The sequence below is a fragment of the Antennarius striatus genome, chromosome 16 (genome assembly GCF_040054535.1).
Source record: "Antennarius striatus isolate MH-2024 chromosome 16, ASM4005453v1, whole genome shotgun sequence".
Lineage (NCBI taxonomy): Eukaryota > Metazoa > Chordata > Actinopteri > Lophiiformes > Antennariidae > Antennarius > Antennarius striatus.
Window position 1 is genome coordinate 18,023,000 of NC_090791.1, and position 72,089 is coordinate 18,095,088.

Below are 72,089 nucleotides of genomic sequence, written 5' to 3' on the forward strand. Positions count from 1 at the left end.
ACTGATAGCAAACTGGGGTGGCACGGTGGCGCAGTAGGTCGCTGCACAGCAAGGCGGTTCCTGGTTCACTTCCCGCTCTGTGTGGAGTTTGCATGTTCTCCCTCTGTGTGCGTGGGTTCTCTCCAGATTCTCCGGCTTCGTCCCACCTCCAAAAACATGCAATTGGTTAATTCACAGTAGGTGTTATTGTTTGCGTGCGTGCTTTTCCATGTTTATGTGTGGCTCAGCGGTGCACTGGCGTCACGCCCGGAGTGCCCCTGCCTCACGCCCCCAGTCGACTAGGACAGGCTCCTGCCCCTCACGACCCGCAGCAGTGGATGAAGTGGATTTGGAAGATGAATGATTGAATTAAAGCATCCCTTGAAACAAAGAAGCTACAGCTCAACTTTAGCTAGAGTATACATGAACATAGCAGTGGGAGGCAGAGACCAGACCGAGAACAAAAAGAAAAAAAAACTGGATGGCAACAAAAGAGAAGAATGAGGCAGGTGAGTTTAGCCTTTGACCCAACGTTCTATTCTCTCCCAGAATAGTTTGGGGCCCCTTAATGCCTCATATGGACTCACATGAATGTACAGTACCTTGCGCGCGCACACACAAACACACACACACACACACACACACACACACACACACACACACACACACACACACACACACACACACACACACATACACACACACACACACACACACACACACACACTTCACAATGTGCTTATGGGTGGTGGTTGATTTCATTAATAGAGACATCGGGGTGGGCGGCATGGTGCTGCAGTGTCTTGTGTTGTTGCCGCACAGCAAGAAGGTCCTGAGTTCAATTCCTGGGAACTTTCTGTGTGGAGTTTGTATGTTCTCCCCCTGTCTGTGTGGGTTCTCTCATGGATCACCAGCTTCCTTCCACCTCCAAAAACATGTCAATGGTCCCTCCAAATGGTCTGTAGGTATGTGTGTGAGCATGAGTCGGTCTTTGTCTTTCTGTGTGGCCCTGCTATGAACTGGCTACTTGTCCAGGGTGTACCCCTCTTCTTGCCTGTAGATGGCTGAGATAGGCTCTAAATCTTTTCTCGGATATAGAAAAGAGGCTGAAGACTAGAAGATTACAAGCATCTTGTCTTCAAGAAGCTGAATGAACGAATGAGACCTTTGCTTCTGTATTAGCTCTAGTTTCTCTGTACTTCATCTCTTTCTCTTTTCTCATACTTAGGGTGACTCAAAAGAAATGAATATGCACACACACACACACACACACACACACACACACACACACACACACACACACCCACACACACACACACACACACACACACACACACACACACACACACACACACACACACACACACACACACACACACACACACACACACACACACACAAGACTAACAGACAGTAAACTTGATGTCAGTGTTTTGTTTGAAGCTAGGAATTCACTATGTAGGTCAGAAGGAGAATAAAAAGGACAGAGAAGTCAGTATCCTAAATAATTCATCTTTTTTCTCTCTCTGCTTCTCTCCCTGACTGGCACACTCGTGATAACACAGCGAAAGGCTTGGAATTAGTAGTTAAATGCTCCCTGAGAAGTCATATGTCCTCAGGGAGCATTTAACTTGAACACTCACCTCCAGTAAGCTTCTAGCAAGCTGCTAAATCACCAGTGTTTCAAAATTCACATATTTAAAACATGTTTGAAATTCTGCCTTTTTTTTTCTATGAAGGAATCAACATACATTTGCTTCTGAGGAACAGCTTTGTATGCTTCTCTGTGGTCGAGAGCATCCTGTGATGTCTGAGACAAAAAAAAGGGAACCCACAATGTTTCAGCGATGTACGGTGTTGCTAAAAGATTGACGTCTACACTCTAAGGGCATACTTGGATGACCTCATAGACACATACAAGCTGGTGGCACAGGATATCCTGCTGTAGGCGTCAGCCTAGGAAAGAGGAAGTGCAATCTTCAGAGGCTCAGGGGGGAAGAGCTTAACTCATTACATCCTGGATGTGAGATGAAAATACAGTTAAGAGACATTATTCAATTACCAGTCTTTAATGGGTTTATTGGCAAAATATAACATTAATCAGGTTGTAATAAACATATAACACAATAACTTCTTCTTTTCCTTTCGGCTTTTCCCTTCAGGGGTCGCCACAGCAAATCAATTGCCTCCATCTAACCCTGTCCTCTGCATCCTCTTCTCTCACACAAACTACCTTCATGTCCTCCCTCATTACATCCATAAACCTCCTCTTTGGTCTTCCTCTAGGCCTCCTGCCTGGCAGTTCAAAACTCAGCATCCTTCTACCAATATATTCACTATCTCTCCTCTGGATATGTACAAACCATCTCAGTCTGGCCTCTCTGACTTTATCTCCAAAACCTCTAACATGTGCTGTCCTTCTGATGTACTCATTCCTGATCCTATCCATCCTGGTCACTCCCAGAGAGAACCTCAGCATCTTCATCTCTGCTACCTCCAGCTCTGTCTCCTGTCTTTTCCTCAGTGATACTGTCTACAAAAACACAATGCAGCTCCGTTTGGCCTTCTCTCCTCTGTAGTTGCCACAACTCTGCACATCTCCCTTGTTCTTAAAAATGGGCACCAGCACACTTGTCCTCCATTCCTCAGGCATCTTCTCACTATCTAAGATCCTGTTGAACAACCCAGTCAGAAACTCTACTGCCACCTCTCCTAGACACATATCACACAATAAAAATATTTTAAAATTTATTTAAGGGTTTCCAGCCAGGATTCAGAGTTCACCATAGCACAAGAGACAGCACTAATGGAAGTCACATGATCTTTTAACAGCACTCGATTATGAACTTATCTCTGTACTTATATTATATCTCTGTCCCTATCCCCATTGTATTGCTTTCCCACCCAACCAGTCAAGGTGGATGGTTGCCTTCCAGAGTCTGGGTCCACCCACCAGAGTCTGGGTCCTTCACGGAGTTTCTTCCTCAATGGGGGAGTTTTTCCCTGCCGCTATCGCTTATGCCAGTTCTGGAAGGTTCTGTTGGGTTTCTCTGTCTGTTAATGCACTTTGAAATGTCTGCTGATGTGATTCATTCATTCATTCATTCATTCGTTTTCTCCCACTTCATCCACTGTGGTGGGTCGCAGCGAGCTGGAGCCAATCCCAGCTGGCTTAGAGCATGGGGCGGGGGAATCTCCGGGTGGGACGCCAGTGCATCGCGGAACCACACATACATACACGAACACACTCACACCTATGGTCAGTTTGGGACCAACCAATTAACCTGAAGTGCATGTTTTTGGAGGTGGGAGGAAGCTGGAGAACCAGGAGAGAACCCATGCAGACATGGGGAGAACATGCAAACTCCGCACAGAGCGGGACTCGAACCCAGAACTGCCTTGCTGATCGGCAACAGCGCTACTCACTGTGCCACCATGCCGCCTGCTGATGTGATTAAGCGCTTTATTAATAAATGTGGATTGATTGATTGGTTGGTGATAGCATTAGAGCTCATTGAGCGTTTCACACAATTGATATTAAGATTCAGTTACAGAGGCTGGAGCACTCAGTTGGTGTTAGAGAATCTGCATCAAACTGGTTTAGGTCAATTTTAGTTGATAGATCTCAGTTTGTATGTGTTCATGATAACTCTTCCACATACAAAAAAGTTAGATAATGGAGCTCCACAGGGTTTGATGCACTGACCTATTTTATTCAGACCTCATGTGCTTCTTTTGAGCAACATTATTAGAAACACTATGTAAAATTACACTGCTATGCAGATGACGCACAAATGTATCTGGATTACTGCAATTCATTACTACCCCAACAACTTTATTAAACACCTTCAGCTGATCTAGATCACAGCAGCTTGGCTCTAACAAATTCAGAGATCACATTTCCCCTGTTTAAGCTTCTCTGCATTGGGTCCCTGTAAAATCCTGAATAGAATTTAATATACTTTTTCTCACTTTTAAAGACCTTAACCTCCAGGCTTGAAGAGCTCATTGTGCCATATTGCTCCACACATATTGCCATATTGGTAAAAACATGCAGGCTTACTTGTGGTAAGCCAGACAGGAAGGCCGAGTTTTCAGTTATCAAACTCCTTTATTATAGATTGAGCTCCCTAATAGGTTCATGAGGCAGACATCATCTCAACATTCACTGAAGACTAGGGTTGAGCTGGGTACTCATTTCAGACAAGTATCTGTTACGGATAATGCATTTTTGACGAGTACGAGCATGATGCAAGTAGAACTCGTCAATACTTGTGTGTGTGCTGAAGGGAAATCCTCATAATCTGTCATGTAGTGATACAGAAGGCTACAGTGTAGCTCGTTAGTTAGGACAGCTTGCGACACTGCTTTACGGCAAGACCGTAGGTGTGCGGCGTAATGCCTACGTGTGTTGTTATGTGCAAGCCTGGACATGTTCTGTTTCGAACCGTTAATAACGGCCTGTTCTGTAAAGTATAATTTCCACTCGTCATTCTACATAGCCAGCGGTCCCCAACCTTTTTTGCACCACGGATCAGTTCCATTTAAGACAATATTTTCACCATTATTTGCTCGATAATTGTTAATGACGCCAGGACGGCTGTAGTCTAATAATAAATCATCCGCAGTGGTTTTATGTAAAATGCAGACAACAACAGACAATAAACAACCTTTTTTTAATAAATTGATAATCAACATCTCTGTAAAGGAAATAATTGTAAGAAATAACAAATATTGAAAACTCAATTCAAACGACTGCACTGATGAGGTTTATTTTGAAATATAGCAACTTACAATCAGTGCATTCAACGTAAGAGAAATACTGATCATTTCCAATAAAAGGATGAACAAGTCAATCAAATGATGATAATTACAATAATGAGAATTAATGATTGGGGGCCGCTGATCTAGGGGTACGGGAGACAATGACACCTGAAGTGTGTTCTGAACGTCCGGTCTACTCAGCAGTTTGGTTTTCTTTCTGGTCACTGCAGAAAAACCCGCTTCACAAAGACAGGAGGTTGGAAATGGAAGCAGGGTTTTTGATACTTTTTGGGCGATCTCAGGATATTCTGCCTTTATTGTAATCCAGGACACTGGCGCAGTTGTGGGTGCTTAAATTAGGGGTAATGATCCATGATGGCGGCGCACAGTGTTGCAGCGGCTTCTGGAGCTCCCGCTGTAATGCGCTTTAAGAAACAATCTGAACAGCAGCTTAGCAACAAATGTGAAGTACAGCCCAGCCGAACTATACTTCATCAGAAACAACCAAACGGCATCAATTTCACCAATGGTGAAAGCTACTCTCGGCAGACTGGGGATACTCAGAACGCAGGAGTCCAGCAGGAGTCCCCTCACTCTTCTTGGCCAATGTCCGTTCTTTGGACAATAAAATGGACATGCTACGCCTCCAGCTGCGGGTCTGGGAGGAGATGAGGAGCTGCTGTGTGGTCAGCCTGACGGAGACTTGGCTAAACAACAGCATGCTGGACTCTGCTTTCCAGATCGATGGATTACAGCTTTTCCGAGCGGACCGGGACCATCCATCCGGCAAAACATGTGGGGGAGGACAGTGTGCATATGTGAACAGGGGTTGGTGCACAAATAGTGAACTGGTTAAGAGCTACTGCTCCAAGGCGATAGAACACGTGACTGTTAAATGCCGGCTGCACTATCTGCCTTGTGAGTTCACGGCGGTGTTCGTCACCATTGTTACATCCCGCCGGGTGCTAATGCTAACGCTAGCGGTAACGAAGCGTTACTTGAGCTACACAACACCATCAGCTCACTGCAGACCAGGCACCCGGAGGCGTTTTACGTGGTAGCAGGGGACTTTAACCACGTAAGACTAACGGACACACTGCCAAGCTTTTACCAGCACGTCACCATCCCCACCATCCACACACTGGACTGTGTATACTCCAACCTATGCGGCGCATACAGGTCCCTCCCCCGACCACACCTCGGCCTATCAGACCACATCTCCGTCCTGATGGTTCCGGCATGTCGTTCCCGGGTGAAATCCCTCAAACCCACGAGGAAAACTGTCACTGTGTAGCCCCAGGATGCAGCCCCGGTGCTCCAGGACTGCTTCCAACACACAGACTTGTAGATGTTCAGGGAGGCAGCCACACAGGGGGGAGAGGTGAACCTTGAGGAATATACTTCCTCTGTCCTCGGGTTCATCTCCAAGTGTGCGTACGATGTCACTAATACCAGAACAATCACTGTCTACCCGAACCAGGAGGGCTCTGGATAAGGGCATAAAGAAGGCCAAATCCACTTATGCTCAAAAGATCCAGGGTCACCTGACCTCAGGGGACCCACGGAGCATGTGGAAGGGCATCAGGTGCATCACTAACTTTAACACCAGGAATGCACAGACCCCTCCCTAGCAGATGCCCTCAATAAATTTTATGCCCGCTTTGAGGACCCCAACACCCCCCCAAGCACCAAACTAACACCCCCTCCTAACGACGCCTCCCTCAGTGTGACCACAGAGGATGTGAGGAGGACCTTGCAAAAGATCAACCCTCGCAAGGCTACAGGCTACGATGGCGTCCTAGGGAGAGTGCTGAAGGACTGTTCCTACCAGCTAGCAGAGGTGTTAACAGACATCTTCAACACCTCACTGCAGCTAGCAACGGTCCCCAGCTGCCTGAAGTCCGCCACCATCGTCCCAGTCCCCAAACGCCACTCGTGAAGGAGCTGAATGACTATCGGCCGGTGGCCCTCACCCCGATAGTCATGAAGTGCCTTGAGAAGCTGGTCATGGCACACATAAAGGACTCCATAGACATAATGGTGGACCCCCACCAATATGCCTACAGGAGGAACCACTCCACCGACGACGCCATCTCCTCTGTGGTCCACACATCCCTCACCCATCGGGAGAGCAAGGAGTCTTACATCCAACTGCTTTTCCTGGATTTTACCTCCGCATTCAACACCATCATCCCCAAGACCCTGGTGTAGAAACTGTCAGAGCTGGGACTGTTTGCCACCACAGGGAACTGGGTCCTGGACTTCCTGGCAGACAGATCACAGGCTGTCAGGATCAACAACACGGTCTCCTCCCCTATCACCCTCAGCACCGGCTCCCCACAGGGTTGCGTGCTCAGCCCCCTCCTGTTCACCCTACTGACATATGACTGTTCAGCAAAACACCCGAGCTGTCATATAGTAAAGTTTGAAGACAACACAGTAGTGGTGGGATGCATTCAGAACGACGATGAGTCCAGATACAGAGTGGAGGTGGAGCACGTGGTTCACTGGTGCAGACGCAACAACCTCTGCATCAACGTGGGGAAGACTAAAGAGATGGTGGTGGACTTCAGGAGGAAAAGACACTCCCCTCCCCCCCTGCACATCGGAGGTGCAGCTGTGGAAGTGGTCCCCAGTTACAGGTACTTGGGGGTTCAACTCATTGAGGACCTCACCTGGAGCTGTAACACCTCCTACCTGCTCAGTAAGGCTCACCAGCGGCTCTACTTCCTCAGGAAGCTGAGGCGTGCTGGACTGGGGAGTGCCGTCCTGAAAGCCTTCTACAGGGGAGCGATGGAGAACAGCATTAGCCACATGGTAATAACTATCAGAACCACTATCAGACTTTACTCTCACTTATAGAAATACAGCAACTTTTTAGCACTCAACACGTCCGTGTATATATACAACATACAAAATACATAATAAGACAGATATGACATTATTATCAATCAATCAAGTTTTATTTATATAGCGCTTAATCATGGCAACAGACATTTCAAAGCGCTTTAACAGACAGAAAAACCCAAATGAACCCTCCAGAGCAAGCATAAGCGACAGTGGCGGGGAAAAACTCCCTCGATGAGGAAGAAACTCCGGGCAGGACCCAGACTCTTTTGGGCAGCCATCCGCCTTGACTGGTTGGGTGGAAAAGAAATCAAAGGAAGACAAGAACAGGGAAAGAGAAAGAGAGACAGAGAGTGGCAGATAGGCCAGATAGAGACAGTGTCAATATGGTTAAAGTTATGTTTCCCATTGCCAAAGTCAAGGCACAATTACAGCTGCGTGGATGACTGTATGGCAGCACCGAGGGAGAAAGGAAGCAGGACCCCAGCTGATGGATAGATGAGGGGTGGTACTGGTGGGCTTGGAGGAGAAGGTCCACTGTGCGATGAGGCGGGAGTAGAAAAAAAAGTAGCTACCGGACAATGCTCCGGTCCTGTGATGACGTAGGTTACAAAACACAACACAGAACCAACTAAGTAACGTTCACACGTACTAACCATTCAACAATGTCCTGCTGCAGCCACACAGTCGGTGTCTCTTCAGGAGCACCCGCTTCTGGGTCCGACTCCAGGTCATAAATGTACGGCGACACGATGGGGCCTCCGAATGCCATAGTGATAACAAATGTAATGCCGGTCAGTGTCCCGATAGCCTAATGCTCTCCTTCAGAGGGGCGTGACCCAGTTGAAGGAGGTGTTGACCAGCGGAGCTCATTAACATACTGCAGCCGGAGGCCTGAAACGAAGTGTTTTGTGAGTAGCTCAGATGAGCGATTTTGAAAAGCTGATATTTAGGACCAAAGATCACTTTAGGTCAAAATATTTGGAATACAGTCTAGTTGGACATCTGGCAGCTGAATGACATTAAGTTAAAAATACATAATATGGGACCTTTAAGGTTACTTGGTGAACTTGTTTCTTGTTTTGTTTTGTTGCACCTACGCGGTGCATTTGAGCAGATAGAGCTGAAAACTGCTAGTGTCGCATCGGTCACTGCCTCCTCCCCAACTCTCCAATTGTTTTTTTAAAATTTATTTTACCTACTTGCTCTTAGTTTGACACTTTCTCACTTCAGTTCAAATTAATAATTTATCTACTGTATAGATATTTTAACTGTTACATAGAGCTCACACACACGTGCTCTCTCTCTTTACCTCCCTCTCTCTTGCTCTAAAAAAGAAAAATAAGAAAAAAAATGATAAAGTTATGTTGAATATGGCAATTCTTGTTCATGCATGTTTTGCAGTTCATAATTTCCCATTGCATGCGTTGTAATCATTAATGCACTTCAGGTTCTCAGTTCATAAAATTTTTTTCTGTAAGTAGCTCCTCTGCTATTGTGATCAAAAGCATTGAATCTTAGTTCTGAGGCTGTTCCATAAATATTTATTAATAAACTTAAAAATATTCATGTTCTGAATAAAAAACTTGTTCTGTAAATAGTTCTCTTACTTTTGTGAAGAAAAACATTGATTTTATATCTTAATTTTTAGGCTGCTCTGTAAATAGTTAAAATAAACAATAAACATAGCAACTTCTGATGAATCCATATCAATTCCAGACTTAAAATAATATACTGTTTTAAGCTCCACCCATTTCTGTTCAAACCACACCCCACTTCCGGTTTAAGTACCGCCCATTATGAGTACAGATACGGATACAGATAATATAAATGGTTGAACACATACAGAGACAGGTACAGATAGTGGCGTACTCGCTCATCCCTAGTTGTAATTAATTCTGTCATGTACAGACTGCATTAGGCAGCTAAGATTTTAGAGTTACTTGACAAGAGGGCTAAAAAGGGTTTTACACATGTCGCAACTACTATTCCAATGAAAGAGCTCGCTATAGATGCAGGGAGAGAGGGGAAACCCGATGTCTTGAGCAGATGGGGGATAGAACAATGGGAGAACTGTGACATGATGGGATTCCCCTACAATCCCCAGGCCAACAGAGACAGACAGGCAGCAGTGACAGCAACGTATGTACACACAGCGTACTTGTGATATGCAGGAACGAGAACCAGGGGACACACGTTTGTCTGTGCACAGAGGGTTTATTGTTATGTTGTTGTCATCTGTACATCGACAACAAAATCTCCTGCACAAAGAAGCTGCACCATCTGACAGGATTCTCATCCTTTTCTGGTTTTGGTGGGATTTAGAACATGTAACTACTGATGTGATGAGAGGTAAACACATTGTGTAAGCTTGTCTGACCTTACACAACAGCCCTCCATATTTCCATGCACACAGATACACACAAACTCATGCATGTTATCACCCAAGTTATCCAACTGTTGAGGAGGGGGTCATGAAGAGTTCTGCTGCTCTACCTTGTGTACTGATAATTTCTCTTCTTTGTTCCGTAGCCTGAGCTTTCTCTTTTAGGATGTGTAACTGGCTGATTCCTACACCCCCGACCTTAAATTGGACTAGTTTGATCAGTTGTTGTCTTTTTACTACATTGGGGTACAGTTGTCAGTCTGTCCATCTGTCCACTTGTCTAATCATTTCATCTGTCCACAGTATTATTTCTTTTTGGGGGGGCTCAGTAATAGAGCATGCAGTAGAGCGGGTCCTCCAATGTTCTGAGATCAGCGGTTTGATTCCCGCTACCGCCCAACAAAAATACCCGAAGGTGAGCCGACAGTGGGAGGCATCAGCTCACCTCCGGAGCACTGCCGAGGCGCCCTTGAGCAAGGCGCCGTCCCCCTTACAAGTTGCTCATATGGGCGCACCAGAAAATAGCTCACCGCCACTCTACCACACCTGCATGCGTACAGGCCCCCTGTGTGTGCTTGTGTGTTCAGGGCCTGTACACACATACAGTATATATGCATGATAGTCAATATATATATATATATATATATATATATATATATATATATATATATATATATATACACACACACACACACACACATACACACACACACTGTATATATGTCTACTGTATATATATATTATATATATATTGTGTGTGTATATATATTGTGTATATACATACATACATACATACATACATACATACATACATACATACATACATACATACATACATACATACATACTGTATATAAATATATATACAGTATGAACAACTTGAACCATGCTCCTAAACCTCTAACCTTGCTACCCTACCACCTGGTCAACTGGACACACAGTATGTCCACTTTCCTCCTTTGTATCATGTCAACCAACTCTACCTTTACCTGTCATAGTTCCAACATTCAATTTCCCTACTCTCAGTCCTATACTCTTGGCTTTCCTCTCCTCTCTCTTCCTACGAACACACTTTCCTCCTCTCCTTGTTTGACCAACAGTAGTCCAATTTCCGACGAGGAATGTGAATGTGAATGAATGAATGAATGAATGAATGAATACAAAAATACATAAACTTTATGACTCATAAAGAAAGAAACAGATGAACAAGTATCCTACTGCCAAGCATGTTTATCAATACATCTTCGCTGTGGAGCTGTTATACGTCAGAAAATAGCCAGTATTAACTCCAACCATTCTGTGTGTATATGTAGACATGGGTCACACACACTAATGTGACAGTGGTTTTCATCACAGGGAGATGGCCCCCGGATAGAAAAAGTTTCGATTACAGCGTCCACAGGTCAAATACAGACTTCGCTTTGACCAGCGTTATATATTTGCATTGTCGTGTGGACAAAAGGCGTAACCGCAACAGAAAGAATCGCTGTCCGATGCCTTATGCCATATTGTTCATGTGATTCCTTCTGGCAGATGCGCCGTGATTGGTTGGGGGCCGTGATTGGTTGGGCACTTGATTGACAGGTAGTGGATGGAGTTAAAACGTGACAGTGTGAGGTTTTCAAGTGAGCTTATTCAAATATATAGGTGGTGAGATAGACAGTGTGCCCTCTCGCTTGGCGCATAACGCTAGCGACTTCACCTCATCGTGGGTTTTTGGTAGGCAGTCATGTGATACCGTACACGAATTCTATTGGCTGACGGCATCTGGAAGTGCTTATGTGAGACACAAAAGAGCTTTAAACAGTCAATGAATGTGTGGCAAAAGGTAGAAGGTGGTTTAATATCAGTATGGGGAGGGTTCATAAAAATTTAAATTACCGTAAATAATAAGATAAATACTTTGTCGCTCTATCGCGGAAATCGTTACTCACGTGTGGTTCCTGGAACGCATTCACCATGAGGAAGAGGGCGCACTGTATAAATATAAACTAGTCCAACTCTGACTAAAGGTAGCGATGTTACATCTTTTATTCACTTCAGCAATTCTACAGAAAAATGTGAGGTCTGCTGTTCTGTTCAACACGGTGAAAATTTGACCTGTTATGCATAAACACAAAGAACATGTAAAAATTTACCTGAGTGACTATGTAATTTCCCTGCGGGGATTAATAAAGTGTACTTCTTCTTCTTCTAAACACAAGGAAGGTGTGATGGTGTTTTTGTGCCTGTATGATGACAGTGGAGGCTGTAGTTGCATCAGTCGAAACATTAACTAGAAAATAAAAGAAGGGGATAAACTACATGTGCACAAGATTTTAAAAAGCAGCTAGAAGAAGTTAGCAGTTAACTAAAATAATTTTAATCAAAAATTGTGTAGTCATGTAGCTCCTTGACCACATAGTTTAAATTAAGATCAGCCACCATGTAAAAGGGCAAGTAAAGATTATCATTACCAGGTTTTTCATTGCTGAGAAAGTGCTGCTTCTAAATGAAGCATTTAAAATGTTAGTTGGCCCCTACGAATAGATTTCTAGATTTCTGCCACAGAGCTCCAGGCAGTAGATCACAAAGGATTCTTTACCTGTAACAACATTGACTTGTCTAATGCTAATCCTTTTGCTAACCTAACCACTGACCCCAAAACGTTGCTTGCCTGTTAGGGACATAGACTATGTTCACAAAAACTTCTAGTCATGCCCAGATGACTAGTCATGAGTGTTGACCTTTGAAACAGAAGTGACCAGCATATTGTTCTTCTCAAAGTCCACACACACAAACCAAGGCGCCTGGACACAGGCGCCTGAGCAATGGGGCAAATGCATCCCTATAACTAAATTTATGGGAGCAAATTCACGATGATAATCAAATTACAGTCTTACTGACATTGTAGTAGATGACAAAGCAGGTCATTTTTTAACAGGCCCTCTGATGAGCGGGTTTCTCATCTGGATTGTAACCCACCCGTAGCCAGCAGACCTGTGACCCGTGAGGTAGATAAGTAGGTGAAGACGAGACGATTACACTTGGTCAGATGGATGGTTTCTAAGCAGATATAGATTGTAGCCAGTTAGAGAAATGAGGATCAAAGTTTGTTCTTGTGCTCAACAGCTATTATCTAATTTGTGACAAATAAAACAATACAAAAAGACATAGCAAATATGCTTTTTCCTCTCATCCAATTATGGTCACGCTTTGGCTCCGTAAGTGAGAGACATGGACAAATGTGAAGACTGGAGCTAACTCGGCTAGCGGCTTGAACTTCCAGGTAGACGCCGGAAGGTGACATCGTGAAGTTTTCAATTGAGCTTATTCAAATGTATACGTGGGGATTGTGTGTTACACAATAAAGCTCATTGGTGACCCTGTTTCTAAGTCATGTTCTGCATCAGTGATTTTCTTACTGAACTGTAAGTAATGTCAACAAAGGGACGTCCACCAGCAGGATGGAATACACTACATGCATGCCAGGAGAGCATTATCATGTGCTATATATAAACAAAGCACAGACCTAGATACACACAAGTGCACACAAACCCGCTGGCTAGGACATGCACATAGCATGTGGTGGTGGGCTGTATGTGAGTGTATGTATGTGAATGTATGAATCTATACATTTAATTTGAAAAAAATATCTTCAGCAATGGAAAAAGTTAACTTCGCTACAACAAATAGTTAGCATCCTTTTAATTCAGTATTTGGTGTTGTCCTCTGTTTGGCAGTGTATGATTATTTATTTATTTATTTGTTCTTGGGTGAATTAGCTACAGCCTCCTTCTATTTGCTCTTATATTCTCCTGTCTTAGGGTTGTACACATAACACTGTCAAAATAAAATAGCCCTGTCTGATCCCGGTGGCTCACTCCTAATAAACTGATATTGATTTGGCACAGTGGGCAGCACAATGACACAGTGGGTAGTGCTGTTGCCTCACAGCAAGAAGATTTTGGGTCTCTTTCCTTTCTCTGTGGAGTGTGTATGCTCTCACTTTTTCTGCGTGGGTTCTCTTTATGTTCTCAAGCTTCCTCCAGCCCTCAAAAACACATAATTTAGATGAACTGATCGCTCCAAATTATTTGCATGCGTGAATGTGGATGAGTGGTTGTTTGTCTTTCTTGTGGCCCTGCAATGAGCTGGGGTCTTGTCCAGGGTGTATCCTGCCTCTTACCCGTAACCAGCTGATAAAGGCTCCAGTAGAACCGTGACCCTCAAGGCAGATCAGCGACTGTAGATGAGGTGATTATGATTGTTTGAAAATGAATTGGCAAAATTCAATCCTTGCATTCGCTTCTATTGTATATTTTGTTATTACTTTTGGGGATGCGTAAACGTCATGTTGGGATGCACAAATTTTTCTTGAAGCGCATCCCAGGGATGCACTACTGTCTTGAGGTAAAATGAACTCTGTGGAACCTTAACATACATGTTCAGTCTGTCACGTCAAAGAGCTAGAGCAGTACATTATGTGTTCTGTATGTAAATGTGAGCTATGAATGTTCTGCTTCATCATTTCAGTGCTGTGAATTGTGTGTTGTCAACCATAAAAGCTTCTGTACATGTTTGCGTGTTTGTCCACATTTCTGTTTATAGCCCCCGGCTCACAGTGTTCATGTTGTCTTCTCTTTGCTCCCTTTTCTCTGTCCACTTCATTACATCTACCCTTCCTCCTATCAGTGTGTTCCTCAGCTCTCCATCCCATCTATATCAGTTATTACGATTGTCTTGTCTTTAACCCAAATTGTCTTTATTCCAGCTGTTGGTGTAAGTCTGTGCCTGTTTTCTCTTCTTCGTCCCTCTTTGATTCTGAAAGTGTAAGCTACTTACAGCACAGCTGTCTGATGAATAATGGAGGAGAGACATCTACTATCAGTGCCTCTATCAGCCCGATCCCAGCTTTGATCTCAGATCCTCTCCCTGGAAATGTAAGTTTCACTTCACCTCCTCTCTCCTATCAACGTCACTCCTCTGACTACTAAGCTGGGCGGCAGTGGCTCAGTGGTAAAGCGGGGGGTAGAGCGGGTTGTCCTATGATTCAAAATCGGTGGTTCGATCCCTGCTCCCGTCCCCCCAAAAAATACCCGGAGGTGAGCTCACAGTGGGAGGTGTCAGCTCACCTTTGGAGCACTGCCGAGGTGCTCTTGAGCAATGCGCTGTCCCATTTACAAATTGCTCATTTGAGGCGCACCAAGAAGGAGCTGCCTGCCACTCTGCCTCCCTTGCATGCCTACAGGCCCCCTTGTGTATGTGTGTGGCTACAGGGGCCAATACTCACTAATATATATGTATGCATGCATTTGAACTAGTAACTACAGTGTGCTGTCTTAATTTCCCTTCGAGGATCAAACTAGTATATAAATTTAAAAAATCAAATTAAATTAAAATTAAATTAAAAGCTATAGATTTTTACTGGCTAAAGGCCTGCAGGGGGTGCTCTGGTAGTAGCTTGATTGTGGGTTACGCTGTCCCCACACAGCACTGGTCGAGTTCCATTTAGTGCGTAGTTTGCATATTCTCCCCGTGTCCACATGGGTTCCCTCTGGGTTCTCCGGCTTCCTCCCAACCCCAAAAATATGCACTTCTGGTGGATTGGCCGGCCTCAAACTGCCCACACTCACACCGAACATGGCGCACCAGCATCGTGCTTAGAGTGTGCCCTACCTCTTGCCCCAAGTTCGCTGTGTTAGGCTCCAGCAACCCCGCGACCCGCAACAGCGGAAGAAGCGGATACTGAAAATGAAGGAATCAATGTATGAATGAATCAATGAATAAATTTTGCACATTTTGCATGCTCCTTTTGATGGGAAACACACAAAACAAAGCCACACGATTGAGTTTTTAAGTTAATGACAATTGGTCTGCTTGTTGAAGGAGGAAACAGCCGCAAGCAGTGAACTTGAAATCGATGAATTGAAGGTGAGATGTTGGAGATGGCAGCGCTGTTTTATTGCTGTGTTACAGGCACTGCTCTGGTTATATCTCATGTAACAACACCTTAAAACCTGCGGCTTATATTCAGGTGTGCTCAGAAGTCCAGAATTTATGGTACATTTTTCAGCAAAAAACAATTCAGAAAATGTGTTATTGACTTAAATGAACAATTATAAAGTAATTTCCACCCCAATATATTTCTTCAGGGTTGTTTTTACTATGTTAATTTTGCTTTATACATACTGTATTTCAAAATTGACTATTGCTTTATTGTTAAAAGTCAATATGGAATTTAAAATTTTTCATTCAATAAAGCACCTTACTGGGGACATTTGCTTAATTTTTATTATGTTAAACTTTTGATGCATATAGCATACATTTTTCCAAGAATGTGTGCTTTTTGAAGGAATTTTGTAATTTCAGTCTCAGATCCCACAACAAGTCAATAATTCTCTTTACACAGTGTTTTGACACCCAGCATGTAAGACAAAATGTCCTTAAATCTATCATCACAGCTTCAAATGGCAGTTTTGCTTCATCAGCTAGTTGTTTAACAGTGGTGAAATGTGTTTATGAATAATGCAGAGGGGTGTGTAAAGAAATAAATGTGTGTGTGCGATTATACTTATGGCTATCTAACTATTCAGATTTTATTTACATAAGGCGGAAACTCCACTTTGTCCCTGTTTCTTATCAGGGAATTGGTTTAAAAATAGTAAATGACACCTAAGAAGTGTAGTAACAGCAAGTGTGTTTAGATTCATTTTTTTGTGATTATGCCTCAAAATCAGTTGAGTTGCTGATTACTGACATTTTACTTAAAAAAAAAATCAACTTAGTATTTAGTATATGTATTTTTTCCGTGGACTCATTTATTTGACCCTTCTATGCATATTACTTTGCAAATGTATGTTAAAAAGTGCAACAAAAAAGACAATTTTCTGACTAACTGAACATGTTCTTATAGTTTGGAAATATTTCAGTATTGCACCATAGAATCAAGAAGAGAACACGTCTTTAGGCTGATGCACTAGTACTTTAGATAAGCAGCTTTGTGGACAGTTAAGTAGTGTTGCATCTACAGGAGAGGATGCATCACACACAGCCAAGTAGTTTTGAAGCAGATGTGATTCCAACCTGCGCCTGTCTCTATGATGTATGAAGTGATTATCTTACGGTTGACGATGGGTCACAGGAGTGCGGATGGATAGGTGTGCATCCAGCTCACATCATCTACTCCTCTCAGCTGCTCAGAACTTCATTTATTTCAGTGTATGTCAGTAGTTCCTCAGTAGTCCACAAATGTGAGGGATCCTCATTAAAATATTTATTCATACCTTTGGGTGCAGATATTTTTTCTCTTATCTGCTGTTTTAAGACGCGAAGACAAGGACCTTTCGTTCTTTCAGAATACCTTCTGGGAAGGTATCGCGCTAAAAATGCTAACGCACTAGCCCGTCAATGGGATTGTCCATATTATGTTAGCACTGAGCTAACCGCCATTTATTACTATTTGACTGTGTGGAATTAATAAAAACTCTAGTTCATATTAATTCCACAGTGAATTTATTTGAAAGTCGTGTCTTTTTGCTGTTCTGTTGACACAACCGTTCACCGTGCAGGTAACCATGATATTTTTGGTGTAAATCGTGTCTAACATTGCATTGTTTCTTATGGCTGCTAAACTATATTTGGCTCCAGTGACGTATGACGCCCATGTGATCACTGAATGCGGAAGCTGCGGCGCAGATTTTAAGCTACACTTTTCACACTTAACTCATCCGAATCTCCATCTCCATCCTCCGCATCATCAGCTAGTTGTGTAACAGCCTACCTCCAACCCATTTTCACCTCTCCCCTGCCCCTGAGAGTCCCATAGATTTAATGTCTTCTATCGATTAACGGTCAGCAATGAATGTGATGTTTCCCCTTTCTCTGCTCATATTTTATCCAGCAGCTAATCAATACAAGGACACCTAAGATCAAGGACATGGGTTCACTTACAGCAGAGCATTTAATGTGTGTGTGTGTGTGTGTGTGTGTGTGTGTGTGTGTGAGAGAGAGAGAGGCAGAATGAGGGATGTTCTATATTCCACATTCATGTATGACCATATACACTTGTACTACAAATGAATCTGCACGCTAATTGAGTGATTCAGTGATTGTTCGATGGCCGTCATGTAAGGAATATGTCTTTATTGTGATTTTAATTGCAGCCTTTATTTTGAAGAGGGACAAATGGTCCTGTCTTAAACAGATGATGAGAGGATCACAAGGTGAACCAGAGATGTGTGTTGTGTTGATGTTTCATGCCCCATACGGGAAGATGACCTGTAGAGAAGAACCCATACCGAACTGAAATGTGGCTTTAATCTCATCACCCCTCTCATCACCCCAGGAGGACTGGGAGAACATGGGGCAGATGTGGGAACATCCCTTCTTATAGTCAGGAAAAGAAGTGAGCTGCAGAATACAGAATGGGACCCGGTCCTGGGGCATGATGTCCATCCTGGAGGACAGATCACTGTCCACAGCCAGGACACTATTGACCACATCCAGTGCTGCATGGCCACAGATGTGGGTGTCACCCAGGAGTCTATCCATTGCCCCACATGGTTACAGAGGTGGCCCTCTTGGGAGATTGCTCAAAGTTGTAACCACAGGGGTCTCGCTTTATGTGATGTGGAAAAGGCTCACACTGCTTCCACACTCTGAGATATAAATCTTTAGCTAGAAATCTAAAGATACATAATGATGGATGTGTGTAGTTACATAATGAGATCAGAGGAGGTTGATCAATCAATCAGGAAGGAGACTGTTGTGATCACAGTGATGTAAAGATTCCAAAATGACCCGTTATGTTAGTTCAGGGGGTTAAATAGTGTAACCACCAATTGTTGAGTCGGGAGGCGTGACAGCAGGTGGGTGGAGCTCGTGTCACTCATCAAACTGGAGAGAGAGAGAGAGAGAGAGAGAGAGAGAGAGAGAGAGAGAGAGAGAGAGAGAGAGAGAGAGAGAGAGAGAGAGAGAGAGAGAGAGAGAGAGAGGAGAGACAGAGAGAGAGAGAGGAGAGACAGAGAGAGAGAGAGAGAGGAGAGACAGAGAGAGAGAGAGAGAGAGAAAGAGAGAGAAAGAGAGAGAGAGAGAGAGAAAGAGAGAGAAAGAGAGAGAGAGAGAGAGAAAGAGAGAGAGAGAGAGAGAGACGTTTATTCGTAAAAAGTCAAATTACAAAATAATCACATTGATACAAAATCCAAAACAGATTCACGTAAAAAAGATGATCAATAGTACTGAGTGTTTTCTGAACAAAGAAACATCTAACCTTTTAACAATTATCAAACTAAAAAAAAGCTATCCAGAAACATGTTGAGGTCAGGAGAATTGTTTTTTCTACTTTTGCCCTCAAACCTTTTGTGTCTTGCAGGAATTTTTTTTTCTTTTGCAAATCAGATTTTTCTGATACGGCCTCTTTCATGCTACTTGTATCAGGAGGTCTCTCAGGTGTTTCTTTGGCAATTCTCTACGCTTTATTCATTCTTGTGTTATTGTTTTTCCTACGCTACGTTTAAGAATTCCTATCACAGAATTCTATCATCCTCATCTTCCTCGTCCTTCTCTAGCAGAGACTCTACCACCCTGGCGGGGTCTCTCTGGCCCCTTCAGCCTTCATCAGATCACTCTGTCCATCCTTTGTGCTGTTATCCGTGTCCTACGTGCTGCTCTGTGGGTCCGGGTTGACGGCAGGTGACTGTTTAACCATCCTGTCGGCTGTCTCTCCGGCCCCTCAGCCCCCGTATTATTCTGTGGAGGGAGAAAGAGAGAGAGAGACAGAGAGAAAATAGAAAATGGGAGAGAGAGAGAGAGAGAGAGAGACACAGAGAGAGAGAGAGAGAGAGACAGAGAGAGATAGAGAGAAAATAGAAAATGGGAGAGAGAGAGAGACAGAGAGAGGGAGAGAGAGAAAATAGAAAATGGGAGAGAGAGAGAGACAGAGAGAAAGAGAAAGAGAGAGCGAGAGAGAGAGAGAGAGAGAGGGAGGGGGAGGGAGAAGGGAGGGGGCGTCGGGTGCAGATCAGAGGTTACCACAGGACACCGCTGCTTTGCTGCCTGTTCGGCTGTCGGACCTCGGAGTGAGACTCGAACCCCCACCCGCCCGGTCGGTGGACTCTCCTCTCCTCACCGCTCCACCCCTGGATGCCCCCCCGACTCGCGCACACGGCGGCAAGTTGAGAGCCGGAGTCTCCCCCAGGACAGGAGCGTTTACCGCCGCGGACTGTGAGACGGAGAGACGCCGGTCTTCCTCTCTACTTCTGGGCTGCATTGTTGACCGCTGGACGCCGACGGACATGGAGGGGTAGTCGGTCAGCGGGGGGGCTGCTCGCCTGCTGGGGGGTGGAGGCGACACGTCGGTGTCACGTTAGGATTTGAGCTACTATAAAGCTGTAAACGGGAGTGACGTTCTCTCCGGAACTCTTCAAACATCAGCGGACACACACACACACACACACACACACACACACACACACACACACACACACACACACACACACACACACACACACACACACACACACACACACACACACACACACACACACACACACACACACACACACACACACACACACCAGGGAGTCGGCATTAGAATTCAGTGGTAGTTCCTTTGTCGGATTTTGCGGTCCTGCCCTGAACGCACCTCCAGCGCCTGTTGGCTGAAGTCACGTGACGCACCGGGTCGGAAACACGGACACGACGTTTAATTTATTCCGATAAAATCAAAGCGAATTAACGGGGACAACAGAAGGTGAGAGGTCACCGGGGACGGTCCCGTCTCTCCCCCCCCGCCTCCCATCAGTCTGTCATGAAGATGTGAACTCCCCCCCCCCCCTGCTCTCTCTCTCCGCCGTCCAGGACGCTTTGATCCCCCCCGGCTGTTCGCGACACACACATCAAACGCTCCTCCCGCTTCTCGGGGATGTACGAAAGCGTGGATGTGGTGGGTTTGAGTCCCGGCTCCGGGTCCTTTCTGGGCATGGATTACTACCACCGACCCCCGGGACTGGGGCCAGAGAAGGGGCTCCTGTCCGTGGTTGGAGGACTCCAGCGTCCGTTCGCAGGTTCCCTGGTGACCGGCAGGCACTGGAGCGGATCCAGCCACTGTGAGTAAAGCAGGAATTAATACGGAATAAGATGTTTCCGTTCAGACATGCACGCATTAGCTGATACTGTCTCCTGCTTCCATTGTTTCAATTAAAGTTAAGGTCCAGCAACCCCCTTGACCCCGGACAGGAGAGGAGGTTCAGAGAATGAATGAATGAATGAATGAATGAATGAATGAATGGTTTCTTCATCAGAGGTGTTGTGAAAGTGTGATGTTATGAGTGTTATAAGTTGGAGTGGGTGAATCTAGAGGGAAGCTCGATGTTGCCAACGTAAGTCCGTGTCCTTCAGCAGTGATCTTCTACCCTCTTTATTGTTCTCTGCTGTCCATCCCAACAAACCCTCTGGTTGCAGGTCTTTCAATGAGTGACTCAAATGACCTCAGGTCAGCCGCTGCCTGCACGCCTTTACCAAAGCCGACCCTTCCTGACCTCAGGCTCAGGATTTCTGTGTTTACAGCTAGTCCTCATGAAGCAGACTAGTTTATTCATTAATCAGTAGATTCAACAACAAGTGATCTGATCAGCAGTTGTTCATCAGTGTCATTTTCAGGCAAACATTACTCAATTTTCTGCTTTATAACCTGAAGTTTTATCACATTTCTCACATGAGTCAAATGCATTTCTGCTTTTATGAGATAAATATTTTTCTTTTGGTAATGAATCATCAAAGAAACATGCTAAAACATCAGTTTGGGTTTATTATTGATCAGTATTTTTCAGTTTTCTTTACTGAGCAAACCGCCACACAAATGAATGAACTAGTTGCAGAACTAGTTAAGTGTCACAGAGGCATTGAGTTACTTAGCATTTAAATGCTTGCACACAATGTTACTGCTGTGTTAAAGGCAGTACATGACTGAAAATAATAAGACAAAAATCAAAAGCATTATATAATTATGTCTTTTCCAGCCATTAAAACCCCTTTTTTCAGTTATAACCTCATTCTTATTCTGACAGTATTGTTCTCAGTTCAGTTTGTGAGGTTGAAGTTGGTGTGTGGGTGAGAAATATATCAATCATTCTACAAAAGGTAATAGTAAAGCTTTTTCTAGATCTTATTTTAAGCCATGACAAAAAGGAAGGACATTAAATCAATGAAACCTTTTACTCACACTATTTCTTCTAATGCTTCACCTGTTACTGTGGTTGTTATCATTTGAAGTGGTACCAGTCCAGGAGTGGAACCAGGGCGGGCTTCCTCTCTATCACGAAACACACGCACGCACACACGCACGCACGCACACACACACACACACACACACACACACACACACACACACACACACACACACACACACACACACACACACACACACACACACACACTATTTGCTCCATCAACCTGCTACTTTTGGTGTTTTTTTAAATCTTGTTTTTATTGTCTTAATTCTATTTCAATGCTCTTATGTTAATCTTGAGAATTACAACCAAATTCACACACGCAAACAACCCGGTCTTGTGAAGGCAGCACCGCTCCAGTAAAGCCAGTCAGACTTAGTAACCCTGGCGTGGTGATGTCACTGTGACACAGCCTTTGCGCACTTGAGTTGAAGTCGTTAGAAAAAAGCAAAGTGGACTCTGGTCAGCTGGAGAGAGAGGCTGGGACCCGCGGCGGCTTTGGGGGGGAGCGCTCGTAAATTCCGGTTGTTCAGACGGGGGGGACGGCTCTCAGTGAGCGACGAGAATGGAAGGCCATCTGCGGGCTCAAAGGTCAAAGGCCATACAGACGCGGGCACACACATCCAGCCTCTGCTGTGTGTGTGTGTGTGTGTGTGTGTGTGTGTCTGTTTTCTCCAGGAGCGGTGACTCATTGACAATTGGGAAGTGACCTATATCTCTCCCACTCTTTATTTCTCCTTCTATCTGCTTCTTTCTTTCCTGTGTCAGCTGCCCAGTCATCACTTTCCGTCACTGAATGACCTCCCTTTCCGTCCGTTGGACACACACACACACACACACACACACACACACACACACACACACACACACACTAGCAGTGTGTCTGAGAATGTGAGAGTGTACTGGCCAGGTTTGACCTGAGTGTCAGTGTTTCAAAGGGAGAGCGGTTATTGCTGTGTGGATGTCATGTCTGCATGGGTCTGTTGGTTGACGCTGCCTTCAGATAAATCTCGGCTATTAATTCACTCTAACTAAACTCTCATTTATATTTCCTTTAAGCTGGATCACCCCTATATTCACCTCACACAATGCATCCGTCAATTCCCACTTATTTCCACGCATCTTTTAATATTGCATGGATCCATGCACCAGGGGGCAGTCCAGAGTCAAAGACTTCGTCAACAAGAAACATACGAAGCATTTCTACAATTGTAGCTATAACGACACACACACACACACACACACACACACACACACACACACACACACACACACACACACACACACACACACACACACACACACACACACACACACACACACACACACACACACACACAGGCAGTAGAACACAGTGGGGCTACTTGAAACCATTTGGCAGTCCTTCTTCAGTGATGATTCCCTGGTCATTCCTGGTCATAGAGCTGTGGAACATTTCATGCCGTCTCATAAGTTGTCAATCCAAAGAAATATAGGTCTCCACACCTTTGTTTTGTGAGCGATTATGGCTTTGTTGTCAGGTAGTTTTAAGTTTGCTCTGATCCATTGCTTGCCTTGACAGTTTCATACCACATAAGGCCCCGTTAGTCCACAGTAAAGATCAGACCGTGTGACTAGTAGCTGTCATCATGCTGTGTCCTGTTATTGCTGACCTCTACTGTATATCCCTGCCTGCTAAATTGTCACTGGAAAAGCAAGTCATTGGCTATGCTTCTGCGTTGACCTGTCAAAAACCATTGCTAATAGTCTGTGTGCTTCATACAACACCGTTGTAAAGGTTTGAGGCTAACGGACAGTTGGAGCAGGAGTTATTAAGTCGTCTTGCTGATCATTTTGTTGAGCAGTCACAGGACTCAAACATCGACATTGTGACGTGGGAAAGGCGAGCGTTACATTAATCTTGAAGGTTGCATGAAGCAGGTAATGATCTGCATGTTCATAAGTTTTGTTAGATAGATAGATGGATAGATAGATATACTTTATTTATCCCAAACTGGGAAATTTAGGTAGTTAGGTGTTGTTGTTTGTTTGTTTTTTAATTTAAAGTCATTGTCACAGAAGAGATAGCCTAAATGCAGCATTAATTAATGACCACTTCAGAGTTCATGTTATTTTGGACAGTTTTTTCACTCCTGAGGTTAGTGATGCCAAAATTTCAATCAGGAAACTGGATGAGGCCACAAAAATATTCAAGGATCCAGGACTCTGTCGTAAACTTTAAGACCAGTTATTGAACGTATTTGAAAGTTTTCCTTAGTTAAATAAAACATTATTAATGAAGCAGTAAAATAAATACGTCTGAGTTGTTTTGCATTAACATCTATATTTTCTTATTTATGGAAAATTCAAAAAATTGTCACAATATGTCTTCAATGGTAATATTATTGAAGAACCTGAAGTTTCGTGGAGGCCTATCCTTTGATTCATAGATATTGTCTGAGCTAGAGTCATGTCACCTCTCCATCTGTTATCACAATACAAAGTTATGGTCAATAAGCTTATCCATGTTGTAAACCTCTAAGTATTATTACGACTGCTGAATATGCACTTATTAATTTGGACATTGCTTTGCACATAGTAAAAATAATGAAAAAATGAATAATAATTGATAGTAAATTATAATGAATACAATATAGCAATAATAAAATAAAGGACGATTTAAATCAAGATGAAAATTATTAATAAACAAGGTGAGAATCCATTGCATTGATTTTTATTGTGTTTGTGTATTGATCATTAATAATAATACCGTGACTCAGTATTGACAAATCTCTACTGACGTCTGGAAACCACTCAAAGCTGTGGCGTGATATAAAATATCCTTTAAAAGTCATTTTGTGTATAAATTAATTCTCTAATCAGATATTACAATAAGAGTGCTGTGTTTTTGTATTGTGAACAAATGAAATGCTGTTTTTTGCTTGTGTTCTTGTGAATAAAAACATTTGCAAAACATCTGTCACACAATGATGCAGCTCAAAGCATTTCACTGCAAAGAAATTACATCCACTAAGTGCTTAATATAAAACGATCAAATAATAATAAAGGTGGAAGATTTATGTTGTATAAATACATAAAAATGTTAAATGTGTAGGAAGAATTCTGTGTTGAGGAACCTCTTGCTTGCTTGCTGTTTGTGGAAACCATTGAAGAGTTATAAACAGTGGCCATTTGAACAAGTAACATCAACACTGAAGCTTTCTCCAAACAGAACTGAGGACAGATTGTCCTGTCAAGGAGCAAATATGGTTCAAAGTCTAAAACTGTTGTAGGCCAGAGTAAATATCCCCATTATTAGCACAGCTAAATCATCTTGACTTAAGTGTGACATTCAGCTTTCATGAACTTTTTGTACAGAATGTGTTTTTTTCGAACAGATACGGAGTCTCAGTGTTTGATTGAAATGCTGCTGCAGTTGCATTGGATTGTGCATTCCTGCGTCGGGTAATGACTATAATTCTGACCTTTCCTTTTACCTTGGGAAAGCTTGGAGACGAGATCCTGACAGTGATAACAGAGGCAGAGGAAATGACTGCTGATTGAAGGCTGATACACTCTAACATAGCTAAACACAGTTGGCCAGAAAAGCCACAAAGACCCATGAAACAGAACTGTGTTAAGATGTGGACGGTAACTAAGAATAATTGTTTCTTATTCACCATACAGCAAAGGCTGATGGAAAATGTTTTGCAGGTTCTCGGAAACTGAAAAAGCTGATTTTTGTGCTGATCTTTCCAGGAGATGTAGGAATATTTAGATGCGTAAGGGTGAACTGCTGGCGGCGCCACAGGAAAAGTGGAGAGATTGCCAAAACTATCAGGCTTCAACCGTCGTTTTTGATTGTGAAGCCAGAGCAGGGGTCAGTTGTGTTGATTTTGCACACTACAGTAGGATTTAATGAGTTACAGGAATTTGTTTTGAAAACGCAGTACATTTTTAGTCTTTAAGAACACTGATATTCATAAAACCTACCCAATTCTTGATAATGTCAGCATTTGCAGAAAATGTACCTAAATTAATTTATTTTATTTGTTTTACCGTAACTTCAGTTCAGACATAACACTTTAAAGTTTGAAAAAGAATAAAGCATGATTTTTGCTTGAAATGACATATTCTTATTTGGAAAAAAGAAAAGAAAAGGCAGAATCAGTTAGAGGTAAAATGCACCCTCCCTTATTCCTGCAAGAAGAACTGGTTCAAACGAACCATGAGCCTCACATTAGTATTCATTTATTTTCTGACACATTGTTGTCTGTGTTGGTCCTCTGTTGTTTGTGGAAGTGGGATGTAAGAAGAGATCAAAAAACACTTTTTGAAAACAGGACAATTCGGAAATAGAAGGAGAAACAGAGACAGAGGGAGGATTGTAAAGGTTGCCAGTACTGAAGAGAACTGTTAGCTGTTAGTGGGAAAAGAAGCACAGAGAAATGGAAGAGAAGGGAGTGAAGGATTGAGGGATGGTCTGATGACTGAGGAGGAGGAGGATCTCCTCTCTGTCTCTCCCTCTCTATGTAAACAGAGCAGAGCAGTAGAGGGCAGCTGAATCTCCCTTTCATGGAATGTCTGGTATGGCTCCTAAAGCAGGGGGAGGGGAGAGAGTGGAATGAGAGGAGAGGAGTGGTGAAGGCACTTTTACGAATCAACTCCAGGCTGTGTCTCTGGTAAGACCGGATATTGTCCACAGTTTCCCCTCAAGGCACATTGCAGGAAATTGTCTGTTACATTTATTCTCACCTGCTGAAACACTCCTTTTGGCTCAGGCCAGATGTGGAGTGGGCGTGGAGCCTACAGGAGGTAGGATGTCCTGATGAACTCACGCCTTGAAAGTCACCCATCACAAATAATTGCCAACAAAGCAAACAACGTTACCTTAAAGACTCCTGTCAGTGAAATCAGTCGTTTAAGGCCCCGTCCACACGATGACGGATTTTTAAAAAACGCAACTTTTTGTTGCATTTACGCCTTCCGTCCACACGACAACGCAGATATCCGGAACAAAAACGCAACTTTTCGAAAACGCTGGCCTAGGTGGATTTTTAAAAAAATGCTGTGTCTGCGTTGTCGTGTGGACGGTAAACCTCTGTGACATGATATTTATGGGCCCGTGTGTTGTGACAACAAAACCCGGAGGATTCCTATTGGATAAAATTTGACTCAATACTGCCACCACATGGTTTGGCATGCTTACAGCTGTCTTCGAAAACGCACTGGTGCGTTTACGTGTGGGCGGAGATTTTTTTTGAAAACGCTGTCGTGTGGACGGGGCCTAAGTGGACTAAGTATCAGTGTCAATGTTGTGTTCCCTCAGTTTCTCCGAGGTCACGTGACGTTTGAGAGCATAGTTAGAAGTGAGATTTCATGGTTTACTTGACCGTCCATTGCATTCTGTCCATTGTTTCCTGAGCTGGGGCACATATACTAGAAGTGTGTGGTGGTTTCCAGACCAGTCGTGAGTGAGCTGCTTTTTGCTGGGATATTTTTCTGCATCATAGACTGAAACGTGGGCTGATAGAAAACAGTCATAACATAGGAAGCCTAAATGAAAACATGGTGACTCATGTCACCATCATGGAAGACCATTTTTGCTCCCTCTTCAACCACCACAGATGTCAAGCCAACTCAATCCTACTGAAATCAGTTCAGCTGAAATGGGCCCTTTCTTGGCCAACTCTACTTCCTTCCACCAGACAAAAATCATACCAGCAGCTCTGAAAGTGTGGCATCATCCGTGAAGACAGATGACGACGTCATAGCTTGAGAAGCAACGCACTGACGTGTGGGAGAAAAGACTTGTAGGACTACCTGGGGTCACAGAAACATAAACTAACCACCAGGAGAGAAGTCATATCACAAAGAAACACTGAAGTAAAGCAAAGGGATGGTCACCACTTGCACTGCCTGTACTTAAACCAGTAAGTACTATGAGACAGAGCCTGAAATTCTGTTCTGAGGAAAGACTTTCATGGATGGCCTTAGCGTACAGTGTGGGAATAGAAAGCTCACTAACAGTAACCGTGGAAGCATCCTTCATGACCGGTCAGGGTCTCTTTTCTAAAGGGTAGTCTTCATTAAACTAATCCCTTCATGTGGCGTCTGTGTGCGTCTTCAACCGGTTCATAATGTGCCATATCAACCAATGACAAGACTTGGCCTCAACTTACTGTTTAATTTCCTGAAGCTTCCGCTGCTTCCACCAAGCAGCTGTCATTGCAGTGTCATACTATACTCTAATGTTAACTTTAACCTAAAGTCGTGCAATTTCCTCCGGGATTAATAAAGTATCCATCCGTCCGTCCGTCCGTCCATCCGTCTGTTCCGATGCGATCTGATCCGTCCCGTCATTCAGCTGTAAACCGTTAGTCCTACTACTTTACTGCGGACTCCCTCATCATCCATTAAACGATCGATGTAGTCAGCTTGTGAATTTTATTTCGACAGTTATTCAAAGACTTTTTTTTTGCAGTTAGTTTGAAACGTTTGAAAAGAAGTTTTTTATTTGTTTCAGTAGTTTATAGAGATATTGATGCTGTCCAAGAGCATCACAGACTAACACCTTCATAAGCTAAAATATTTCTGTCAATTGTGAAACAGGTGTGAACACTCAACTTAGATTTACTCTGAAACCCATAGTTGTCTACACAACTATGGGTTTCATTTCTTGAATGAATGAATTCAAGAAGAGACAATCAGTAATTGTCCTGTCTTGAGCCGCGTATCTGGATCCGGGCCATGGTTTTCCACTGGAGTCAAAACCCCCTCTGACATGGGAGGTGGTGTACACCCTGGAAAAGCTACCAGTTTATATCTTTTTAAAATACTCATCCAAAATTTTAAGATTGTCTTCAAATGGCAACCTGGTCTGTTTTTTTAATGAGTGAGTTTACAGGTGCTGACTTAAGTCAGCCAGGCTTGGGTTGGGCAGCGCTCTTAGCATTGGTTAGAAACACAGTTGGATGTCATTGACCCTCAGAGGAAGGAGCTGTGGGTGAAGTTGACTCCATCAGGAAAGGGCTGAGCAGAAATGCTGACAAGTCAAAATCCTAACCCAACCACTGCAGCCACATTCTTGTCTGCTAAAAAGCATTGGACAGACAAGGTTTCTTTGTGAGATTCAGGCTTTTGACAGGTCTAATGACATGTTTGTGATTAGAGGAGCCCTCTAGATCATTCAAAAACCATGTGAGCAAAGAACACTGAATGAAACCCGACCTAAAATACTCAGTTAACATTAGCTGTATCCAGCAAAAAACCTATAAAACTATTTTTGATGTTACCTCTAGAGTTAATGTTTAATGTATTGTTAAATATTTTTAAATAACTCGTGAAGAATTCACGTGAAAGATGTTTGCTTCTTGTTATCCTTTCCGATGAGGGTTACTCTGATCCAAATCTGATCTATGTTTGTCATCTATTAGTTGTTTTGTGTGAAACAAGTCAGTTCTTAGCTGTATTGTGAATTTCGTGACGCTTTGGTTGAGTTGCTGCATTTCTGATTTGCATGATGGTAAAATGTTGGAGGGCTCATTGGTAACGTGACAGACTGCACACATCTTCAAATATACATCACAGACTAAATATAAGTGTCCCTTTCTCCTCCTGCTGCAGCCATAGAGACTGAAAGCACGAGTTCAGGAGAGGACCTGCTCGTCCCCAGCCCCCCCTCGCCTCCTCCCCCACCTCGTGTCTACAAACCCTGCTTCGTGTGTCAGGACAAATCTTCCGGATACCACTACGGAGTCAGTGCCTGTGAGGGGTGTAAGGTAACTTCAACTAGCACTGCACCCCATCCCCACCCCAACAAACACTCAAACAAACAATATTCATTCAAGATAAGTGTGAAAAGAGGCAGGCTGGTCTCAGGAGACCGACAGGTCATTGCATAATGTGTAAGCTAAGGGGTCACGACCTTTGCACCTTCCTGTAGGATCTATAAGCCTCTTTAAATCAACTTATCCACACACACACACACACACACACACACACACACACACACACACACACACACACACACACACACACACACACACACACACACACACACACACACACACACACACACACACACACACACACACACCCATCAGTATAGACTTTGACATCTCTGTGAGGATTGTCCCAATGGTCAAACTGACGTCCTGCAGCTCATCCACTCAATAAATATACGATATCACACCTGTGTCCACTAGTGATCCTGTGGATGATACAGTTTTGGGTCTACAGCTGTTGCCCGTTTTCATTGCAGATTTGAAAACGGGCCAACTGAAATGTTTGTGCTACTTCTGCACTTCAGTAATTGGCTCCGTTTGTCTGTCAGGGTTTCTTTCGGAGGAGCATCCAGAAGAACATGGCCTACACATGTCACAGAGACAAAGTCTGTGTCATAAACAAGGTGACGAGGAACCGGTGTCAGTCCTGTCGTTTGCAGAAATGCCTCGAGGTTGGCATGTCCAAAGAGTGTGAGTCCAGAAGAGCAGCCTGTTTGTTATTGTCTGTGTGGAGTGAAACTGTATAAGGACGAACCTCTGAAGGTATTTTATATAGTGAACCATTAGATTCCTGTCATGTGGACGCTCTGCTGTGTTCCATATACTTCAAGCAGAATCAGCCGTTAAAAACAAGGAGCCGGATCTCTGGCTGCTGTGAGGCTTGAACCTTATTATCTATGGCCCTCTGGTGGTCCCTCTGACTCATAACATCCTTCACACCAACATGCCGTTTCTCCCATCACTGGCTTGAAGAGATTTTTTTCTGCGCATCAGTGTAACTGACGGAATTGCGAATGAAATGGTCAAACTTTCACTGCTGTGTAAAATGATAATATTCTTCACTTGTGAGTTTGTTCTTCAGGCGCTGTTTTAAATAGGAACACTGAACACACATCTTTATGTGTCAGAGCATTGTCTGGGTCAAACAGAGCACCTTAGATATTGCTGTGATGCCAGACAAGCAAGTTTTTTCTGCTGCTATTATGGACACTGAAGTTACCCTAATGTAATGGTACCGTGTCCTAAGAGAGCCTGCCTGTCCTCGCATCATCAGCTAAGATGGGTCTTCAGTTTGTGTCTGTTTCGAACAGCAGAATTTAAGTAATTATATCAGTTGTTTAATTCTACTTCATCCCGTGTCACGACTGGAGGAGAAATGTGAGATTCTGGTAATTTAGATCAGCCAGTAATGTGACTGTTTATAGAGGCAATCTTTAATATTCCTTACCCTCTTTGTGGTGTCCAGATTAACAAAAATGTTTCACTCAGGATTTAAAATCTGGATAATTACAGCAGAATTTAATGGTAAAGACTAAAAAAGCCAATGAGAAACCCCCAGCTTCAGAAAGCAGCCATAAAACAGTTGATCCTTTTTTCCACGGAGGCTAATGTTAGCAGTCACTCTACAGTAGACGTGAAATCTCACGAGGCCTTGGAACCTTTTGTTCCGGAAGTGAAAATGCGAGATGTTTAATTCCAGATCTAAAGCTAAATACCCTGTCTTCTTCCAGTGGTGCGCAATGATCGAATGAAGAAGAAGAAGGATGACAAGAAGCAAGGGGAAGCCGAGACCTACGTTCTGTCAGCAGACACTGAAGAAATGATTGAAAGAATTCGCCGAGCCCATCAGGACACGTTCCCCTCCCTCTGTCAGCTGGGAAAATATACAACGGTATACGCAGACACGCACACGCACACACACACACACACACACACACACACACACACACACACACACACACACACACACACACACACACACACACACACACACACACACACACACACACACATCGCGTCACTAGCATATGTTAGGCTACGGATGCACAACAAGTGAATGTAGAGATGCAGTCGATGCTAGAGGCTGAAGATGCTCCTCTACCTCACAGAGCAACAGCTCCGAGCACCGTGTATCTCTGGACGTCAGTCTGTGGGACAAGTTCAGTGAGCTGTCCACCAAATGCATCATTAAGACGGTGGAGTTCGCCAAGCAGCTCCCTGGTTTCACGACGCTGACCATCGCTGACCAGATCACCCTGCTCAAAGCTGCCTGCCTCGACATACTGGTGAGTTCCACCCAACCAACAACGATTAAATCACCCTCCACAGAGACGAGCCTGCTGCATCTGTCAAAACGCACCACTCAACTTCCCCCCCACTTAGATTCTGAGGATCTGCACCCGCTACACCCCAGACCAGGACACCATGACTTTCTCTGACGGCTTGACCCTGAACCGCACCCAGATGCACAACGCCGGATTCGGCCCGCTCACCGACCTGGTGTTCTCCTTCGCCAACCAGCTGCTCCCACTGGAGATGGACGACGCAGAGACGGGCTTACTCAGCGCCATCTGCCTGCTCTGTGGAGGTACTGCACCTTAATAGTGTTCTGGAGGAATCAGCTGAAGCACTGTTCACGTGGATCAGATTTGTTATCCATAAAAGTGCTGTTTGTTTACTTTGGCTGGGTTTAATGAAGTCTCTGTGTGCAGACCGTCAGGACCTGGAGGAGTCTGACAAAGTGGATGTTCTTCAGGAGCCCATCGTTGAAGCTCTGAAGGTTTGACATTTCATTATTATTGACAGTTTCTTTTCATGTTTGGTCAATTTTTATGTTGTGTAGTTTATAGTTAATGGATCTATTAACATCATAACTATGTAGTAATCACTTTACAACTGTTTGAATCTATGTTGGATGTTTTGGTGCTAATATATTAGATTTGGACCATTAAGGTGATAAATATACATACTTGACATGTTACAGTATGAGAAACCATAAATTGATTCATTTAATTTTTCCTACCCTTATAGTTTATTTAGTAGTGGAGGAATAGTGTCTGTGAACAAAATACTTTAAAAAAAGATCCTAAAAATCACAATAATTTCTGTGTTTACCAAACAAGCAGAACATTGTTATAACAGAACAGAAGTAGAAACAGATGTTTGTCTTCCATAGATCTATGTGAGGAGGAGGAGGCCTGATAAACCCTGCATGTTTCCCAAGATACTGATGAAGATCACTGACCTCAGGAGCATCAGTGTGAAGGGTAACACACACACACACACACACACACACACACACACACACACACACACACACACACACACACACACACACACACACACACACACACACACACAATCACCTATTGCATTAACTGTCAATGTGCTTCTTTCTGACAGGAGCAGAGCGAGTGATCACACTGAAGATGCAGATACCCGGTTCAATGCCTCCTCTCATTCAGGAAATGCTGGAGAACTCTGAGGGACTTGAGGGACATGGAGCCGGGGGAGGGAAAGGAGGAGGAAAAGGGAGGGGAGGAGGCAAAAAAGAGGAAGAATATGAACTTGGAAGCTGTAATCCGAGTCCTTCTGCCAAATCAGTTACCACGTCCTGCAACCCCTCCTCTACTTGAAGCTCTTGACACATTGCCATCTTGCTTCAAGGCCTGGTACTGCAAGAAAATAATCCACAGCTCTGACGAAACATTCAAACAAAAAAACTGAATGTGTGAAGCCATGAACTCATGAAGTAATGTCATGTCACCAGTAACAGGAATTTACTGGTGACCTTAAGTAAAACTTAAAGAAGCCAAGATGGAGGATGAAGGTGCTGCAGGTCGGATGAAAGCAGGTACTCCATGCTCGAAGGGCACCAAGGTTCATTTTATTAAATGCAATAAAGAGAATTTGATAATTGATGTCATTTAATAAAGCCTCAAAGGTGAATTGAATCAAGGATTATGAAGAAACATGGATGTAGACAAATTAGATACCTTATAAATCACAATTCATTATGTGTAACATATTGTATATAAAAACAGGGAGTGAAAGAAGTGAATGAGATAATAGAAGAAGCTATTTTCCTAACTGTACATGTATATTTACTGTATTTCTTTTGAGCTGTAAAGAACCATCTGGGGGAGGGAATAACCCTTGATTCAGTTCTTTACTGGATGAAATCTAAACATGACTGGAGACTCTAATTTGAAAACAAGTGAAACCTAGGAAACTTTCATTTTGAAATGTTTCAAGGTCTGCCTGCTGGTGGTCGTTCAACCAAAGGTAGAGGTGACTGCATGTGTAACGCTGTCCTCCAGTGGTCCAATATGGTTTCAAACCCAATAATACTATGCAGGATTCTCAAAAATCATATCTAGACCAAGAAGTGAACCCATGTCAAGTATCAGTCTCATTATCCACTAATGTGGCCACTGGTTTGTTAGCAGATGAGCAGCTGCTCCCTTCTGGTATATATTTTGATTTGTATTTCATCAGTTGGCGTAGGTGTTGGCATTTTATGACTTTGGAATGGAATGATGTTTTCTTCATAATGACATACTGCACCTTTGCAAAGATGTGTTTACAAGCCAACAAATCCAGCAGAATATGCATTATAACGAAACATGTCCCCAAACCTGCAAGCTGTATTTTGTTTTCAAGATGGTCTGCACCACTGATCATTGCCTGTATTCAAAGTGCCACTGCCTCACAACAATATACACTGTCAGGTAGAAGCCATTCAGTGTTCTTTAAAAACATGATGTAATACCCATGTGCAAGTATAAATTACAGGGAGTTTATTAAAGAATTACGTCTTTCTTTTGCTGGTTTCATGTTTGTACTCTTTGGTTGATGTGGACATGTAAACCCCTTGGCACAGACTTCCAGGTGTGTAGATTCTGCATATTTTTGTATCAACATTTGATTTTTTACAGTATAAAGCACAACGAAATAGTTTGTGTGTTCACAGCTAACTCAGTTAAAAAAAACAAAAACTCAAGGAATATTCAGTGAATAAAAATAGAAAATTCCCTCTTCAGTCTTCTTTCAGTGACTCTCTTTGGCAAAAAAACAAACACGGAAAACATGTTTTTTTTTGGTGTGCAGTTCTTTGGAGTTTGAGGTGGTACTTAAACCAAATTTTAAAAAAAGTTTTTCTAGTTAGAAAAATGTTTTTCTGATTGAGGTAAGCTAACTACGAGTAAATCCCCAAAAAGAAAGTCTCAAAAGAAAATACTGTAGAGTTTAATTTTTCACAGACAGATTTATTTCCCTTCATCTCCAATGATGCTGGCTTACCCATGTGTTTGATATGTGGTGAAAAATGAGTAAACAACAAAAAAATAATGCTGAAAGGCATTTCAAAAAGAGGCACCCTGCATTTGTTAAAAAGCACCCAACATGGTATCAGTGAAAAAGGGTGATTTTAAGCTGCTACAAGTTGAGCAGACTGAACATACTTTTTCAAAAGGTGGCTAAAGTCAGAACTGCTGGATCGGTGCAGGTCAGGAGGACATAAGAAGGTGGTGAGCCTCGGGAAAAACCTGTTTTTAAAATATCATTTCTTCCCCAAATTCAAAAACAAATAAGAACTTTGTCAGAAAATTAGAAGCTTTTATTATCTCCTCTCCATACACTGTTTCCCATATACAAGTACAGTGGTAGCTCTACTTACAAATGTCTCTACTTACAAAATTTTCTACTTACAAGATTTCTCAGCAAGAAAATATTGCCTCTAGTTACGAAAGAAATTTCGACGTAAAGTAAAAAAACTTAAAGTAAAAATTAGGGCTGTCACTTTAACGCGTTAATTTGATTAATTCCACTGCAAATTAACGCGCTATAAAAATTAACGCAATTAATCGCGAGTGGCAAATCAATGCGCAAGCATTCTAAATTTGTCCCATTGAGTGACCCATAGGCTGCAGTGACGTCACTTACTACCTGCGCCACTAGTCAAAAGCAGAGTGACTGACAACGGAGGTAAGATCGGGCCTAAAAAATCCAGCCCGACCCGAACTGAGCCCGACGGTATGAAACCCCGACCCGACCCGAATGTAATTATTGACATTTTGAGCCCGACCCGGCCCGAATTTCGGGCTTGGATTCGGGCTTAAGATCTTACCTCTACTTTCAGCGCGTATACGATCGGAAAGGTAAAGTGATAGGAGAAAATACAGCTGACGCATGGAGGGAACTGAGCAGGTACTGTAGATGGATGTTTGTCATACAGCTCCTTCTATGTTTTACCTAAATTATTTATTTTGTAAGGGTATTCCTTAGTTTAATACCCATAGATCGTTTGAGATACATAATATATAAATATATATTTATTTAAAAAGTTCGGGCTGGGTTGGGCTTGGATCTTAAGATCTTAAGCCCGACCCGACTCCTAAAAAAATCCAGCCCGACCCGACCCGAGCCCGACGGTATTGAAGCCCGACCCCACCCGACCCAAAAGTAATTGTTGACTTTTTGAGCCCGACCCAACCCGAATTTCGTGTCGGGTCGGGCCTGAACTTGGGTTTGGGCGTAAGATCTTACCTCTACAACAGAGATGGACGCGACACAGGAGAGCGAGGCAAGCCCACTCGGACCTTTGGGCGGAAAGTTTATTTATAAAAAGAACAAAGATGGGACTATCAACAAAAACGCAGTGATTCTGCGCTGCCAATCTGTGCTGTAGACGCCTCCGTCAGTCTGCCCCAGGGCAGCTGTGGCTACACACGTAGTTTACCAAAACCAAGTATGAATGTGAAGTCAATGAATAATGGATCCGATGTAAAGCGTCTTTGAGTGTCCAGAAAAGCGCTATATAAATGTAATCCATTATTATTATTATTATTATTATTATTATTATTATTAATTGTACCTTTTGTAAAATAATTTTCATATCACTGAAGCAGCTCCAGCCCAATGTATCATTTAAATGCAAAACATGTCAAGGACACAGAGTTGAATGTTAGCTTACCCTTTTAAAGGAAAAAGCCTGTTGGCATCTTGCTATTTAGTTGCCTTATTTAGAGGCATGTTATACTATTCATTTTGAATTGCTGTATTGAGTCAGCTTTAGTATTCATTTTGATTGAGAGTCTGCTTATGTGCTATTTGAGACTCAGCCTTATTTTTTTTCTGAATTTTATTTAACTGTATTTGTATCGCATTTTTGAGAAATGCACCTGGCCTAATTGGTTTGCTGATGTGCTTGGCCTTTTTTCTTTTGAATTTCATTTATAAAGCACACGTAACCAATAAAAATGTGGATCTACAATTTTGTAACGTCCCGGGATTCAAAATTTTCATTTGGGGGCCTTAAGCAGGTATGAGATTAAAATGCGATTCAATAGATTAATTATATTACAAATCCTGTAATTAATTAGATTAATTTTTTAATCGCCTGGCAGCACTAGTAAAAATACAGTAACGGCTGATACTCGCAGCTCCCATAGGTTCCTGAATGCAACATTCTCATAGCTCCTCTGCCATTGGCTATTACCGAGTATCTTCCTGGCATCCCATTGGCTAAGAGGGACCTCTGTGTGGAGCTAGATTGGTGTTTATAAAGGGTCCTTGTCATTCGGCTCTCGACCCATGAGGTGTTCTGATAGTTTTTTTAGTATTCACTATGGACCCTGTAATGGGAGTTTACCATGGGCCTGCCGCCATGTCAGTATAACTCTCATACACGCATCCACACAAGCACTCATCCACACCTGTACACAAGGACACACAAACATACTTTGTATGTATATTTTGTATTATGTTGATATTATGTTGCATAATGGAGACTTTGTAGGGTTGATGTATTTGTTATTTAGATTTATAAGTTGGGAAATTAGTTTGTGTATTTAAAGGACTACGGTAGCTTATTTTGATCTTTGATTGGCCAATCAATTTATGCATAATGTTCATTCTTATTCTGTTGATAACGTTTCTATATATCATTACATCCCTTTCAATAGAGTTTAAGCTGTAGTATATTTAAGTGGGTTATTAGTTTCTGTCTGGGTGAGGGGAGTTGATTAAAGCACCTGTGGGGAAACGATAAAGGGCAGGCGTGGCTCAGGTGGGGGGGAGCTCGCCAGAGCAGAGAGGATGTGTCAAGAAGATGCCTCCGTGAGGAGCTCTTCAGGAGAATGTTTAGTTTTTACACGGTAACTGAACGACATGGAATAAAATGCAATATTTTGCTAAACGGGTCCGGAGTTTCCATCCTACTAAGCGAACCTTGACAAGTGGTGGCAGCGGTTTTGGGAACGACGGTGCGCAACAGACAAACGCACAGACAAGATGGAGCACAAGGATGGGAATACGCTATCATTGGCGGATCCAGGAGCAAAAACGCGCAAGGCAGTGAGAGCGGCGGTGGAGCAAGGTGAACCGATACAGGAGCTGCTGTGGAGTGGACTGGAGACGCCGCGGAGGAACAGGCCGGAGCAGCAGGACCCGCAGCACATGATGTTAGAGTTGGCGGATCTGTTAAAACGGACAATCAGACACAGTGAGCACGGGAAGAGAAACGGGAAGCTCGTTTGAAAGTTTTGGAAGAGAGACTGATGGAACGCCAACACAACACAGCTGTGTCGAGAGAGGATCGTCGTGATGCTGTGGGAGGGGCTGTCGGCGGAGGCTCGACTCCTACGTCATTCATGCTGCAGGTGAATGAAGAGGGCTCGGCTCTGCCGACCAATCAGGTACCTCAAGGTGGAGTACCGGTGGCGTTCCGACCTGAACTCTCACTACCAAAACTAACGGAAGCCGATGAGATCGAAGTTTATTTGGCAACTTTTGAAAGAATGGCTGTAACCTGTGGTTGGCCGAGAACCGAGTGGGCTATTCGGCTGGTCAGTCTACTCACCGGAAAGGCCAGAGAAGCTTATGTGGCCATGGACATTGCCTCAGTTCACGATTATGTCCAGGTAAAACAAGCAATTCTGGCCAAGTATGAAATAAATAGAGACACTTACCGCCGCCGTTTCAGAGATGCGAAGGCGAAAACCGGTGAATCTCCACATGAACTGTACGTGCGTCTTCTAGAGATGGCCAGAAGGTGGATTCCTCCGGAGGAACATACAGTAGATACTGTGATTGATGTGGTGGTTATGGAGCAGTTCCTGCACATGCTTGCACCGGAGATAAGAGTGTGGGTACGGGAAAGAGATCCCGAATCCGCGAGTGATGTCGCCAGGCTGGTTGAAATCTACATGTCGGCGCGTCAGGATCCAGGGACCCTCCATAACGCAGCTGATGGTGCTTCTGTTAGACCCGGTAAGTTTGGGATGCATACTGAAGTACTGCGTAAGGATAGCAGAGACCATACAAACAAAAATAATTTATTCGCATTTCATGGTGATAAAAAAGAGTTCCGCTGTTATTCATGCGGGAAGTCGGGTCATAAAGCAGCTCACTGCATGTTACGTAAAAGTAAGGCCAATTTTTGCAGCATACCTAAAGTCCCCTTACCTCGTCAGAAAGAGCGGTTGTGTAATGTTGAGGTTAATGGTAAAGCATGTAGGGCTTTGATTGATACTGGCAGCACACAAACACTGATTAAAGGGGGGGTCGTTGGTATGCCTGAGTGTGGTTCAGTTGTGCAAATTGAGTGTGTGCATGGGGATGTGAGACCATATGCAACAACTGAAATTACGTTGACAGTGCAGGGTGAGAAGTTAAGGCTTCAGGTTGGCGTGGTTGGAGGGCTTCCATATGAGGTTGTGCTGGGAACTGATATTCCCCTGGTGGCAGAGCTATTGAGGGCAGCACAGCATCAGAGTATGGTAGTGACACGCAGCCAGGCCAAGGGTGTGGTGCAGACTAGGACTGATCAATGGTTGCAGGGGCTGCCTTATTGGGATGTCAGTATTGAGGGGGAGGATATTCCAAGCAGGGGTACAAAGTCAAAGCGTCAGCGCAGGGAGGCTAAGCAGATGGGGACAGCAAGGAAGTTAGAAACTTTACTGCCATCCTACCAGTCTCTAGGAAAGGATTTTGTGCAGCTTCAGAGGGAGGATTGCAGTTTGGCAGTACTGTTTGAGAGAGCTGAGAAGAGTGTGGAAGCGGGGGCGAAGGAGTTTGCAATGATAGATCAGCGACTGTATAAGATAGGAGAAGAGGGTAAACAACTGGTGGTTACCAAACAGTTTAGATTAAAAGTAATGGAGCTGGGCCACAGTGTTCCTATGGCAGGGCATTTAGGACGAGAAAAGACCTTGGCACGCATTCAGCAAAGGTTTTTCTGGCCAGGCATTACACAGGATGTTGCAGAGTTTTGTAGCTCCTGTCCAGAGTGCCAGGTCACTGCTGGCATTAGAATATCAGACAGAGCACCTTTATGTCCACTTCCAGTAATAGATGAGCCATTCTCCCGGATCGCTATGGATATAGTTGGCCCATTGCTACCTAGCAGTTCAGGAAACCGGTTTATTTTGGTCATTTGTGACTACGCAACTCGCTACCCTGAGGCGTTTCCCCTTCGATCAATAAAAGCCAAACAGGTAGCTAAAGCATTAGGACAGCTCATTACACGGGTAGGCATTCCTAGGGAGATAATCACTGACCAGGGAACAAATTTCATGTCCACATTGTTAAAACACACTTACAAGTTTTTGGGCATTAAGGCAATACGCAGTACTCCATATCATCCTCAAACCGATGGGTTAGTGGAGCGGTTCAACCAGACCCTCAAACGAATGCTTAGAAGATTCGTTGATGAAACTGGAAAGGACTGGGATGCCTGGCTTCCATACCTCCTTTTTGCATACAGGGAAGTGCCACAAGCTTCTCCTGGGTTTTCTCCATTTGAACTGTTATATGGAAAAGTGGTCAGAGGGCCCTTGGATGTATTGAAAGAGACATGGGAGGAGCCATCGACTGCCAGCCCCAAAAATGTGATCTCTTATGTCCTCCAAATGAGAGAAAAATTGGCCCAATATGCAGTGATGGTGAAAGAGAACATGGCTGAAGCCCAAAAAGTCCAAAAAGGGTGGTATGACCGCCACAGCAGAGTCAGGGAGTATGCACCTGGCCAGAAGGTGTTATTGCTACTGCCCTCCTCAGAACACAAGCTGCTCGCAAAGTGGCAGGGCCCATTTGAAGTGGTACGTAAAGTGGGGCCTGTTACTTATGAAGTTAACATGGAGAAAAGAGGGAGGGCTAATCAAATATTCCACGTGAACCTCCTCCAGGCATGGAGAGAGAGAAAGCAGACTGTTGGGATGATATGTAAAGTAGAGGATGAAGAAATCACAGAGGGGTGTTTTCCCTCTGATAAAGAGGAAGAGTCCAGGCCAAACCTTTGTCATCTGTTGGATGAGAGAAGGGCAGAGGTCGAGCAGGTGTTAAATAGACCTGGAATGTTCACCAAGAAACCAGGGCTGACTTCAGTGGTGGAGCATAACATCCATCTGCAGGACCCCACACCAATCCGGCAACACATGTATCGTATTCCAGAACGCTTGTTAGGCACCTTAAAAGAGGAAGTGGATGCTATGCTGCGGTTGGGGGTGATAGTGCCCTCAGAAAGTGCTTGGAGCAGTCCCATGGTGCTAGTACCAAAGAAAAGTGGAGACATGCGCCCGTGTGAGGACTTCAGGAAAGTAAACAGCGTTTCCCGTTTTGATTGTTATCCCCTTCCTCGTATTGATGACCTATTGGACCGGCTAGGTCCTGCCCGATTCTTGTCTACTTTGGAACTTAGTAAAGGTTATTGGCAGGTACCGCTAGCCAAAGAAGCAAGACCACTCACTGCCTTTAGGACACCCTTTGGGCTCTTTGAATTTACTACCATGCCATTTGGTCTTCAGGGGGCGCCAGCAACATTCCAGCGGATGATGGACAAGGTGTTGCGGGGCTGTGAGGAGTTTGCAGCAGCATACTTGGATGATGTGATTGTTTACAGTCGATCATGGAAGCAGCACCTGCATCACCTCGACACTGTCCTAGAGCGAATTCAGCAAGCTGGGCTAACAGTTAATGGTTCGAAGTGTGCCATTGCACGAAAGGAGGTCCAGTATCTAGGCTACAGCATTGGTCCTGATGGATTGCGACCACAGGTGGATAAGGTGGCAGCAGTTCAGAACTGTCCAGTTCCTCAAACACGGAATGCAGTGAGGTCTTTTCTGGGCCTCATTGGCTGGTACCGTCGATTTGTGCCGGATTTTGCAGACCTTGCCTATCCATTGACTGAACTGACGAAAACAAAAGACAAAAGACCCTTCCGTTGGACTAAGGAGTGTGAGGTGGCATTCCACCGGCTTAAAGAAGTGATATGTAGCCACCCGGTGTTGGCAAGTCCGGACTTTTCAAAAGACTTTGTTGTACAGACTGATGCTTCTCAGGTGGGTCTTGGGGCTGTATTAGCACAGGGAGAGTCAGGACAAGAGAAGCCAGTTCTTTTCATCAGCCGCAAGTTAAAGCCACATGAAATGCGGTATTCAGTAATAGAGAAGGAGTGCCTGGCTCTTAAGTGGGCTTTAGAGAGCCTCAGATATTACCTTCTCGGGCGTCAGTTTATCGTGGAGACTGATCATAGGGCTCTAAGGTGGCTGCTGCAAATGAAAGACGGCAATGATCGTGTCACCAGATGGTACCTGACCCTTCAGCCTTACCGGTTCGAGGTCAGACACAGATCAGGATCAGCCAATGTGGTGGCTGATTATTTGTCTCGGAACCCAGGCTCCGAGTTAGCTGACGGGGTGGGAAATGTAATGGGAGTTTACCATGGGCCTGGCGCCATGTCAGTATAACTCTCATACACGCATCCACACAAGCACTCATCCACACCTGTACACAAGGACACACAAACATACTTTGTATGTATATTTTGTATTATGTTGATATTATGTTGCATAATGGAGACTTTGTAGGGTTGATGTATTTGTTATTTAGATTTATAAGTTGGGAAATTAGTTTGTGTATTTAAAGGACTACGGTAGCTTATTTTGATCTTTGATTGGCCAATCAATTTATGCATAATTTTCATTCTTATTCTGTTGATAACGTTTCTATATATCATAACATCCCTTTCAATAGAGTTTAAGCTGTAGTATATTTAAGTGGGTTATTAGTTTCTGTCTGGGTGTGGGGAGTTGATTAAAGCACCTGTGGGGAAACGATAAAGGGCAGGCGTGGCTCAGGTGGGGGGGAGCTCGCCAGAGCAGAGAGGATGTGTCAAGAAGATGCCTCCGTGAGGAGCTCTTCAGGAGAATGTTTAGTTTTTACACGGTAACTGAACGACATGGAATAAAATGCAATATTTTGCTAAACGGGTCCGGAGTTTCCATCCTACTAAGCGAACCTTGACAGACCCCAAGAAAGTGATGGAGAAAATTTTTTATTTTTTATTTTTGCAAAAACACTTTAATCACATTTAGAACATTTAGAACACTTTTCATTAGATGAAACTTCAAAAACAATAAACACTCAAAAACACTAAACACCAATAAACAAAAGGAAATACAATTTAAAAATTAGTGCATTATAACAGGAAGTTTGCAAAAGTGAGGTTGTCATTAACTAAAGTGGATAGGACATTTTTGTAACACCAGATGTTCCTAAAGTTATTCAGGTCTTTTGTCATTCTATAGAAATCAAATTCTAGTTTTAAGCGGCATCTGATGTTACAGCAAAAAACAGTAGCTGCTTCTTGAACAGTATTGTTTTCAATTCTCCTCTTCCTGGTCACATTGCGAGTTTTGGCTCTCCAGAGATAAAATTTAGAAGCTGCCACTTTCTCTGATTCGATTTATTGTACCTAGCACCGTAGATGAATTTCCTGATACTACAATTTTCGCTGAACAAATTAAAAACATTTGTTAGAAGAGTGAGGGCACTGCAAATCTCCCACACTCACTGAAAGCATGAAAGACTGTTTCACGAAGGGGACAGAAGGGACACTGGCTGGACACCGTAGGGGTAAAAACAAAGATAAAAGCATTGGAACCGATGGCACCATGTGAAATCCTCCACTGGAGGTCAGCTGTTTTTTTTCTTGAGGGGAGGTTTGTATAAAAGTCTCCACTGTGGGTCAGGTCGAAAACACAAAGAAAAGAGTTTTTTCGTCCGTACAAACAAAACAAGAGATAATAGAAAAGCATGAAAAATGGATGCGTTTGGTTGATCTTACCAAAGAATATGGCCATAATGCATCTACAATCACCACATTATTAAAACAAACAGAAGTTTATGGACTTTAAGGCATTGCGTGGGTGGTTGGAGAAGGTCAAAAGGAGGACTGGAATTCACTCTGTTGTTCGGCATGTTGAGGAAGGAGCGCATGAACCAAAGAGGGCAAAAAACACAGGAGGACAGGAGTTAAAAGGTAAATAACCATCATTTTTACTCTTTAATTTATTTGTAAACACAATACAAAGTTACACAAACAGTATATAGCTATGTTAGAAGCCTAAGGCAACCTTTTTGGAGTTCAAAATCAATTTGATGAGTATGTTTTTGGTATTTATGTGCAATGAAATTCAAATTTTCCATTTTCCATTTCCATTTTCCATTTTAACTGTGTATGTCTATTTTGGTAGAGTCCAACCCTCACTGGAAACTAATCCGACTTACTGCCGGCAATACGGACCAAACTCTGACATCGGTTGTACAGGAACAGAACAGCCCTTATCAAGGGGCTCGGTACCCCATACTCCCGAAGCACCCCCCACAGAACCCCCCGAGGAACACGGTCGAACGCCTTCTCCAAGTCCACAAAACACAAGTAGACTGGTTGGGCGAACTCCCATGCCTCCTCAAGGACCCTGCAGAGGGTGTAGAGCTGGTCCACTGTTCCACGGCCAGGGCAAAAACCACACTGCTCCTCTTGAATCCGAGATTCGACTTCCCGACGGACCCTCCTCTCCAGAAACCCTGAACAGACCTTGCCAGGGAGGTTGAGGAGTGTGATCCCCCTGTAGTTGGAACACACTCTCCGGTCCCCCTTCTTAAAAAGGGGGACCACCACCACAGTTTGCCAATCCAGAAGCACTGTACCCAATGTCCACGCGATGTTGTAGAGGCGTGTCAACCGGGACAGCCCCACAACATCCGGAGCCTTTAAGAACTCATCCACCCCCGGGACCCTGCCACCGAGGAGCTTTTTAATCACCTCGGTGACCTCAACCCCAGAGAAAGGAGAGCCCATCTCAGAGAACCCAGACTCTGCTTCCTCACAGGAAGGCGTGTCAGTGGAATTGAGGAAGTCTTCAAAGTATTCTCCACACCGAGTAACAACGTTCTGAGTTGAGGTCAGCAGCGCCCCATCCCCACTATACCCAGTGTTGATGCTACACTGCTTCCCCCTCCTGAGATGTCTGATGGTGGACCAGAACTTCCTCGAAGCCATCTGGAAGTTGTCCTCCAAGGCCTCACCGAACTCCTCCTATGTCCCAGTTTTTGCCTCAGCAACCACCAAACCTGCATTCCGCTTGGCCAGCCGGTACCCATCAGCTGCCTCAGGAGTCCTTCTTCAGCTTGACAGCATCCCTTACCGCTGGTGTCCACCAACAGGTTCGGGGATTGCCGCCACGACAGGCACTGACCACCTTAGGGCCACATCTGTGGTTGGCTGCCTCGACAATGGAGAACATGGTCCACTCAGACTCAATCACCCGCCTCCCCCCGGGACGTGGGTGAAGTTCTGCCGGAGGTGGGAGTTGAAACTCCCTCTGACAGGGGATTCCGCCAGGCGTTCCCAGCAGACCCTCACAATAAGTTTGGGTCTGCCAGGTCGGACCGGCATCTTCCCCCACCATTGGAGCCAAGACACCACCAGGTGGTGATCAGTTGACAGCTCCGCCCCTCTCTTCACCCGAGTGTCCAAGACATGCTGCCACAAGTCCGATGACACCACCACAAAGTCAATCATCAAACTGCGGCCTAGAGTGTCCTGGTGCCAAGTGTACATATGGACACCCTTTTGTCTGAACATGGTGTTTGTTATGGACAGTCCGTGATGAGCATAGAAGTCCAACAACAGAACACCACTCGGGTTCTGATCGGGGGGGCCGTTCCTCCCAATCACCTCCCAATTCCAGGTTTCACTGTCATTGATCACGTAAGCATTGAAGTCCCCTAGCAGAACGATGGAGTCCCCAGTGGGAGCGCTTTCCAGCACCCCCTCCAAGGATTCCAAAAAGGGTGGGTACTCTGAACTGCTGTTTGGTGCATGAGCACAAACAACTGTCAGGACCCGTCCCCCCACCCGACGGCAGAGGGAAGCTACCCTCTCGTCCACCGGGGTGAACCCCAATGTACAGGCGCCAAGCTGGGGGGCTATAAGTATACCCACACCTGCTCGGCGTCTCTCACCATGGGCAACTCCAGAATGGAAGAGAGTCCAACCCCTCTCGAGAAGACTGGTACCAGAACCCAAGTTGTGTGTGGAGGTGAGCCCGACCATATCTAGTCAGAACTTCTCGACCTCTCACACCAGCTCGGGCTCCTTCCCTGCCAGAGAGGTGACATTCCACGTCCCAAGAGCCAGTTTCTGTAGCCGGGGATCAGATTGCCAAAGTCCCCTCCTTCGGCTACCGCCCAGCTCACAATGCACCCGACCCCTATGGCCCCTCCCACAGGTGGTGAGCCCATGGGAAGGGGGACCCACGTTGTCCTTTCGGGCTGCGCCCAACCGGGCCCCATGGGTGCGGGCCCGGCCACCAGACAATCGCCTTCGAGCCCCACCTCCAGGCCTGGCTCCAGAGGGGGGCCCCGGTGACCCGCGTCCGGGCAAGGGTCCAAAACATGGTCCATTGTTCGTATTCATCATTAGGGGTCTGTGAGCTGTCCTTTGTCTGGTCCCTCACCTAGGAACTATTTGCCATGGGTGACCCTGCCAGGTGCAGAAAGACCCAGACAACTTAGCTCCTAGGATCATTGGGACACACAATCCCCTCCACCACGATAAGGTGATGACTCAAGGCTGCCCTTTGTCACCGATTCTTTTCATAACATTTATGGACAGAATTTCTAGGCGCAGCCAAGGCATTGAGGGTGTCCGGTTTGGTGGACTCAGTATTGCGTCTCTGCTTTTTGCAGATGACGTGGTGCTGTTTGCTTCATCAAGCTGTGATCTACAACTCTCACTGTAGTGGTTCGCTGCCGAGTGTGAAGCAATTGGGATGAGAATCAGCACCTCCAAATCTGAGACCATGGTCCTCAATCGGAAAAGGGTGGAGTGCCCATTCCGGGTTGGGGATGAGATCCTGCCCCAAGTGGAGGAGTTCAAGTATCTCGGGCTCTCATTCACGAGTGAGGGTACGATGGAATGGGAGATCGACAGGCGGATCGGTGCAGCGTCTGCAGTGATGCGGACTCTGTATCGGTCCGTCGTGGTGAAGAAGGAGCTGAGCCGAACGGCAAAGCTCTCGATTTACCGGTCGATCTACATTCCTGCCCTCATCTTTGGTCACGAGCTGTGGGTCGTGACTGAAAGAACATGATCCCGGATACAAGCGGCCGAAATAAGTTTCCTCCGCAGGGTGTCCGGGATCTCCCTTAGAGATAGGGTGAGAAGTTTGGTCATCCGGGAGGGACTCAGAGTCGAGCCGCTGCTTCTCCACATCGAGAGGAGCCAGATGAGGTGGCTAGGGCATCTGGTTAGGATGCCTCCTGGATGCCTCCCTGGTGAGGTGTTCCGGGCACGTCCTACCGGGAGGAAACCCCGGGGACGACCCAGGACACGTTGTAGAGGCAATGTCTCCCGGCTGGCCTTGGAACGCCTTGGGATTCTCCCGGAGGAGCTGGACGAAGTGGCTAGGGAGAGGGAAGTCTGGGCTTCCCTGCTTAAGCTGCTGCCCCCGCGACCCGACCCCAGATAAGCGGAAGAAGATGGATGGATGGATGGATGGATGGATGTCTATTTTGGCCCAATATGTAAATATATTAAGTTATACGGAAATAATAACTATCTCCTCATATAGCTGAAGTTGTGCTAAAGATAACAATACCAGGCATGGTATTAATGTGGTATCTAGAGACAAGTATCAAAGGCACAAAAAAACAGCCACAGTAGGTCAGGGGTTTAAGAGTTAAGTATCTGGATTCTAACAGGTAGCCAGAACTGAATAAGCCTCTTGGATGAGAGGTGAACCAATCTAAAGCAAGTTCAGTAATTTTCTTTTTTTAACTTGATTTACCTCCAACTGTATGACTGATAACCTACTCAGAAATCTCTGATTTATTGTCACATTCTTTCAAGTGATTGCTAAACACACCCACTGACACTGTTCAAAGCTAATAATACAAATTGCCTTGGTAAATGATCAACTTTTGATGGCGGCAATTCATGTTCATTGAAATTTATTTAGTACATAACATGCTATAAATTTGAATTGCAAGGTCATAAACGTTACATGATAAATGGACTGTAGTGTACCTGAGTCGACCTGACTGCAGATCTTTCTCCAGCATTCATTGTCCTCTTTCACACATTAATTCAATGTGATACACCTCTTGCTAAAAGCATCAACAATTCAAGCCATCAATTTAAACAGTTTCTACTAAAACTAAAACTTTGATATAACATTGATACACGCACAATGAGGTAGCTGGCTACCTAGATATTAGCCTCTTCTCAAACTACAGGCCGATGTCCAACCTGCATCTTCTATCTAAGATTCTACAGAAGGTAGTGGCCAAACAGCTACATGACTATCTGTTGGAGAATCATTTGTTTCATCATTTTCAGTCAGGTTTTAGAAAAAAACTACAGTATGGAGACGGCACCGCTACGAGTTACAAATGACCTTTTAATAGCTTCAGACAAATTTCTTATATCTGTTTTAGTTTTATTAGACCTGAGTTCAGCATTCGATACTGTTGATCATAATATTCTTCTCAGGAGGACAGAAGATGACGTGGGCATTAAAATCTCGGCATTAAACTAGTTTATGTCATATCCATCCGACAGATTTCAGTTTGTCCATGTTAATAATAAATCATCAGATTGAGAGACTCTTACCTTTGAAGTACCTCAAGGATCTGTTCTGGGGCCAATACTGTTTAATTACATCTCGCTTCAAAGCAATGATGTATTGTGATTGTCATAGAAAGGTGAAACAAGAACACATTACTCGGGCGGCAAAGGGGATGAAAATGAGATGATGACCTTGACCTTGAGAAAAGTAGGTCAAGGTCAAAATTCAACCTTTGTACACTCAGGAACCGGGTAAGATAGAAAGATGAGGGAGAAAGCCAGTGTAAGACCATAGATCAAAGCTAGTGCTTTGATCAATGACAGTAGGTCAGAGCACTAGCTTTGATGTTTGACCTATGCAAGGAGAAGTAGGTCAGGGTAGGAGGGATAAGGGTGCTACAGCAAGAAGCTGTCTTATTCTGGAGATATTTTCTCTTCTTCAAGTGCCCTGTCTTTATGCTGTGTTGATGAGGTGTGCAGTTGTAAATCTAATTTCTTTTATAAAGAAGCATTTTATGGAGCTAATTTATTCTCTCATTCTGGGGGAAAGATGAACTGGTGTGGACATGTCGTTTTAGTTGTTTAATTTATTTAAACAACTAAAACGCGGGATGTACAGTCTGTGACTGCCTTGGTTCTAATTTATTTACGTTACTATTGAGAAAATAGTAAAATATGGGAAATATTATAAGAAAGCATAACATTAATTTTCACTTTCATTCAGATGATACCCAATTATACTTATCAATTAAAACAACTATTATCAACTAACTAAATTAGAGATCTGCCTCAGGGGCAGGCGGCACGGTGGCGCAGCGCTGCCGCCTCAGAACATGGCGGACCCGGGTTCGAGTCCCGCTCTGTGCGGAGTTAGCATGCTCCCCCCGTGTCTGTGTGGGTTCTCTCCGGGTTCTCCAGCATCCTCCCACCTCTAAAAGCATGCAGTTGTTTGGTGGTTGTTTGGTAGGAATGAGTGTGTGTGCATGGTTGTGTGGCTCCGCGGTGCACTGGTGTCTTGCCCGGAGTGTCCCCCGCCTCACGCCCTATGCTGCCTTTGACTCTTGTATTAAGTCTGTGTCTCGGACAGCCTTATTTTATTTATGCTAAAATTAGAAATTTCTTATCCTTTAAAGACACAGAAAAAAATAATTCATGCCTTTGTTACTTCTAGATTGGATTACTGCACTTCCTTATTATCGGGCTGTTCAGCTCCTCCATTAGGACAGTTACAGTGCCTTGCAAAAATATTGGCCTCCCAAGAACTTTTTGACATTTTGACACATTTGAGGCTTCAAACTTAAAGATAACAAACTGAAAATATTTTTTAAGAATCAACAACATGTTAGACACAATCGTGAAGTGGAACGAAATTTATTCAACATTTTATCTTGTGTTTACAAACAAAAAACTGAAAAGTAGGATGTGCAAAATTATTGGCCCCCTGTTCTCTCAGCTCATCCAACTGACTCCAGAAGTTCCGTGACAACTTATGAATGGTCCAATGTTGACCTAAATGACTAACAATGTCAAACAGAGTGCACCTGTGTGTCATTTGGTCTCAGTTTAAATGCACCTGCTCTGTGATGGTCTCTGACCTCTGTGAAAGGAACACTGGAGAACAAACAGCATCACGAAAACCGAAGAACACACCAGGCAGGTCCAGGATAAAGTTGTGGAAAACTTCAAAGCAGGAATGGGATACAAGAAGATTTCACAATATTTAACCATCTGCCGGAGCACTGTCCGAGCAATAATATCAAAATGGAGAGAGCATTAAACCACTGCAAACCTACCAAGTCCTGGCTGTCCCTCTAAACTTTCAGCCCAAACAAGGAGGAAACTAAGCAGAGAAGAAACCAAGTGGCCCATGATCACGCTGGATTACCTGCAGACGTACACAGCTGAGCTGGGATGATCTTTCCATAAGACAACCATTAGTTGTACTCTGCATAAATCTGGCCTTTATGGAAGAGTGGCATAAAAAGGCCCGTTTGGAGTTTGCAAGACGCCACATGGGAGACATGTGGAACAAGGTGCTCTGGTCAGATGAGACCAAAATCAAACTTTTTGGGCTGAATGCGAAACGTTACGTTTGGCGTAAGAGCAACACTGTACATCACCCTGAGAACACCATCCCCACTGTCAAACATGGTGGTGGCAGCAACATGCTCTGGGGTTGCCTTTATTCAGCAGGGACTGGGAAGATCGGTAGAGTTGATTGGAAGATGGATGGAGGCAAATACAGGGCGATTCTGGCAGAAAATCTGTTGGAGTTTGCAAAAGACCTGACGATGGGGCGGAGGTTCACCTTCCAACAGGACAACGATCCTAAACATAAAGCTAAATCTACAATGGAATGGTTTAAAACTAGAATGACCAAGCCAAAGTCCAGACCTCAATTCAATAGAGCATCTTTGGGAAGATCTGAGAATTGCTGTGCATAAACGATCTCCAGCTGTTTCATAAGGAGGAATGGGCAAATATTTCTTTCTCGTGATGTGCAAAACTTATAGAGACATACCCAAAAAGACTTGCGGCTGTGATCGCAGCAAAAGGAGGTTGTACAAAGTATTAACTCAAAGGGGGCCAATACTTTTACATGTCCTATTTTTTTTTGTTTTTTATTTGTAAACACAATATAAAATGTTGAATAAATTTGGTTCCAATTCATGATAGTGTGTCACATGTTGATTCTTAAAAAATATTTTCAGTTTGTTATCTTAAAATTGGAAGACTGAAATGTGGCAAAATGTTGAAAAGTTCTTGTTGGGCCGATACTTTCGCAAGGCACAGTAGATCAGAATACAGCTGCCCACCTACTTACTTGAACTGGGAGGAGAGAGCACATCTCTCCTGTCCTGGCATCCTTACACTGGCTCCTGATTAAATCGAGAATAAAAATAAAAATCCTCATGATCACCTATAAAGCTATAAATCAGAGGGACATGTTAGAGGTCTTGGAGACATGGTCGTTTGGACATGTCCAGGGGAGAGATGGTGAATATATTGGTAGAAGGATGCTGAGTTTTGAACTGCGAGGCAGGAGGCAAGAGGAAGAACAAAGTGGAGGTTTATGGATTTAGTGAAAGAGGACATGAAGGTAGTTGGTGTGAGAGAAGAGGAAGCAGAAGACAGGGTTAGATAGAGGTAACTGATTCGCTGTGGCGATCCCTGAAGGGAAAAGCCAAAAGGAAAAGAAGAAGAAGACGATCACCTACAAAGCCCTTCACTGTAAAGGCTCCGTCTTACATTGAGGATCTCATCGAAGTGTGTCACCCTCCCAGAGCTCTTCGATCTGAGAATTCAGGGTTTCTGGTAACCCGTCAGAACAGGAGGAGGAACAATCTCCCGGCCTCGGTCTGGAGGGCAGACACACTTAGCTTATTAAAGAGTAGACTAAAAACCCTCCTCCTTGATAAAGCTGCGACAATTAGAAACAACACAGATTTCAAGAGATAAGCTGCTATAGGCCTGGACTGCTGAGGGCATTTTCTTTGTCTCTCCTTTTAAAGGAGTTACTTCAATTACTTTGGAGCTTCTTTCTTTCCTTTTCCTACTAATATTAAATTAGACTTTTCAAATGCTTGCAAGATACTGCTGCTGTCTTTGTGCTTCTACTTGACAGGTGAGGAACAAGTATCGAAGACAGGAAATCCAAAGGGCTGGAATCCCGCCCCCACTTCAGCAACTACAGTGTAATTTGGACTGCAAATTCTATCTGGCTTATGTGCCACTCTCTGTCTCTCTCTTTTGTCCTTGCCCTGTCACAATAGTCACATTGTGTCAATAAGTTGCTTAACACACCTACTGACACTGTTCAAGGCTAATAATAATAACTGCCTTGGTAAATGCTCAACTTTTGACGGCGGCACAATTCATGTTTATTGAAATCATGTCGTGCGTAACGTTATAAACTTGAATTACAAGTTGATAAATGTTACTTGGTAAATGGACTGTTCTGTACCTTAGTCAACCTGACTGTGCAGATCTTTATCAAGCATTCATCTTTTCACACATTCATTCATTGTGATACACCCCTTATTAGAAGCCTTAACAATTCATGTCATCAATTTAACCAGTTTCTACCAACACCAAAACTTTCATATAACATTAATACATTATGTAATATTATTAAATTGTGACAAACCTGACAAAAAGAAAATGTCACACAATATTTGAAACTTAAGTTATTCAGTGAATGCTTGTCACCTGGTTCAGCAATCTTAATTGTTGTTTATATACCTGGCAATGGTGTGAAAAATTGTTTGTCCCCTTCCTGTTCTCTTATTTCTTTGCAGGTTTGTCACACAAACCCTTCAGGTCATCGAAAACATGTAAATATTAGTCAAAGACAACACAAACAAACACAAAATGTAGTTTTTGATCATTCTTTTTTATTTCTAAGGGAGACAAAAATCCAAACCCACATGGCACTGTGTGAAAAAGTGTCTACCCCCCTGTTAAAACCTTACTTAACTGTGGTTCATCACCCCTGACTCAAATTTTTCGAGCAACAGCCAGATCAGATTACTGCCACACCTGTTCTCGATCAAGAAATCAAAGGATCTGCCTAACAAAGTGAAGTAGATCAAAAGATCATCAAAATCTAGAAATATGCCAAGATGTAAAGAAATTCAGGGGAAAGAAAGAAATTTATTAAGAGCTATCAATCTGGAGAAGTTTATAATGCCCTTTCAAAATGTTGGGACTCCGGTGAACCACAGTAAAAACAATAAAAGCAGTGGTGAACTCCAAAGAGTGCTCTACTTATTGTGCTTTTTGCTTCTTTTATATGTTTGATCTTACCTGGCCTTAATTTGCACTTTCCTCCACACTTGTATGTAGCACATTTATTTGGTCAACTGTAGAAAAAGAATTACCCTGTGTCAACTCTCACCAAAAATAAAAACTGGTGAAACTGAATTATGTATATACGTTTAATTTTTTTTAAAACTTGTTTTATTTAATACACTTTAATAATCCCCAAAGGGAAATTAAAAACTCACTCTAGCACACGGTTAGTTAATCACACAGTCATATACGTACAGGTACAGTGTGCACAGGCCCTGTAACACACACACACACACACACACACACACACACACACACACACACACACACACACACACACACACACACACACACACACACACACACACACAGATGGGACCTGTGGGCATGTACTGGGAGGGAGGTCGAGTGGCGCACCCTTAAAGGGACAGTAAAGCTAATTTTAAGTGGAATATATGTTATTCATCATTGTGAAATTTAGAAGATTTTTTTAATGTGTGTAGCATCATCCGTTTGGTCAAAAAAGCTTAAAATCTGCGCCGTAGCAGCTTCCGCATTCAGTGGTCACGTGGGCGTCATACATCATAGTTGACCAAAATAGCTTAGCAGCCATAAGAAACAATGCAATTCTAGATGCGATTGACACCAAATGTATCATTGTTATCATTGTTACCTGCGCGGTGAACGGTTGTCAACAGAACAGCAAAAAGACCGAAGACAAGGACCTGTCGTTTTTTAGAATACCTTCTGGGAAGGTAGCTAACGCGCTAGCCCGTCAATGGGATTGTACATATTATGTTAGCATTGAGCTAACCACCATTTATTACTATTGGTCTGTGTGGAATTAATAAAAACTAAAGTTGTTATTAATTCCACAGTGAATTTAATCGAAAGTGGCGTCTTTTTGCTGTCCTGTTGACACAACCGTTCACCGCGCAGGTAACCAATGATACTCTTGGTGTTAATCGTGTCTAGAATTGCATTGTGTAAAAAAAAAGGAACAAGTTCCACCAAAGGGTTAAACAATGGCACTATTGCTCTTATCAGGGTTAATTGTAGTAAAAGCAGTCTTTGAAATCACTAACTCCACCCCTTTACAGAGCATCTGTTAACACCTACAATTCCATTTACTCAGCCATAACCATTGCTGGCTGCAAGTGAGGAGAAATGGTCTCTCAAACTCTTTCCATTGTCCTAAAATGCCTTCTGGGTCTTTTAGTTGTTGCTTCATTGATCGCTAACTTTGTTCTGATATGGCTCAACACTCAACACACTCCGGAATGCCCCTTGCAAAAGGTAAAATCAGTCCAATCTGTGGTGCACAATGAGCGCAGCACCGTTTTTGCCGATCTCTCAGTGGAAGAACTTCTACAAGTGCGTGACTATATGTCCAAGATCCAAGGAATGAACATCACTTATGAACCCGGAGCACCTCCTTCAGCCGACTACTTGTACCTGATCGACCTCTCCCTGCCAAAAAAACTGGACATTCTGCAATATCTGGATGTTAATGGACCAAAACCAGTAAGAGAAGCAACTGCAGTAGTTTTTCATGGTAGTAAGAACAACATTACAGAGTATATAGTGGGTCCTCTGCCAAATCCAGTCTACCACCGAGATGTCACCTTTGAGAGATACAAGAGGGAGATACCTTTCACCGCACGTCCAGTGACCTTTGGGGAGTACACTCTTTTTGAAATGTTCTTGCGGGACAGACTTCAGCCAGTCACTCAGCTGCTGAAGGAGAGTTTTGATATTGAGAAATTAGAAGATGTTAAGTTATTAGAAAGCATGCCCAGAGGACTAAAGTCAGGGGACAGGCAGTCATGGCTTTCTCTGTGTCGAAATCAGGAAGGACTTTTCGTCCACCCATTGAGTTTTGAAATATTACTAAATCATCAAAGCATTAACCATTTGTCCTGGCATGTCATTAAGGTATTTTATAATGGTCAGTATTTTGATAGCTTATTGGAACTCAAGGAACAATATGAGGCAGGAAATGTGACAAAAGTCATCTCCAGACTTGTACCAAATTATGCATCACTCAAACCCAAGCAGAAACCGACGGGCGTCGGACCCCAACAATTTTATATACATGGAAAGCGGTTCAGTGTGAAGAACAATCACATAGTATACCTTGATTGGAGCTTTGCTTTTGGTCTGAATATGCTCAGTGGCATGAGAATTTTTGATGTTCGTTTTAGAGGGGAGAGGATCATTTACGAGTTAAGTGTTCAAGAGGCCATGTCAGTCTATGGGTCAATCAACCCAGCATTGATGCTCACAAAATTTGTTGATGGTAGCTTGGGCATTGGCCGGTTAGCCTCTGAGCTGGTCAGAGGGGTGGATTGTCCTTATTCAGCCACCTACATTGACACCTTCCATTTTTTTGACACTGGTGTTCCACGTCAAATCAGGAATTCAATTTGTGTTTTTGAACATGACATGAGCGGTCCACTCCGGAGGCATTTCTCAGAGATTTTCCACAACAGTTATGGAGGATTAGGGAATAGTGCCTTAGTTTTCAGGACAATCACTACCATTGGAAACTATGACTACATGTGGGATTTCATCTTCTACCAGACTGGCTCAGTGGAAGCTAAAGTTCATGCCACTGGTTATATTACCTCTTCCGTTGCATTGAAGGAAAATTTTCCATTCGGTCACCAAGTGGCAGAGAATGTCACTGGTAATATTCACACCCATTTTATCAACTTCAAAGTGGATCTTGATGTTTTAGGTGGGTATATGAAATATAGAGAATTTCAAAATGTATTTTAAAAACATATTTTATTTTATAGGCCATCGAACTATAAATAATTTTCGGAGGTGAAACTAAAATGTAGTGGATTAACCTGTTCCTTTTCCAGGAGTGAAGAATGTGTTCCAGACAAAAGACATGGAGTTTGTAAACATCTCAGTGCCCTGGATGCCTGAACGTCATGCAATGATTCCTAAGGTGGTGGAAAAGCAACTTCAAACTGAGCAGGTGAAGCATGACTTTAGTATTTAGAAGAAGAAGAAGTACACTTTATTAATCCCACAAAGTTAAATTACATTGTCTCTCAGGTATACAGTATATACATTCTGTGTTAGTTTGTAACAGTACACAGGCCCACTGAACACAGCACACAAGGGGGCCTGTAAGCATGCAGTTAATACACACACAACAAACTACACACATTGGGAGGCAGAGTGACGGGCAGCGGCTTCTGGAACGCACCCCAAATTGAGCAGCTTGTCAGGGGGACGGCGCCTTGCTCAAGAGCGCCTCGGCAGTGGCTGGGAGGTGAACTGACACCTCCCACCGTCAGCTCACACTCCGGTGATATCATGGCGGGAGTGGGATTCGATCCACCGATGGCTGGGGCGATCTGTCTGCAAGGCTCTGCAAGGCTCCGTTCTACCGCTGAGCCACTGCCACCCCATAACAATGGATTAGATTCATGTAGTGCTTTTCTAGACACGAGCTGTTTGACAGAGTCTTAGTCTCTGTAGAGCCAAGAAGCTGTAAAAGCTTGATGATACTGGGGCACTGGTGTGGCTAAGAAACTGGGTAGCATTGGAGCTGTAAAGCTAGACAACTGTAAGGCATTGGAAGCATTGCTTTTTTCTAGGTGAGATGGGTGGAAGGAGACTTACTCATCTCTTGTCATCAGGCTTGCAATTGGCCAACTAGCAGTAGCTGACCAGTCGCTAGTTGTATCTGGAGCTGGGACTAGCATTTAGCCAGCTGGCAGGGAGCTATCTAATTTGTGAAGTGGATCAGAAATAAATCTGTGACAAAACTGAACAAATATTGAATTGATCCCGGTAGAAAACTGAAAGATCCTACAGACCTCTCCAACAGGTCCAAAAAGGAAAATAATAGTACATCTTTTATGGTCAATGATGCATCAAGAAAATATTAAAGGAAAGCTGGCAAAAGGCAAGAAAAAATACTGAATTAACAAAGCAACAAGGACATATCTTTACCGTGGAAACCAAGGTGCCAAGCAGGAGGAAAACCAGATGAACTTACATAGAATTTAAGAAACAGACTAAATAAACAGAGGACTGGGAAGAAATGTGATACAGTGATGAAATGAAGGGAATGAAATGAGAGACTGAGTTAATGTACAATCAAAATGGAGAAAAAACCTAGGAAAAATGGAGCATATGAGGTTGATGTAATAATAAACTACAAATAGACAGACTAAACCAATACTGGAACTAAAATCAGATGTGAACACAGACAGAGGAACATAATAAGTTGATTCTTGTAACGCATATCGTATGTTTGACCACGTAGGAGGCTGCTCTACGACATGACGCCAAGATTCCTCGCTATCTCCACATTGCTAGCACACAGAAAAATAGTTGGGGTCATCAGCGCTCCTACAGGTTGCAGGTGTCCAGCTTTGCTGGGGACCACATTCCAGAAAACCAGCCCGAGGAGAGAGCCTTGTCTTGGGCCAGGTGAGGGCTCTGTGATGATGAGATGGAATAATAGACTTTAAGTCACAGGAACTTGACAATATATCTTATATTTGTCATCATTTTGTGCTTTACACTCAGTAAAAGTATTTCTTAATAATCTGGCCTGTCCCAGTATACTCAGTATCATCGTATAGATTGTTTCTCTGAATGTTACTTAATATTGCTTGTCCAGGTATAAGGTAGCAATCACTAAGCAGAAGGACCTGGAGAAGGCCAGTGGTAGTCTGTTCAATCAGAATGATATGTGGACTCCAGCTGTTGACTTTAGCAAGTACATTGAAGACAATGAAAACATTGAAAATGAGGTATGAATGGGCTGGGGTTTTACTTTGGAAACATTATGATAGCTTCTACTTAATGTAGTGTCTTCAGTCCTCCCATTTCTTTGTTGTCTGTAGGACCTGGTTGCCTGGGTAACAACTGGCTTCCTTCACATCCCCCATTCAGAGGACATTCCAAATACAGTAACCGTGGGTAACAGTGGTGGAGTCCTGTTGCGGCCCCACAACTATTTTGAAGAGGAACCATCCATCCACTCTACCGATGGTGTGTACATCAGCCCAGGTACCGAGCACAGCTGTGAGCACAACAGGATGGCCTGTCTGGCCCAGGAAACCTGCACTCCAGTGCTGGAACCATTCACCTACCACAGTTTTATGAAAGGTGGCCAGTAAACCATGAGAGAGGATCTATGTAATTGGACAACTGGGGAAATTGCTGGAAGCAAATTTAAATGAAGAGATTTGTTATTTTGAACAGAATGAAGAAAGTAAAGTGCCTTCAGTAGATTGAGCAAAGACATTGAGTCACAGAAACAATTAAATATGTGTAATAAAATAATTGATCACCTAAAATTTATTTTCTTTAAATGTAAATGTGTTTTCAGTTGAGGCCATTTCTGTAATATCGTTAATCAAATGTTAGTAGGACTGACTGACTGATATTTGACTGGAAAATGACAGTGTAGTATCCTGAGACTTTAGATACTTACAGTATATTAAGTTAGAGGGAGTTCTAGGCTCCATGGTGTGGTTTAGTTGACAGGAATATACAGTGTACATGTGAAGAAGATCCCTTATTTCTGTGGCAATGCACATGTAGGAATGTTTTTGAGGTTTACTAAAAAGGCCTAAACTATTTCCGTTCAAGTGTCTTTCTTTGCTTACATTTGTGTCCACGATATTTTTATTAACGACAAGATTTTTTTGGGAAGTCTGCAATCTGCAGAGGCCAGCGGCTGGGAAGTGGATCAAGAGACTGGATTTAAGAGGAGACTACAATGGAACAAAGTATTTGTTGAAATGCACATGTGGGTGCGATGAAATTGAAATTCATTTAGAACATAACATTGCAAGGTCATAAACCTTACATGATAAATGGACTGTAGTGTACATGAATCGATCTGACTGTCCATATCTTTATCCAGCATTCACTGTCTTCTTTCACACATTAATTCAATGTGATACACCTCTTGCTTGAAGCATTAATGATTCAAATTATCAATTTAAACAGTTTCTATGAAAACCAAAACTTTAACATTACATTTATGCAGTGTGTAATATTATTAAATAAAAATTGAAGACTCGTTGTCACAAATCTGACAAAAAGGATATGTCACACAGTATTTGAAATCTAGCTATTCAGTAAATGCTTGTTACCTGGTTCAACAATCTCATTGTTTATATAACTAGCAGTGGTGTGAAAAATTGTTTGCCCCCTTCCTGATCTCTTATTTTTCTACAGGTTTGTCACACTTCAGTGTTTCAGATCATCAAAAAAAAATTAAATATTAAACAAAGAGAACACAATCCATTCATCCATCCATCTTCAGCTGCTTATCTGGGGCCGGTTTGCGGGGGCAACAGTCTCAGGAGGGATGCTCATACTTCCCTCTCCCCAGACACCTCTTCCAGCTCAGCCGAGGTGATCCCCAGGCATTCCTAGGCCAGCTGAGAGACATAGTTCCTCCAGAAGTTTCTAGGTCTTCCCTGAGGTCTTTTCCCAGTAGGACATGCCTTGAACACCTTCCCAGGGAGGTGTCCACGAGGCATCCAGAACAGATGCCCAAACCACATCAGCTGTCTCCACTCCGAAAAAATGTCTATCACCCCGTTAAAACCTTACTTAACTGTGGTTCATCATACTTAAGTCAAATTTCTCTAGCCACAGCTAGGTCTGATTATTGCCACACCTGCTCTCAATCAATAAATCACCTCAACAGGACCTGCCTGACAAAGTCAAGTAAACCAAAATCATGACAAGATGTAAAGAAATTCAAGGAAAAATGAGAAAGTAATTAAGAGCTGTCAGTCTAGGGCTAGATGGAGGAAATTGATTCGCTGTGGCGACCCCTGAAGGGAAAAGCCGAAAGGAAAAGGAGAAGAAGAAGAAGTCTAGAGAAGTTTCTAACGCCCTTTCTAAATGTTTGGGACTCCAGTGAGCCATAGTAAAAACAACGGGAACAGTGCTGAACCTTCCAAGGAGCAGCAGGTCAACCAACAATGTAGGGATTACTCATCCAAGAGGTCACAAAACACCCCCAACAACATCCAAAGAACTGCAGGCCTCATTTTCCTCAGTTAAGGTCGGTGTTCATGTTGGAGACACTGAGCAGCAACATCCTTCATGGCAGAGTTCAAGACAAAAACCACTTATGAATAGAAAGAACATTAAGGTTGATCTCATTTTTTCCAGAAAACATCTTGATGCTCCCCAAAACCTTTGGGAAAATACTCTGGGATCTGACAAGACAAAAGTTGAACTTTTTGGAAGGTGTGTGTTCTATTATGTCTGTCATAAAAGTAACGCCATATTTGTTGAAAAAACAACAACACATCATACAAACAGCCAAATATTGTAGTGGTAGTGTGATGTTATGGGGCTGTTTTGTTGCGCCAGGACCTGGAAGGCTGCATCCATCTATCTTCCACCGCTTATCCGTAATCGGGTCGTGGGGGCAGCAGCTTCAACAGGGAGCCCCAAACTTCCCTTTCCCCAGCCACATCCACCAGCTCTGACTGGGGGATGCCAAGGCGTTACCAGGCCAGTGTTGAGTTATAATCCCTCCACCTGGTCCTGGGTCTGCCCCGAGGTCTCCTCCCAGCTGGACGTGCCAGAAACACCTCCCTAGGGAGGCGTCCCGGAGGCATCCGCACCAGATGCCCAAACCACCTCAACTGACTCCTTTCCACGCAAAGGAGCAGCGACTCTACTCTGAGCCCCTCACGAACAGCAGTGTTTCTCACCTTATCTCTAAGGGAGACACCAGTTATCCGTCTGAGAAAGCCCATTTCAGCCGCTTGTATCCGCGATCTCGTTCTTTTGGTCATGACCCATCGCTCCTGACCATAGGTGACGGTAGGAACGAAGATTGAACGGTAGATGGAGTGCTTTGCCTCTTGGCTTAGCTCCCTCTTTGTGACAACAGTGCGGTAAAGTGACTGCAATACCACTCCTGCTGCCCCAATTCTCCGTCCAATCTCAAGCTCCATTGTTCCCTCACTCGTGAACAGGACCCCAAGATACTTAAACTCCTTCACTTGTGGAAGGACCTCATTCCCCACTCAGAGAAGGCAGTCCACCGGTTTCCTGCTGAGGACCATGGCCTCAGATTTGGAGGTGCTAATCTTCATCCCCGCCGCTTCACACTCGGCTGCAAACCTGACCAGTGAGCGCTGCAGGTCACAGGCTGATGACGCAAACGGGACCACATCATCTGCAAAAAGCAGCGATGCAATCCCCGGTCACCAAACTGTAAAGCGTCCTCACCACGACTACCCCTCGATATCCTGTCCGTGAAAATCACAAACAGAATTGGTGATAAAGCGCAGCCCTGGCGAAGGCCAACAGTTACTCGGAACAAGCTCGACTTACTGCCGAGAACCCGAACGCAGCTCTCACTTTGGGTGTACAGGGATTGGATGGCCCTGAGGAGAGGCCCCCTCACCCCATACTCCCGCAGTACTTCCCACAGTACAGTATATCCCTGGGTTCATTCTGTTGAATGCATATGCAACTATGTTTTAATGTCCTCCTCATGTACTGTATTCCCATCTATCTGCTAAGGAGGTTTATAGAATTCCCTTTCTAACGCAATACTGAAAATAGAAATGCCTTACTAGGACCTCCAGATTAGGAGGACAGATCTGGACATAGAAATACTGGAGCACAAGTTAGAGGTGGGTAATGGTCACAGGTGAATCATGTTAACTATTAGAATGTTAAGTATTGTAACGGTACGAAAAGTAACTTTGTATTTGTCAGAAATAAAGATTACCACAGGAAATGCGTATTGTATGTTATTGCCCGCTGTGATGGTGGTGATGGTGACTCTGAAATGATTCTGGCAGATGGTGTCTGTCACTGCTCTGCAGTCCTGGATAGCAGGAATCACCCTAAGGTGTCGTAGGCTCTCTCCTGTAATGTATAGTGTATTCATTAGAGTGGATTACACAATGAAGACAAGCAAATTATTGTGCAAATCTGTAGATTAGGGTTAGGTAGGAACATACAGTATATCCAAGAGTCAGGAACAGACCCAGACCTCCACGTCAGAAATGTAGTCTGCAGCATCACATGATCTGGACAGATGTTTGTCTATGATGCAGTCTTGAACATGTTGAAACAATGTTCAGTCTACATGTACCTAAATGTGGGTACCATCTGTGCAGCCAATTACGTTGGGAAATCCTAAAAGAAATTAAAGTTAATAATCCAATTCTGAGGTTGTAGCACAATGTCATTAACAGAATATCATTAGAAATTTATTGTTTGTTTGTTTATTTGTTTAGCACATGTTCAGTACGAGTACAAAAACTGTGCAAGGTGGGAACGAAGCTTTATTAGGCTTGTACAGAGTTCCACACCTGCCTGTATCAAATTCAAGACATGCAGGCTAAACAATCAACTGAAGAAAACAAAAAAAAATTGCGTATTAATTCCAAAAAGGAGAAGGCAGCAAAGAAAAATCACGCACAATCAGTACAAAAAATGGATTATCAAATCTGTCAGAACAAATGCAAAGATCAGGAAGACAGAAGGTATTTTTTTCAGACAATTTTTGAAAACAGAAGGAGGATATTGATCGCAGTGTTGGGCTTAATTCTCTCCAGAGCTTAGGACCTCTAAAAGTGATGTTGAATTGGTGTTGTGAAGTTAGGGTATATGGTAAAAGTAGACTGTTGTTGCTGTGTCAAGTTTGATATGTATGGACATGTGTAGTGGGGGTGAATACATTCTGTAGGGTGACTGGGAAGTTCTTGATTCCTATATATAAATTTGTGTGTGAATAAGCAAGTTTGATAAATATTTATTTTGTCAATGGATAGTACTTGGAATTTGCAGGTAACCGATAGGCCAGCGGAGGACGCTGGAGACACAATGGATCACTCCAGAGAAAGGGAGCAGGCAGGAGACGAGGTCAAGGGACGGAAGGCTAGTCAATTTACCGGGGCTGGAACAGGAGGCAGAGTCGTTGGACAGGCGAGGGTCAGGTTTACCGGCACAGAGAGACAAGGCAGAATCCGTGGACGAAGGGCGGGTAGGTTGGCTGGGAGGCAGACGAGAGGCAGAGTCCAGGGACGAAACAGGTCGTGATCGGGCAGGCAATCCGGAGTAGCACGCTGGAGAATAAGACATGGGTCGATTACAATCTGGCAGAGACTAAGTGTAAGACGTGGGTTTAAATACCGGACTGATTGCAGATGGGCTGTAGGTGTGGGTGATCAGCGGGAGGTGTGGTCAGGCTGGGAGTTGGGATAGTGGAAACTGTAGAGCAGACTGCAGGAATGGAGTGATCATGACAGTAGGATATGTAGCTGCCCAGATGATGTTGCAGTAATTGATGAATGGAAACAAAAAAATGTAATATAAAGTGAGCTGTGGAGTGAATTAAGGGACAGACTTTCCTCAATATGCCGAGCATTTTTGCAGACCTTCTTGAGACAAGGTCAATATGATCAGACCATTTGAGACTGGTATCTACAATAACTTCTAAAAATTTAGTATGGTGAACTAATTCTATTTCAGCATTATTAATAATTATTTTGGCTAAATCTATGGGATAATGTTTGTTTGTATTACAGAAGATTATGAAATTAAATTTTTTCACATTGAGGGTGAGTTTGTTCACATGAAACCATTTTGCGACGGAAGATAATTCTTGACGGTTTGAATAAAATAATGAAATCTTTGTGTGAAGTTACAAGGTTAGTATCATCTGCAAATAATACTGGGAGGAGTTTGGTGCATGTCATGGCCATATCGTTGATATAAATTAAAAATAATGAAGGGCCCAGGATTGATCCTTTGGGAACACCAAATGATATTGATAATTTCTTGGAGGAAAAACCAGCTAGATGGACATATTGTTATCGATTTGTGAGATAGTTTTTGAACCATTTCAGGGCAATATCCTCCACTCCATATCTATTTAGTTTTGCGATCAATATGTCATGACTAACCATATCAAATGCCTTACTCAGATCCAAGAACACTCCTAGGGCAAATGTTTTATTATCAAGAGCTGATGAGATATACAGTAATTAATGAGTTGTATAAGGGCGTGTTCAGTGGAATGTTTTTTGCGAAAACCATCTTGGTGTTGATGTAGAATATTGTTAACTGCCAGGTGATTTGATAATCTGGAATAGATTAGTTTTGGATATGGATGGTAGAATAGATATTGTCCTGTAATTTCTGAATTCCTTGGAGTTGCCTGTCTTGAAAATGGGTATAACTTTTGCGATTTTTAAGTCCTGGGGGACATTTCCAGTTTTAAGAGACAGAGAGAGGATATGAGTGAGGGGTTTGATAATGTAGTCAATAGTCTCCTTTAGAAGGACACTCTTAATGCCGTCATGACCATGGGCTGTGTTTTTTAGTGACATGGTGATATCCCGGACCTCTTGCATTGTTGGTGGGTCAAAATTATGGAGTGAAGGAAATTGGCCTTTAATCATGGAACAGGGATCTACGTTTGAGTCTTTAAAGTTAGATGCTAATTCCGGGCCAACTTATATAAAGAAATCATTAAAGCCATTAGCTGTAACGGGTGTTGTTTGGACCCAAATGCAGTACTCTTTTGTAGAGGAGATAAGATGAAGCTTACTTCAGCCGAGGCAGGACGCCCTGAGTTCTGGAGAGCTGGCAGCTCAAACTGTGAGACCGACGAGGAGTGAGCCGAAGAGAGGTCGGGGCAGGCAGGGAGGTCGAAGCCAGGTGAACAGTCCGTGAAGGCAGAGGTACCGTTGAGGAACAGGCAGGAGAAGAGACGAGGCCAGGCGGAGGAGTCGAAACCAAACGAGCAGGCAGATACCAGAGGTGCTGAGGCGAAGCACGAGGTCAGGGACAGAAGGCAGGTGAGTTTACCGGGAGGCAGACGAGGATGGCAGGTCAGGGACAGGCAGAGTCGATACCGGAAAATCAGACAGGGCAAAAACGCTGGAAAGTCTCGCATGACGCTGAAGAACAATCTGGCATGGAGTGAAGGTGCTGGAGAGACTAAATGCAGGCTTGATTGCAGTGATCAGAAGCAGGTGAGCAGCATGGGCTGAAGCAGTAGGCGTGGCCGGCAGGTAGAGTGGAGCAGAGTGAGGGAGAGTGGAAAAATACTGCAGGGGTGTGACAGGAGGGGAATGAGAGGCGGAGACTGTGACAGAACCCCCCCCTCAAGGGACGGCACCTGACGTCCCAAAACTGCCGCAGAGGAACCGGGTGGGTGGAGGGGGCCAGGTGGAGGGCTAGAATTCTTCAGAGGCCTCTGTCCTAGTCTCGTCGTCCGCCGAGAGAGAACTGTCCCCCTCCGAGGCTGAGCTGACGTCATCCCCTGTAGATGCCCCAGATGCAGGAGGAGACCGAGTGTTGCCGATGGGACCCCCTCGTTCAGAGACAGTGTTGGAAGGCTGGTCGGGGTGTAGGCGATGAAACTCCTTAATGAGTCTAGCATCCAGGATCTGACGGGCCGGGACCCATGACCGTTCTTCCGGACCGTACCCCTCCCAGTCGACGAGGTATTGTAGGCCCCTCCCACGGCGACTAGAGCGTAGCAGGCGGTGCACTGTGTAAGCAGGGGCCCCGTCAATGAAGCGAGGAGGCGGAGGTGGCTGGGAGGCAGGTTGCAGAGGACTTTCCTGGAACGGTTTGACCCTGGAAACATGGAAGGTGGGGTGAATCCGCATGGTGCGGGGCAACTTGAGCCGAACAGCCACAGGGTTTACCACCTTCTCGATGGAGAATGGCCCAATAAACTTGGGAGCCAATTTCTTGGACTCCACCCTCAGCGGAAGGTCTCGGGTCGACAGCCACACCTTCTGTCCCACCTGGTAGGGGGGAGCCTGGGATCGACGGCGGTTGGCGGCTGTCGTGTACCGGTCAATGGCTCGCAGGAGAGCTGTCCGAGCCTGCGTCAAGGTCCGGCGGCAACGGCGAATGAAGGCCTCCACGGAGGGGCAGACCGTCTCTTTCTCCTGTGCAGGAAAGAGGGGTGGTTGGTAGCCATAGGCGCACTGAAATGGGGATAGGCCGGTGGTAGAGCTGATGAGGGTGTTATGGGCGTATTCCACCCACAGCAGTTGAGTGGACCAGGAGGCAGGATTCTTTGAAGCCATGCAGCGGAGCGCTGTCTCCATCTCCTGGTTCATCCTCTCGGACTGGCCGTTGGATTGAGGATGAAACCCGGAGGACAGGCTGGTGGAGGCTCCCAGGAGGCGGCAGAATTCTTTCCAGAAAGCAGAGGTGAACTGGGGTCCTCGGTCTGAGACCACATCGGATGGGAGGCCGTGGAGCCGGAACACGTGCTTGCAGGACCAGTTCAGCGGTTTCTTTGGCCGAGGGGAGCTTGGCCAGGGGCACGAAATGGGCCATCTTGGTGAACCGGTCCACTACTGTCAGGATGGTGGTGTAAACTCCTGACAGTGGCAGCCCGGTGACAAAGTCTAAAGAGATATGGGACCAGGGTCGGTGGGGCACAGGCAGAGGATGCAGGTGCCCGGCGGGAGCCCGGCGAGGAGCCTTGTTCTGACTGCAGACTGGGCATGCGTTTACAAAGTCTTTGATGTCATCATCCATGGAGGTCCACCAGAACCGCCGCTGCAGAACCTCCTTGGTGCGGTGTATTCCGGGATGACAGGTGAGTCGAGAAGCGTGGGCCCACTGTAGAACCTCAGACCTTAGCTGCTGGGGAACGAATAGGCGGTTTTGGGGGCAGGAGCTGGGCCCCGGCTGGTCCTCCAAAGCAGCTCTCACGCGCTCCTCCACCTCCCAGGTGAGAGCGGCCACCAGATGAGAAACAGGAAGGATGTTGTCAGGACTAGAGGGGGCCTCCTCCCCGCCCATGAATTGTCGGGATAGGGCGTCAGGTTTTACATTGCGGGAGCCTGGCCGGTAGGAGAGGGTAAAACGGAATCTGGCGAAGAATAGAGCCCACCGGGCCTGACGGGAGTTCAGTCTCTTGGCTGAGCGGATGTACTCCAGATTCTTGTGGTCAGTCCAGACGAGGAAGGGGGTCTTGGTTCCCTCCAACCAGTGGCGCCACTCCTCCAAAGCCAGCTTCACCGCCAATAGTTCTCGGTTCCCAATGTCATAATTAATCTCTGCTGGGGACAGACGCCTGGAGAAGAAAGCACAAGGGTGTAGTCTTTGATCCTTGGCAGAACGCTGAGAGAGAACGGCCCCTACCCCCACATCAGAGGCGTCGACTTCCACAACGAATTGGCTCTCAGGGTCAGGGATCAGGAGAATGGGGGCCGAGGTGAAACGCCCTTTCAGGAGCGGGAATGCCTCCTCGGCGGCCGAAGTCCAGTGGAAAGGGACCTTGGAGGAGGTGAGGGCGGTGAGAGGTGCTGCCACCGTGCTGTAGCCCCGGATAAACCTCCTGTAGAAGTTGGCGAACCCCAAAAAGCGTTGCAGCTGCTTGCGAGAGTCAGGGACAGGCCAGGAGGCGACAGCTGAGACCTTTGCGGGGTCCATCTCCATGCGGTCCTGGCCAATGATGTAACCTAAGAAGGACACGGAGGAGGCATGGAACTCACACTTTTCGGCCTTGACAAACAGGGAGTTCTCTAGCAGGCGCTGCAGCACCGTCTGGACATGGAGGATATGTTCCTGCTTGGACCGGGAGAAGATCAGGATATCATCTAGATAGACAAACACAAACTTGTTTAGCATGTCTCTCAGCACATCATTGATGAGGTTTTGGAACACAGCCGGGGCATTGGTGAGCCCAAACGGCATCACCAGATATTCGTAGTGTCCTGTAGGGGTGTTAAAGGCCGTCTTCCACTCATCTCCCTCTCGGATCCGCACCAGATGGTAGGCGTTGCGGAGATCCAGCTTGGTGTACACGGTGGACCCTTGGAGCAGCTCAAAAGCTGAGGCGATGAGGGGGAGAGGATAGCGGTTCTTCACAGTGATGTCATTCAGACCTCGGTAGTCGATGCACGGCCTCAGAGACCCATCCTTCTTGTCGACGAAGAAAAACCCCGCTCCAGCAGGTGACGAGGAGGGTCGAATGATTCCGGCGGCCAGGGCATCGCTGATGTAGGTCTCCATGGCCTCCCTTTCAGGTGCGGACAGCGAGTAGAGACGGCCCTTGGGGGGTACAGAGCCGGGAAGGAGGTCGATGGCGCAGTCGTAGGGCCGATGAGGAGGTAGAGAGGTGGCCCTCGCCTTACTGAACACCTCCCGGAAGTCGTGATAGTCAGAAGGCACCATGGAGAGATCAGGAATCGAACAGGGGCTGGCAGACGGCGTGGGGGCCCCCACAGGTCTGAGGCAGATCTGCTGACAGGAGGGACTCCATCCCAGGATGGACCCCGTGGACCAGTCTATATGGGGGTTGTGGCGTCGAAGCCAGGGGTAGCCGAGGATGAGGGGAAGATTGGGAGACCTCAGGATATGAAACCGGATGGTTTCACGGTGTGTGCCAGACAGGAGCATAGAGATGGGGGCAGTCTGATGGGTGACAGTTCCCAGGAGATGACCGTCCAGAGCGCTGGCTGGCATGGGGCGAGGGAGAGGATCTCGACTGATGTCCAGTTGACGGGCGAGGTCCTCATCCATCAGGTTGACGTCTGCCCCCGAGTCGATGAAGGTGGCGAGGGTGTGGGACCCCCCTACCAACAGGAGCTGGGCATGAAACAGAGGTCGTGGGCTAGGGGCAGAGTTCTGGGACCGGCTCAGCAAAATGCCCCCTTCTACTGCTGAGCCCTCCCTTTTACTGGACACCGGGAGACAAAATGGCTGGCTTGGCCACAGTAGAGGCAGAGATTTTCCCGGCGTCGTCGTTCTCGTTCCTCTGGTGTAAGGCTGGTTCGCCCCACCTGCATGGGTTCCACCCCCCCGTGCATAGGTTCAGAAGAGGGAACAGGAATGACTGGGACCTTATGTGAACGAGCAGAACGCCGGGGATCACCTCTCTCACGGCGTTGTTCCTTCCTCCTCGTCTGTATCCGCCTGTCCAGCCTCGTAGTCAGCTCAATGAGACCGTCCAGGGAATTGGGAAGGTCGAACGGAACCAGCTCATCCTTTACGTAAGGAGCCAGCCCATTTAGGAAGGCGTCACATTGGGCAGCAGCATTCCAATCGCTGAGACGAGCCCGAGTTCTGAAGTCTATAGCATAGTCCGAAACTGTCCGATCTCCCTGCCTCTGACTCATGAGTCCCCCTGCTGCATCAGGACCCAGGGAAACGGGTCCGAACACCTTGAGAAGCTCCTCACCGAAGGCTTGGAATGTGGCGCAGGCAGGCGTGCCTCTCTCCCACTCCGCCGTCCCCCACAGACGTGCTCTACCAGTGAGGTGATTGATGGCGAAGGCGACTCTGGCCCCCTCTGTGGCGAAGGTATGGGGTTGCAGGGCAAACAGGATTGAGCAGTTCGTCAAAAAGGGATTGCAACCCTCAGGATCCCCATCGTAGCGCTCTGGTGCCCCCACACGGGGCTCAGATGTGGAGCTTGATGCTGGCACAGGGGTGGGAGCAGGAGGGGCCGGAACTGGGACCGAAGCAGCGTGTTGCGCCATGGAAGCTGCCATCTGCTGTACCTGGGCAGCTAGCGAGGTTAGCGCTCGTTCCAGGGATGATGCAGACTGAAGAGCGTCTGCGGCGTTGGAGACTAACAGAGACTCATGGTGCTGAAGCATTGCCTCCACGAGGGCTAGGCGAGACTGGGGGGATGTGGGGTCTGCTGGGTCAATTTCTGGCTAGATTGTACTGTAACGGGTGTTGTTTGGACCCAAATGCAGTACTCTTTTGTAGAGGAGATAAGATGAAGCTTACTTCAGCCGAGGCAGGACGCCCTGAGTTCTGGAGAGCTGGCAGCTCAAACTGTGAGACCGACGAGGAGTGAGCCGAAGAGAGGTCGGGGCAGGCAGGGAGGTCGAAGCCAGGTGAACAGTCCGTGAAGGCAGAGGTACCGTTGAGGAACAGGCAGGAGAAGAGACGAGGCCAGGCGGAGGAGTCGAAACCAAACGAGCAGGCAGATACCAGAGGTGCTGAGGCGAAGCACGAGGTCAGGGACAGAAGGCAGGTGAGTTTACCGGGAGGCAGACGAGGATGGCAGGTCAGGGACAGGCAGAGTCGATACCGGAAAATCAGACAGGGCAAAAACGCTGGAAAGTCTCGCATGACGCTGAAGAACAATCTGGCATGGAGTGAAGGTGCTGGAGAGACTAAATGCAGGCTTGATTGCAGTGATCAGAAGCAGGTGAGCAGCATGGGCTGAAGCAGTAGGCTTGGCCGGCAGGTAGAGTCGAGCAGAGTGAGGGAGAGTGGAAAAATACTGCAGGGGTGTGACAGGAGGGGAATGAGAGGCGGAGACTGTGACAATTAGCTATGTCACTAGGGTTAGTGAGGACCCCCTTCTTGCCATTCATTTCCATGGGTGCAGCTGATGAGGATTTATTACGATTCAGTAGGTGATTGATGAGGTTCCATGTTGTTTTGATGTTATTGGAAGCTTGAGTAAATTTGATTAGAATAGTATGTTTTCTTTACTTTTTTTACTAAGGCTGAAAATTGTTTCCTACATTTTTTATAAGTTTCAGTATTCAAAGGAGAGGGTGGAAGTTTAGTTTTCTTCCAAGAGAGCTTTATTAATTCATCAGTTATCCAGCTTCCCTCTAGAGGATTTGTGTCTAGATTTAGTGGACACCAAGGAAAATGATGCATCCAAGGCCTCATTAAAGGCCTTTAGAAATAATTCATATGCTTTATGCACCTCCTGCAACGTAAGAACCTCATCCGATATGATAGAGCTAATGGCTAATTTGAAGTTATCAAAGTTATGTCTGGAAAATTTACGGTATTTTAGTGGCTCATTCATCTTGTTAGACATAGGAGAGCGGGATTGGATAAATTGGAAGACAGGTAGGTGGTCAGAGACATCACACATCAGGAGGCCTGAACTGACCTCAAAATCAAAAGAGTTGAACAAAATGTTATCAATAAGAGTAGCAGATGAGGAGGTGATTCGGGATGGTTTAGTAATTAGAGGAAAGAAATTAAAGGAAGAAAGTGCATTTAGAAAATTGACTGTTGGTGTGAGATCACATTTGAGTAAATTGATATTATAATCACCAAGTAAAAAGCATAATTTACCTTCTTTGGTTATTATTTCAAGAGTGGAATAGAGTGTGTCGATAAATGTGTTGATGTCTGAATCTGGAGGTCTATAAATGCAACCGATCAAAATACTATTGCCATTAAATTGCTGACACTTCATTCATCTCTTTTACCATCACTGCCCTTTCCTCCTCCGGTGTCGCTCCATTTGTTCGGATGAAAACTTTACAATTCTGCATCCAGGTCGATTTGATCCTTTTAGCTTTTTTCAGCTGTCGCGCTGCATAAGCAATGCTACCGTTTTTCTTTGAAAGGTGCTCATTCACAAACACGGCCGTATTTTTTAGCTTCTTCCCCCTCCTGCAGCAGGCCGACCTTGTCCTTTATGTTGACAAGCG

The 72,089-nt window shown here is 44.7% G+C and overlaps 2 protein-coding genes across 2 annotated transcripts; both read left to right on the top strand.

Annotated features, from left to right (window-relative positions):
* The first annotated feature begins 19,945 nt into the window (after nucleotides 1-19,945).
* Nucleotides 19,946-34,984, top strand: LOC137609428 (retinoic acid receptor alpha-B-like). The gene is made up of 10 exons (XM_068336439.1): nucleotides 19,946-20,708; nucleotides 20,816-21,063; nucleotides 29,791-29,945; nucleotides 30,500-30,641; nucleotides 31,682-31,842; nucleotides 32,060-32,236; nucleotides 32,334-32,538; nucleotides 32,663-32,730; nucleotides 33,127-33,217; nucleotides 33,354-34,984. Exons 2-10 carry the CDS (start codon nucleotides 20,880-20,882, stop codon nucleotides 33,584-33,586), a joined length of 1,416 nt encoding a protein of 471 aa, XP_068192540.1. The 5' UTR covers nucleotides 19,946-20,708; nucleotides 20,816-20,879; the 3' UTR covers nucleotides 33,587-34,984.
* A 21,540-nt stretch (nucleotides 34,985-56,524) lies between these two features.
* Nucleotides 56,525-58,808, top strand: LOC137609420 (primary amine oxidase, liver isozyme-like). Its single transcript, XM_068336431.1, has 4 exons — nucleotides 56,525-56,644; nucleotides 57,947-58,113; nucleotides 58,307-58,439; nucleotides 58,533-58,808. Exons 1-4 carry the CDS (start codon nucleotides 56,555-56,557, stop codon nucleotides 58,806-58,808), a joined length of 666 nt encoding a protein of 221 aa, XP_068192532.1. The 5' UTR covers nucleotides 56,525-56,554.
* Nucleotides 58,809-72,089: the final 13,281 nt, after the last annotated feature.

Coding starts and splice junctions, on each gene's coding strand:
- LOC137609420 (XM_068336431.1), top strand. CDS start 56,555: ATGGAGTTTGTAAACATCTCAGTGCCCTGGATGCCTGAACGTCATGCA. Junction 56,645..57,946: donor AGCAACTTCAAACTGAGCAG/GTGAAGCATGAC, acceptor TTGACCACGTAG/GAGGCTGCTCTACGACATGA. Junction 58,440..58,532: donor ATGAAAACATTGAAAATGAG/GTATGAATGGGC, acceptor TGTTGTCTGTAG/GACCTGGTTGCCTGGGTAAC.
- LOC137609428 (XM_068336439.1), top strand. CDS start 20,880: ATGTACGAAAGCGTGGATGTGGTGGGTTTGAGTCCCGGCTCCGGGTCC. Junction 30,642..31,681: donor GGTTGGCATGTCCAAAGAGT/GTGAGTCCAGAA, acceptor GTCTTCTTCCAG/TGGTGCGCAATGATCGAATG. Junction 32,539..32,662: donor CATCTGCCTGCTCTGTGGAG/GTACTGCACCTT, acceptor CTCTGTGTGCAG/ACCGTCAGGACCTGGAGGAG.